The sequence below is a fragment of the Meles meles genome, chromosome 14 (assembly GCF_922984935.1).
Source record: "Meles meles chromosome 14, mMelMel3.1 paternal haplotype, whole genome shotgun sequence".
NCBI lineage: Eukaryota > Metazoa > Chordata > Mammalia > Carnivora > Mustelidae > Meles > Meles meles.
Window position 1 is genome coordinate 79,032,213 of NC_060079.1, and position 72,089 is coordinate 79,104,301.

Below are 72,089 nucleotides of genomic sequence, written 5' to 3' on the forward strand. Positions count from 1 at the left end.
TGGGAAAACCCAAGACTGCAATTGCCTGCACACACCTCAAGATCTATGAGAAAAGCTGCCTGGGTCTACCCAGTCACCTTGCAACTGCAGGAGCATGGCCATGTGAACGTAGCATAGGACCACCCAGCTGTTTGCTGAATGGTGAGAAGTTACAAATCATTGCCATTTGAAGCTGTTATAAATTGGAGTGTGTGTTTAAATAGCAATGTCTAACTGAAGCATCTAACCCTAGCAGATTTATTTTAATAACATTGATCCAATCAAAAACAATCATTCCAGAAAGTTACTAAATATCATGTGTTTATATTTTGACTTTCCATAATTGGTTGGCTTGCCATAATTTTGCTCTTTGTAGAACATGGATTGTTTACTTGCATAAACACTTCCTTTGGGAAAGAATTGTGTGTGTGTATAAAATATATAATATTTTATAATATTATGTATATATTTTTTAAATTCTGGACTATTATGTAATTATTTGCAAGAAAAGTGCCTCTTTTGGTTTGTCCATATATTTTTAAGGCTACAGAAAATAGTTAACATGGTTGTAATTGAAATATTTTGTGTTACTTCTCCATAAATAACAGTTTTCTGAACTCAAGGGTTTGTTTTTGACTGATCAGAAGCTTTCTCACCCGTGGGCATTCATGTTGGGCACCAGGCACTGTAAGCCAGGGGCTATCATCAGACACACCAGAGTAGTTCCTATTGCCTTCACCTGAGGCCACAATTTAGCCAAAGGCATCTTTGTAGTTTAATAAATTGTGGGTTTTTTTGAGCCAATGAGCCAAAATGCTCAGTAAATGCCAAGGCAACCCAAGAAAAATCCTCGTTTAGAATAAAACCAGTAGAGGAAGAAATCCTCACTTGATACCTCTAGTCACCCCCAGGCTGTCATCATCAGGGTGACCAGAAATGACTCCATTCACATGGAATCACAAGTGAAATGTTAAATGTACTTAATGTTTTAAATATGCTGCATTTATCATGTTAAATACCGCGTTCTAATTTAGAACACTTTCAACCAGAGGAAAAATACAACTGGTTTCTTCATCATTTGTGGACCTGTGCCAGAGCAGACCATAGCATGCATACAAACAGAAGAGTATAAGCCTAACCTGTTTCTCCTGGGTGGCCGGCATGCAGATGAAAGTATTTGTCATTGTCGATTTATTTATTTATTTATTTATTTGCTTGATAATGAATTTAGAACACGTTAAAAAGAAATGAATTGGACTTATGTTTCTAAGTAGGACCCTGTTCTAGATATTCTGGGTCTGGCCTATGTCTTTGAAATTTTGAAATTGTGACAAGTAGCTCTGTTTGTGGAACTTAAATCAACTTGAATATTACATTTTAAGTTCCCAAATATATTTTGGTGTAATTTAGTTCTTTTATGTATAATACATATTTAAAATATAAAGTAAATATATTATATATTATATATTTACTACTTGTTACAGTAAGTGAATTGTCTTGTGACAAAGATCATAACAAAACTTGTCAATTGGGATCAGCCTTTAGGATGTGAATACTAACTATGGAAATATTCATGGCAAGATTGGTATGATGTTCTTTCTTTTCATCATTTTAAAGATCACACAATTAACACAGAGCAAGATATCAACTAACAAGTCACACGTTGATACTTAAGGGTCTTATCATAGTGGATTTTACTGAGCTGTTGATATAAACTGATTTTTATTTATTTATTTTTTAAATGTGTTTTCTGCAAGTTTCTGTTGTACTCTCTTTAAGATATGGGTACATCTAAAGACTTGGTCATTTGAGGACTATAATAGGCTACTGTCCCCTCTTTGTATCACTAAGAGTTCTATTGAAGAAAATTGATGCTGAATAAACTAAGATGAGAAAATTTCTAGAGTATTTTCAGTTTTGCATATAGTTGTTCCACTGCATTACACATTTGTTAAGTAATATGTTTTTATTGGAAGAAAAATAGGAAAAAAAAAAATTTCCCCCAGAAAAAGACAACAGAAACATACAGGAGAGAAATATTTCTTTTATAATTAGATGGCACCATTTTAGTTTTTGGGACCTAGCCAGATTATAAGCTTGAGTTTTTTTGAGCTATAAAATTGTTTTTTATTTCCTAACTCCACAAAAAATTTCAATTAAAAATTGAATTGAATTCTACTTATTTCAAAAGATACATACTAGGGGCGCCTGGGTGCCTCAGTGGTTTAAGCCGCTGCCTTCGGCTCGGGTCATGATCTCAGGGTCCTGGGATCGAGTCCCGCACTGGGCTCTCTGCTCGGCAGGGAGCCTGCTTCCCTCTCACTCTCTCTGCCTGCCTCTCTGCCTACTTGTGATGTCTCTCTGTCAAATAAATAAATAAAATCTTTAAAAAAAAAAGATACATACTAAATGTACTGACTTCTACAAGTAACAACCATAATACCTCAAATAATGCTCTGGTATTTAAAACCCAGTATTCAAGAAAATGAAGAAACTGTAGCATTTTGTTTCTGAAATACATGTCCCTCAATTAATGTATCATTTATATATTTAAAAATATACAATATGTACCTGCAATTATATCAAGCATGCCATTAATAAACTCAGTATATAAAAAGGCACAGAGAGCACAAACACAGTGTAACCTCAAAAATCATTACCAATTTATATTATCATTAAATCCTTTAAAATGGTATTAATACCAATTCATTTATTCCAACAAATTTTATTTTAACCTAATAAAACTTTTTTAACTTTCATTAAATCTATTAAGTCCATAAAGTATGGACAATGTCTATAGAATTATTGACACATGGCATATTAATTTTATATACAAGTAATTAGCATCTTTTTTAAAGAAATGAAAATATGTCCAATAATTATTTTTTAAATATTACCCAAAACATTATCTGGAAAAAGCTGCTTTAAGTATTTTTAACTGTTAGGATTGATAGCAGTAATGTAAAAAGAAATATTTGTAGAAAGATGCAGTTTTTTCCTAGTTCCAGAAAAGAACATCTTCTCATTGAGCCACAGAGACAGTACCTCTTCAATTTTGTTTTGTTAGGCTATCATTGAATTATGGTCTAAAAATGCTGTATGTCCTTGAGACTTATGAAGCTATGATATAGATATATTCCAATACAGTTCAAAGGACATAGAGTATATATGAATATATGTATCTAAGTTATATCTGTATCTATATCTTTCTCTATGTGTATATCTATTGCTATAGTTTGTCAAATTGAATGCCGTAGTCCAATGTAACTACAAAATTTGGGGAACTTTGGGAAAGCAGAAAGCAAGTTCAGATTACTTCCTTACTCCAATATCCCACTCAAACAGAATCTCCATGAATCGTTTCCTGAAGACATGAGGTTATGGCTCCCATCCCCCTTCTCTTGTGCCTTGTCGTTTGCTACCACCTTCATCCCATGGAGCATCATAAAGGCATTCGGCCAAGTGAAAACCCTAGCTTTCTACTCTAAACTACTATTAGCATTTAATCTATGTCTTATTAAAGCTATTTATCTCTGTCTTCCTTGCACTGAAATTTGGTACACACTTATCTAGCTACTTATTTTTATCACAGTAGCTGGGATGGAGTTTTAAAAATAATGTAGTCAATGGAATTTTTGTTACATACTTTATATGTGTTATCTCATTTGATCCTCACAAAACCCACATGATGTAGGTTCCATCATCATATTTGTTTTGAGAGAACAAAGACACCATATTCTAAGATAGGAGAGACCAGCTTGAAAATAATCCTACCTTACTACAGATCCATTAGTGAAGATACTCCATATAAGATCTATTTCATGTAAATAAGCTTTAAATAATATTTCTTTAAGAAAAAAAGCAAAGAAAAATTAGTTATTGCTTTCTTGACTATTGCTTAAAGATAGCTAACCAGACTGAGTTGATGTGAATTATCTAACCTCAATCTCAATCTTTTATCCAACACTTTGTTAACACTGAAAATTAAAGTCAAAGATATAATATTAGTCTTTTTTTTAAGATTTTATTTTTATTTATTTGACAGACAGAGATCACAAGTAGGTAGAGAGAGAGAGAGAGAGAGAGGAAGGGAAGCAGGCTCCCTGCTGAGCAGAGAGTCCGATGTGGGGCTCCATCGGTTAAAGCCAAAGGCAGAGGCTTTAACCCACTGAGCCACCCAGGTGCCCCAAAGATATAATATCGTTCTTAAACCACAATGTTTCTAAACCATGTGCACTTTAAGGGGATTATGATTATCAATAGGATGTCTCAGAATTTAGTATGAAAAACAAGTTCAATCTACAAATTCAATAAATAATTGATAAAAAGTTAATTATGCATGTCTGTAGGCAAATGCTCAGTCTCAAATCAGTAATTTTGGTGACATAAATTAGCAGATATTTCCAAAATAATATTCCAGAAACCTCAAACTGTCAGTAACATTCAAAATAGGTCCCAGTTGTATTATTATGGGGTAGAAGCAAAAGCAGATGGATTCCAGAAAGCTACAATTTTGACATCATAATGGCCCTAAGAAATTGTCAAATTGTTCCTAGGAGGGAACAAATAGAATCAAAACAGAATTAGGATAAGAATCAAGAACTTTTGGTATGCTGTCTTGTGTAAGGACTGAAATTCAAGCCCTCAATTATGATGAGGATGCTATTGCCATATTATAACATGTTTTTAACATGCTCTTAGTTTTTTCTAACATGCCTTTTATCTGTTAACATAAACCTTTCTCACTTCTGCAGTAAAAAAGGGATTAGATATTGGTTATTGTTTAAATAACCATCTATGATATATCAAACATGTCTTCAACCATTGTGTCATACCTAAGCAGAGGTAACTATTGATAGAAAGTGTTGAGTCATGATGAAAACCCTACACACACCAACTTTTCTTTCCAAGGAGGTTGTTAAAGAGAAAGGATTGATGAGATACCCATCCATGTCCCACTTTCCACTTTCTCAGCCTTGCTATCTACCCTCAGCTGGACAGACAGTGTAGCCATTCCTGGTGGAAGAAGCCCTGTTGCCCAAACAGGTACAGACATGCATTGGGTTTGCTCCTTCCTGCTTCAGTCTTCCAGCTCCATAGATCCTTCTTCATGGAATAACTTCCCAGAAGAAAATCCTGTACGTAAATCAGGCCTTGATAGCAGGGCTGAATCAAGGGGCATCAGGAAACTATAGAGAGATCTTTCGGTTCATTGTTATAATATTTTCCCAGAATGGCAATAAATGTTTTATGGGATTTGCATAAATTTGGTTATAAGAACCAGAAATCCAATAAGTAACAAAACTGGAAAGCAAAGAACAAGTTCTAGAGAGAGTGGTCCACGGACCAATGGGAGTGATGGGTGTTTACATGTCCAATGTTGTACACATGTGCTCTAACACCTACTAGAAGACACATCTTTTATGGACAGTTTGTGCTTGGGCTGGATACTATCCATGACCTCTTAAATGATTTGAATGGTATGCCTAATAATGGGTGAGAAAAGTTCCATAGCAGAAGGTGCCCCAAATAATTATTTAGCAATTTAAGATTAGTTGTCATTAATAAATATAAAGCCTGCAAATAAAAAAGTATTTAAACTTATACTAAAAAAAAAAAGCAAGAAAGAAAGTGAACTATTTAATTATGAGGGTTTAAAGAGTATTGCAATTTTAATTTTGAAATTACAACATTGCCATTTTGAATATTTCAAATTGTGGATAAATATTTAAATGAAACTTCTTGGTGAAATTTAAACTTGGTGAAATACATAAAAGAATCAAAAGAAACAGCTTATTTGATGAATTTTGTTTTTCAAATTTATTTGCTTGCTAAATGAAATATACTTATGCTGAGGCAAAAGCATATAACTATGAGGATATGTGGACTGAACTATTTTTATATCTTATTAACAACAAACAAGCTAAGAAATGATAATCGAGAGATAAATAAATAAGTCAAAAGTCCTTTAGAAAGGGTACTGTCTACACACAGTTTCCTACCAACCTGCAAACACAAAGTAGGTAGGTTCTGAGTTTTAATACTGATTTTAACGTTCTCATCACTACGATAACGATGGTATTTCTTCATCAGTGAAGATCAGGAAACTGTGTCTGTTCTAATCCAGTCCAGATTTTCTTCCGTTCCAAGAAGTTTTACTTTAATGCAATCTCACCTAGAATTTTTACTTCTTCTTTTAGGGAATTGGTCATTAAATCAATTCGTATGCTTCTAGCACATATAGCCGATGACTACAAATAATGTCTGGATTTTGGTAGCACCCTGTCCCCGATCTTTATAAGGAATGGGCTTCAGCATCCTCTTCTGTGGTCCTCTCCCCTTTAGTTTATCTGGGTGTTCTCAAATTCTCTCCCATGTATTCTTAAATGGTGTTGACTATGCTCTTGCTACGACCCTGACCTCCTCCATCCCAATGTTTGCTGGTGGCAATGTGTGACCAGTCTACCCCACACAGTGTTCCCTTAGATAGACAATGCAGGTGTGCTGGGACACCACCATGGGGCTGATACAGACACCCTAGATTCTAGCTCCCCTCTGCAGAGATTTTCTGTAGTTGAGACAATGACTCTCAAGAGGGGATATCAAATTCCATATAAGGTCTCTCACTCCCTCTCTCTCATAAACACCTGAGTGTGTATGTGTCTTTGTGTGTGATATATGTATGTGTGTATATATGCATATATAGTAGGTATATGTAATGTATTTCATGTGTCATCTATTGTGATGTATTTTATATGCTATATGTTGTGTTATTAATTCATGAATAATGCATAATGTAATATACAATGCATAATATATATTACATCTATATATACAAGTATTATATATATCATAATACATATATTATATACATCTTTACTTATACAAATATTTCATCATCCATTGTTTTAAATACACCAATTTTGTGGTTATAGGATAGTCAAGCATGCATAAGATATTTAACATTAATCCAGTAAGAATTTATCAGATGAGTATTTTACTACTATGTAGGAAAAAATAACATTCTTAGAAATATGTATGTCTACCTTATGTATCAAAAATTATATGTGTATCTCTACATGTTTATTTTTTAATAAAATACATGTACTTTAAGTAAATAAATATTGCTTTAAGAATTCAACTAGATGGGGCGCCTGGGTGGCTCAGTGGATTAAGCCGCTGCCTTCGGCTCAGGTCATGATCTCAGGGTCCTGGGATGGAGCCCCGCATTGGGCTCTCTGCTCCGCGGGGATCCTGCTTCCTCCTCTCTCTCTGCCTGCCTCTCTGCCTACTTGTGACCTCTCTCTCTGTCAAATAAATAAATAAAATCTTTAAAAAAAAAAAAGAATTCAACTAGAATATAATGTCTTGTATTTTTGTAATGTTGCTAAGGATTATAGTCAAAGTTTTTCTTTTTTTTCTTTTTTTTTTAAGTATTTTATTTATTTATTTGACAGAGAGAGAGGTCACAATTAGGCAGAGAGGCAGGCAGAGAGAGAGGGAGAAACAGGCTCCTCACTGAGCAGAGAGCCTGATACGGGGCTTGATCCCAGGACCCTGAGATCATGACCTGGGCCGAAGGCAGAGGCTTAAACCACTGAGCCACCCAGGCGCCCCTAGTCAAAGTTTTTTCTTAAAAAACTAAATTAAAATCTAAGTCTCATCCTGATCTCTTTCAATAATATAGCCAGCATCCATAAACCTCTAATTACCAACAAAATGCATAATAATTTTAACTTTAAGTAAAATGTATAATAATTTAACATTATATACAAATGATTTGGAATATGAACATAATCATAGTATCTTAGGTTTTAATTCAATTCAAGCAAATAAATGGGCTTGAGGCTGTTTCAGAGATTGTGGATTTTTCCCTGATACAGAAGCCTTTTACTAATACCTTGTAGCAAATTCATTTGACCTGTAAGTTGTTTGTTAAGATTGAAAAGGCAGGTGCTCTTTTGAGAGAAGCTTCTCCTTAATCAAATTTAATGTCAGTCAGGTCAAACTCCTTTTAATTTTATGCTACATTATACATCTCTCGGGGTTCATTGTTCCTTTTCTTATAATGCTGTAATGCTGTATATGTTTGATTATTTAAATTAGCAGTCAAGTGTAGGTCTTTGTTTCTGCGCTGATATGCAAATTATTTAAAACTTTGTTTCAAAATCTTCTGTGTGCATCTTAGTTCTTTTTCCAGACTTTCATAAAGGATAGGCAAAATATGTTCTAGTTGCAGGAAAACTGGTGCCAAGTTTTTCAACTATAAAAATATTTTTCTACTTCTGTTGTTTTTCCTGGCTATGCTATTAAAAATTATCCTAGTTCTTAAAGCACATGCCTCATAAAGCAAGTGGACCTAATTAGTCAGTTAGAGGTTAGAATATTGGGTGGGTGGCCTTGGAAGGCATATCTTAAACAAGTTTCTTAACCCAATTTCCTTTGCTCCCCCTTTTTCAAATAAATCTAAATTTTTAAAATGAAAAACGTGATGATTTCTAATACTGTGGCAAATTTTAGGGTCGATGTTCATTGCCTTCATTTTTGTCTTTTGTGTTCTTTACTCCTCTGCAAACAGCCCCTGCAAAAATGTGCAGCACCATTTTATCTTATTTTGAAGTAATGTTTAATCCAGATATCCCATAGTCCATAGTTTTACACACAGTTCTTTTGAGGTTTTAGGATAGTCAAGCATGAATAAGATATTTAGCATTTATGCAATAAGAATTTATCAAATGGATGCTATATTACTATGTGGAGAAGATAACAATTTTTACAATGTGTAAGACTATTTTTGGCAAAGCCAGAAAAATCCACACAATCTGGGAAGGTAGCATTTGACTTGTGTCCTTTTGAAGACAAAGGCATCTATATGTAGTGATTAGAAAGAGATCATTTGGAGAAGAAGGAAATGGACATGGCGTACATAAGATAGGACAGATGGAAATGTACATTTATGTTCAAGAAATAGCGGATTTGATGGGGAAAGAAAGCGCCTACTTTCCAGTGAAAAACAAAATGACTGAAAAGATAACTCTGTATCTTAATATGTGCTAGTAATTTTTTATAAATTATATCATTCATTCCTGCTAAGGATCTGAGGTACAGTCATTGTGATTTAATAGATAATAAAATTCAAAATAAGGCATGTGAATGAAGTTGCCAAAAATCACGAAGCATGTAGAAATTGAAGCCAAGACTGAATCTAAGATATTTGTGTTTTGAATCAGTATCTTTTTTGTTGTTTTTAACTAGACTTCAGCCACTGGAGCATGCTACCATGTTAGGATAAGGCCAATTACTCTAAATACCAACTCTCACTAAAGGTAGAAGATGTTGGGGGTGCGGACAATTATGGGAGGTTTTCAGGAAAAGCACGGTAAATAAGAGTAATATTGTTATGCAGATCTAAGTCTTTGCCTTCTCTATTGATAAGGGTTTCTAGAGATTTAGTCATCTTCTTCCAAGTACAAGAGGGAGACACACTTACCTTGGATTTCCCTTATAAATGCAAATGTATCTTACACAAGGGTAACTTCTACTTCATTTCCAGAGCCTTAAGTGCATTTGCTGTGTGTTAAAAATAATAAGCCTAAAATCATCTTTATGTCAAAGAGGCATCTTTTAGGGTGACTAATTCTGCTTTCCTTTAGTGTCATTGGATAAGCAATGTGTGATTTCAGGCGGCAGAGTATCTGGAAATAGAAAATGAAGCAGGTCAATCTCTGTACCAGTCATAGTGGCAAGTTGGTGGTGTTAGCTTGCTTGCTGTGGACACAGAGCTTTATCTACACGAATACTCTAATTGTTTTTGTCCCCCCTCCCAAATGTTGTATGAAGAATCACCTTCCTGTTCTCATAGTAAATCCAATTCAAAAATGAAATACAATTTTCCCTCAGATGATCACATATTAGAGACCTTTAGAGTAGTGTTCATTTTTTAAATATTCCCAGGAATGAATTTTCTCTTTGCAAAATGTATTTATCTTCTATTCATAGAAACATAATAAATTGTGCTCTTTTTTACCCCCAAGAAAGCACCAGGGCTTTTTTTGAGAAAGTGCACCATTTGATTACTACAAAGTGAGTTACCTGAATCTTTTTTTTTTTTTTAAGATTTTATTTATTTATTTGACAGAGAGAGATACAAGTAGGCAGAGAGGCAGGCAGAGAGAGTGAGAGGGAAGCAGGCTCCCTGCCAAGCAGAGAGCCCGATGCGGGACTCGATCCCAGGACCCTGAGATCATGACCTGAGCCGAAGGCAGCGGCTTAAACCACTGAGCCACCCAGGCGCCCGAGTTACCTGAATCTTAATGAAGCAAATCGACTCCCACTTAAAACACCGAACACCATGACACTACTTTCAGCTAATCCAGTAACACTGGTTGCTATGTTCTTCACTTCTGAGTGGAAACAGGCTGATGACGATTCTCACAATTTATTAAAATTAGGAAATTGTCAGGAATACTTCAGCAGAGGTATGGCATTGACTTTGTAAAGTCATCTTCAGTATCACAACAGGTATGTGGATAACTTTTTATTCTCTCCTTCGGCTCAGCTGGAACAAATTTTTACCACAAAGGAAGCCTGATTTTATGCATGTTTGACTTAATTCAGAGGGATTTATGAATACCACAGTAGCCTGTTTGAATTGGCTGCGAATAATGTGAGGCAGATAGCTTTACTTTCTTTTCAAGCTGAAATATCTGATGTTTTCTTTCTAGTGAAACACACATTTTAAATACTGGGACCCAAGCATCAAGCATCCTTATTTGTGCATCTTCCACACACTTTCTTAAATATGTGAGAAAGTATGCAAAAGCTTGGAAAGTATTAAATGAATGAAGCTAAGTTTCAAATATGGTGTCGACTCAGACTTAATATTTTATTTTATTTCCTAGAATAACTAAAAGAAAACAGTTGTGGAAACAAACTATGTCAGAGTAAAACATACACACACTGCGTTGGAATATACAATTTCAATTAAAATATGGTTGGTGTGTGGTTCTTGAGGCCAGATTGACTTGAATAGCTTTATTTTGATAGGTATTTATTGGCTCAAATCATGGTGATAGATATTTTAGTAATTCTAGCTCTCTTTTTCATATTTAGTAGTTATACCACTCGATGAAGATTGTGTTATTTTGCATGAAGTTACTATGTTAAGTCTGGTTAGAAAAATAAATCAACACACTGAGAATTTTTATTGTTATATATTCTTAGATTTGGAATTTGTGGGTAGGAGAGCACAATAAGCACATCTCCCCTCTGAAACACATACATATTAATGCACTTGATGAAATTCATCATTTGGTAGTTGCTTATGGGGAAAAGAGCTTATGTCCAGTTCTGCTTTAGGAGGCATGAGAGTTTATGAGGGATACAGGTGCTTAGACAGAGATGCAGAAAGTCTAGGGGGGGATCCTTTCTGAGGATAGTATTCGCTAGTTCTTTTGAACTATCCTCTGACTCCAGAGTCAACAAAATTAGAAGGTGTAATCATCCATTTGGTGGTAAGAAAATGTTTCACAGGATGTGTTCAGGATCTTCAGGAATCTAAGTTATGAGACAAAAGAAATTGTTTCACACTTCACATATATAATTATTGTTGTCCATATAGAAAAGAAATGTAAGAAATTATTACACTAGCAATATAATCATATTAGGGGATTTTATCTCCAGGTACATCATTGGATTGATCGTTCAGACAGAAAATCAAAAAGGAACCATTGGTTTTTAAATGACGTGTTAGATCAGATGGACTTAATGGATACATACAGAACATTCTTCCCAAATATAACAGAATACACATTATTCTCAAGTATACCTGGACCATTGTCCAGGACATATCCCATGTTTGGCCACAAAACAAGTCTCAATAAATTCAAAAAGATTGAAATCCAATCAATCAACTTTTCCAAACATAATTTTGTGAAAACGGAAGTCAATTACAAGAAGAAAACCAGAAAACCCACTAAAATGTGAAAATTAAACTACATGCTATTGAACAACAATGGGTCATAGAAGAAATTAAAGAGGAAATAAAAAATGTTTAGGAACAAATAAAAACAGAAATGCGACCTACCAAAATCTATGGGATGCAGCAAAAATGATTCTAAGAGGGAAGTTCACAGCAATACAGATCTACCCCCAAAACCAAGAGAAAATCTCAGATAAACAACATAACCTTACACTTAAAAGAATCAGAAAAAGAATGACAAAGCACAGAGTTAAAGAAAGAAGGAAATAGTAAAAAGCAGAAAGAGAATAAATGCAGTGGAAACTAACAAGACAATTAAAAAGATCAATTAAACTTAAAAGCTAGTTCTTTGAAAAGATAAACCAAAATTGACAAACCTTCAGCTAGACTTAGCAAGGAAAAAGGAAAGAGGCCACAAGTAAATAAAATAAAAAATTAAAGAGGAGATACTACAACCAATGCTACAGAAATACAAAGGAATAGAAGAAAATATTTTAAATAATTAATGCCAACAAACTGGACAACCTAGAAGTGGTTTAATTCCTAGAAACAATCTTCCAAGTGTGAATTATGAAAAAAATTAAAAAGTCTGAATTGACCAATTTCTAGTAAGGAATTGAATCAGTAATAAAAAACCTGCCAATAAACAAAAGCCTAGGACTAGAACTTCCCACTGGTGAATTCTACCAAACGTTCAGTGAGCCCAGCATTACCCTTATACCAAACCAATTATCTTCATACCAAAATCAGACAAAGCAGAAAAAGAAAATTATGGATCAGTATCCTAGATGAACATAGATGCAAATAATCCAAATTCAACAATATGTTAAAAGGATCTTACTCCATGATTTAGTGGGATTTATTCCCAGAATGCAAGAATGGTTCAACATCCACAAATTGATCAATGCAAAACACTGCATAACAAAATGAAGGATAAAAATTTTATAATTAAAAAAAAAAACAACAACAACAGAAAAAGCCATTTGATACAATTCAACTTCTATTTTTGATAAAAACTCTCAACAAGGGATGCCTGGATGGCTCTGTTGGTCAGGTGTCTGCCCTTGGCTCAGGTCATGATCCCAGGTCGTGGGATCAAGCCCCACGTTGGACTCTCTACTGGGCAGAGAGCCTGATTCTCCCTCTCCTTCTGCCTGCTATTCCCCATGCTTATGATCTCTCTCTCTCTAAAACAAAACAAAACAAAACAAGCAAAAAGACTCAACAAAGTGGGCAACAAGGGAATGTGCCTCCACATAATGAAGGCCATATACATAAAACTTTCAGGCAATACCCTCAATCGTGAAAAAGTGGCAGTTTTTCCTCTAAGATCAGGAACAAGACAAGCATGCCTCCTTTAATCATTTTTATTCAACATAATATTAGAAGTCCTGCTCAGAGCAATTAGGCAAGAGTGAGAAATAAAAGGCATCCAAATAGAAAAAGAAGAAGTAATACTGTCATTATTTGCAGAGGAATATGATACTATTATAGAAGACCCTAAAGTATCCACCAAAACATTACTAGAACTAATAAGCAAATTCAGTAAAGTTGCTAGATACAAAGTCAATATACAGAAACCTGTGGTGCTTAAATACACCCAAAACAATTGATCAGAAAGATGAATTAGAAAAGCAATCCCACTTACAACTCATCTGAAAGAATAAAATACTCAGGAATAAATTTAACCATGGAGGTGAAAGTCCTGTACATGGAAATGGTATCATGTTCCCTGATTTCAAACTATACTACAAAGCTGTCATAATCAAAATCAAAAAGTAATAAAAATAAGACACACAAAGCTGTGTGTCTGTTTTGCAGACCTAAAAACAGACACACAGAATAACAGAACAGAACTGAGGGTCCATAAATAAAGCTACACATATACGGACAATTAATTTATGATAACAGAGCCAAGAACACAGTCAAGGAAGTGTAGTCTCTTTGTAAATAGTGCTGGAAAGACTAGATAGCAAAATGCAAAAGAATGAAACTATACCACCATCTTGTACTGCACACAAAAATTAACTTAAAACGGTAAACTCATTGATGTCAATCTCGGCAATGTGTTTATAGATCTGACTCCAAAGTTGAGGAAAACAAAAGCAAAGATCAGCAAATGAAAATACATCAAACTAAAAAAGGTTTTGCACAGTGAAAAGAATAATCAGGAAAATGAAAAACAACCAAGTGAGTGGGAGAAAATACTTGCAAATCATATATCCAATAAGAGGTTAATACCCAGAATATATTAAAAACATACAATTCAGGTACGCCTGGGTGGCTCAGTTGGTTAAGCAGCTGCCTTCGGCTCAGGTCATGATCCCAGCGTCCTGGGATCAAGTCCCACATCAGGCTCCTTGCTTGGCAGGGAGCCTGCTTTGCCCTCTGCCTCTGCCTGCCACTCTGTTTGCCTGTGCTCGCTCTCTCTCTCTCTCTAATAAATAAATAAAATCTTTAAAAAAATTTTTTAAATAAATTAAAAAAAAACACACAATTCAACAAAAAACAAGTCAATTTAAAGAAAAGAAATTTAATGTATCTGCATATATTTTTTTTTTCCTAAAGAAGACATATAAATGGTCAAGAGGCACATAAAAATACATTCAACATCACCAGTTTTAGGGCAAATGCATATCAAAACCATGAGGAGATATCACCTCATACTTTTAGAATGACTATTTTTAAATGGGAGAAATACAGGTATTGGAGAGGGTATGAAGAAAAGGGAACCCTCCCACACTGTTGGTGGGCATGTAAGTTGGTGTAGCCATTGTGGAAGATAGTATGGATGTTCCTCAAAAAATGAAGAATGAAAATACCATATGATCCAGCAATTTGACTTCTGGGTATTTACCCAAAGAAAACAAAAACACAAATTCAAAAAGATACATAACCTTATGCTTATTGCAGCATTATTTATAATAGCTATGGGAACAACCTAAGTGTCCATGGATGGAGCATAGATAAAGAAGATGTGGTATGCACACACACCACCCTCCCCACCCCCCACCACAAACACAATGAATAATACTCAGCCTTAAAGGAGAATGAAATCTTGCCATTTGGAACAACATACATGGGCCTAGAGGGTATTATGTTAAGTGAAATAAGTCAGACAAAGACAAACACCACACCATTTAGCTCATATGTGGAATAAAGAAACAAACAAACAAAAGAATACAAAAACAAACTCATAGATATAGAGAACAGATTGATCATTACCAGACAGAGATGAGGTTGGGGGTGGCGAAATGGGGGGAAGGAGGTCAACTGTATGTCAATGAATGGTAACTGGACCCTGGTGGTGATCACCTTGTAGTACATATAGTTGTCAAATTATAATGTTTTGCATTTGAAACTTATATAATGTTATATACCAATGTTACTTCAAAAATTATGTCATGATTACCTTAATTTTTATAAATTAGGATGCATGTATCCAGATGCCTTTTTAAAAAGACACTAATTGATCCAATATTAATTAATGAGAATTTTTTGTCATGTTTTAAGCCTGATTTCAAATTGTTCAACTATCCTGGGACAAAACTGTCTCTTTAAGTAAGTCTCTTTAAGTAAGTCTCTTTAAGTAAATTTATTATTTGCCACTTTACTCAGTTGTATTTTTTTAAGCATTTTGTTTTACAAAATTTGTGATGTGATAAAGCAAAAACTAATTGCATTTTTTTTTCATTATTTTGATCTGTATTGCTGATGGCATTTATTTCAAAAAGTCATGCTAAACTGATAATGAGAACTTGACATACTTGGCTACCTTTCAAGAAAAATCTATCTTCTTTCATCATTTTCTTTAGTTTCACTCCCCTCCCCTTCAAACTCTGACATTCTCCTGAAACTATCTTTTTCATAAACAACCTCAGCCCCTTATAACATGAGAGTGAAAAAAAATTTAATAAAAACATTTGTCTACATGGACAAAAATTGTAATCAAGAGTTACGGAAGACCTCACAAAAATGACATCTGGAAGTTTCCACAGTTGCAGCATATATATGAAAACATCTTGAAGATTCTCCTTTATGATATATAAGCACCAAATCAATAAGGCATCATAAGTGTCTGATACTCTTCATGATTTCTCCCATTATGAGAAAGATCCCTCTCCAGATGAGTGTGTGAGTTGTGATGATAAGAGATAATTATGCTTTTTTTTCTGGAGATTCGTATTTAATTTCTAGTAAATGGAAACTATATCTCTTGCAAGCAGCACTGAAGCAAGTTGTATTTTAAAATAAAATCAAATTAATTTGCTTTAAATGCACAGTGTGAGTGTTTACATGAGCCTCTATTTGATACCCACTGAAGCACACTGTTTCCTGGGATATTTTCTGAAGACTTAATAAAATGTGAAATTTTCATCTACTATTGAAAACTTAATAAAACTGGGATTCATAGTGGGGGAAAATGACTGAAGTTAATATCTCAACTTCTGTATGTGACATTCAGAGGATGATTATAATTTGTTCTGTGGGTAGTCGAAAAATTAATTTTCTGCTTCTTTATTTATTAGACATTCCTTTCTCACTCAGCTTAAAATAGTTTTATTTCTGGGCTCTTTTATTAGTGCAGAAGAAAAAAAAAATAAAGAGCCTAAAAGAAAACCCCAAATCCCAAGTTAATGTTGCTTCTAAATATTTAGTACATTTTCAAAAGAAATTTTTTTTTTTCAAAAGAACTATTTAAATTCCAACACTATCAAAGCTCTCACATGCTTTTTCCTTATTTCGGGATTATAATCAGTCATTGCTTTCAGAGGAAAATTCTTAGAGAAGAAGCAGGATTCAAATTTATTTACTCGAAAAATGGGAGAATTGCATGATTAATTACTTCCTTTTCAATTTGAGGGAAAGAACTGAGTCATTCCCAAAATACATGTCTCCTCCCGTTGACATACCAGGACTGTCTACCTATTTGACCATCATAACCTTGAACTGGAGTAAATGAATGCAATGCATGTGGTTTATCCGACACTGAGTGGGTGATTATGCACTATGGACCTTGAATATTAGCAAACCTGAGGGTAAGTCCCTCAATCAACTAGTGCTTTTCATGAGCTGCCATTCAGTGAAATTAAAGGTAGTATTTTCTTCTACGTGATGCAAAGTTGCTGTTCTTTAGGCAGAATAGGATGCCTATGCCTCAGTAGTCTCATCTTTAAAATAAGAATAAGAATAATACCTGATCCAAATAGCTAGAGCAAGGAATATATGGATATAGCCAAGTAGATATCAAGCATGCTGTTTATTACTTTTTTTTTTTTTTTTTACTTATTCAACAAAATGGAATGGAGTTTTATTGGTGAGTTGACATTCTCTTTCATCATCATTATGTTCATTTCTTCATTATGCCTAAATGTTATGATAAATGCTAAACAAATGTTAATTCAAGTTTTTGGTTGTACATTTCAGGAAAAAAATTTCAGGAGATAAGTGTAGCTAAAAGATTTAGGATTCCTGAAATATCAGGGTTCCTGAATTATCAGTAATAAAAGCGAAAATTTTTTCATTGATATCTGGCTTCAGGTACCTATATATCACTAAAGTCATGCTGAACTCTGCTTCTTTCTTAGGTGTGTCTGTCATTGTATTCCTAACCAAGTCATTCAGAGGCACCCTTTTTTATCTTTTTTCTTTTCCTTTTTTTTTTCTTTTTTTCTTTTTTTTTGGTGAGGATAATAAAGACAGAAAGAGCCATGCTGTAATTCTCATAGGATGATTAGGAAGATTATCTGCCTCTGTGCTTATAACCTAAACAGGATGAGAAAAAAGTTGAGGATAAATTTTACAAAATAACAGTAATAGTAATAATAATGATAATAACAATAGTAATAATAGTTTTTTAAATTAGGTCATAGGCCATGGGATTTTATTTGTTTATATAATGTATGGATACATTAGAGAACATTTATATTCATATATTTTTATGCTCTAGACACAAATTATGATAAAATAATTCCACCTATAGTCAAATAATTGGAAAGGTAACACAAGGAAATAAATAATAGATATTCCCTTTTTCTTAAAATCATTTGAAATCCTATTTTTTTCATAAGGGAAATTATTCCTGCGTAACACACACACAAACACACATGTTAATTAAGAGATTATGGCAATGAAAACCATGGTATCTATAAGATGAAATTATCTCAGTACTATGTAACAATTTGGGATTTGTTTTTATTGTCAGAGTAATACAAAGAGATCCTTAGAGATCCATATGACAGAGGTGTTTGGTCAAATGAAATGTAATTGACAAACAGCAATCTAAATCCTATCACATCACTCAAAAAATATTATAAATAATCATCAAAACGTAGCACCTAAAAATTTAGTTCTAGAAATATGATCCAAAGTATCTATACATATTTTTAATCACTGCCCAAAAGTTTAATTACTTATGCTTCCTCTGTGTTTTATAACTATTCACATGAACATGTTCTAGGATTCAGTTTTCAAATCCTCCTTATGACAGATAAACAATATGACTGTATTGATCGTTTGTGTGTGTACACACCTATGATTTAACATTTTCTTTCCATGAAAATTTTCTAAGAATATGCAAAGGGAAAAAAGATAGTCTCTTCAACAGATCCTATTGGGAAAACTGTACAGCTACATGCAAAAGAAAGAAACTGGACCACTTTCTTCTACCATACAAAAAAATAACCTATGATTTAACCTTTTCTTTCCATGAAAACTTTTTTGTGTAGTATAACTTTCTTTGGGATGACTATAAATGCTGAACTCTGAATATTAATGAAATAATAACATGGCAATACTTTTAAAAGGTTCAAGAATGCAACTCTTCCAAATGCTTTTTATAAAGAAATAAAATATATTATTTATATTTAGGGTTAGAATTGATGTCCTAAAATAGTCAGCATTATTTTATATGCCAGTACTGTAATTTTTAAAAATTTCTGGGCATAGTTGACACACAATGTTACATTAGTTTCAGGAGTACAACACAGTGTTCTGACAACTCTATACATTTTGCTATGCTCACAAGTGTAGCTACCATACAACTCTATTACAACAGCACTAACTATATTCACCTTACTGTACCTCTTATTCCCATGAGTTATTCATTTCATAGATGGAGGCGTGTATCTCCTATTTGCCTTCACCAATTTTGTCCCCCTGACGACCGTCAGTTTGTTCTCTGTAAACACAGGTCTGATTCTGTTTTGGGGGCTTTTTATTCATTTGGTTTTTTAGATTCCACTTATGAGTGAAATCATATGTGTTAGTCTTTCTCAGTCTGATTCATTTTACTGAGTAAAATACCCTCTAGATCCATCCATGTTGTTGGAAATGACATGATCCAAATCTTTCCCATGGCTGTGTAATAATTCCATTGTGTGTGTGTGCGTGTGTGTGTTTATCACATCTTTCCTTATCTGTTCATTCATCAATGGACACATAGGTTTGTTCAATATCTTGGTTATTGCAAGCAATGTGGCAATAAACATAGAGGTGTGTGTCTTTTCAAATTAACGTTTTTGTTTTCTTTGAATATATGGTCACTGATGGAATTATCGGGTCATATGGTGTTTCTATTTTTAATTTTTTGAGGAATCTCCATATTATTTTCCACAGTGTCTGTGCCAATTTACATTCCAAAAAAACTACTGAAAACAACAAATGAATTCAGTGAATTTTCAGGATACAAAATGAACATCCAGAAATTGATAGTATTTCTTTTTTTATCAACAACAACAAAAATGTAATCTACTGAATGGTAGACATTATTTACAAATGATATATCTGATAAAGGGTTAATATCCAATATATAAATAACTTACAAAAGTCAATACCAAAAAGATTCAGTCAAAAATATTTAGGTGGTATTATCTCTGAAATCGGCCATAGCAACATTTTTCTAGATATGTCTCCTGAGGCAAAGGAAATAAAAGCAAAAATAAACTATTGGGACTACATCAGAATAAAAAGCTTCTCTACAGAAAAGGAAGCAACCAACAAACTAAAAGACAACCTACTAGTGGGAGAAGATTTTTACAAATGGAAAATACAATAAATGGATAACAAGATAACAAAATAAATTTTGTACCCAAAATATATAAAGAATTTATATAACTCAACACCAAAACAACACAAATAACCCAATTTAAAAAGTGGACAGAAGACAAGAACAGACAGTTCTTCAAAAAAGAAATACAGATGACCCAAAGTCTAATGAAAGGATGCTCAACATCACTCATCATCAGGGAAATGCAAATCAAAACCACAATGAGATATCACCTCACACCTCTCAGAATGGTTAAAATTTAAAAAAAAAAAAAAAAGAACTTAAGAAAAGAAAAGAAAAAATGGTCTTGGCAAGGATGTGGAGAAAAAGGAACCCTGTTGCACAATTGGTTAGAATGCAAATTGGTGCAGCCACTCTGGAAAACAGTATGGAGTTACCTCAAAAAAATTAAAAATAGAACTACCCTATTATCCATTAATCACACTACTGGGTATTTTTCCAAAAAATACAAAAACATTAATTTGAAGGGATATATGCACCCCTATGTTTATTCAGTATTATTTATAATAGCAAAGTGTAGAAGCAGTCCAAGTGTCCATCATTAGATGAATGGATAAAGAAGTTGTGGACAATGGAATATTACACAGTCACAAAAAAGAATGAAATCTTGCCATTTGCAAATACCATGGACGGGCTAGAGAGTAAAATGCTAAGTGGAATAAGCAAGTTGGAGAAAGACAAATTCCATATGATTTCCTTCATATGTGGAATTTAAGTAACAAAACAAAAGAACAAAGAAAAAGAGAGAGAGAGAGAAACCAGAAAACAAACTCTTAACTACAGAGAGCAAACTGATGGCTACCATAGGGGAGATGGATGGGGGATGGGGGAAATAGTTGGAGGGGATTAAGGAGTACACTTATTGTGATGAACACTGACTAATATATGGAACTGTTGGATCTCTGTATTATATGCCTGGATATAACACTGTGTAGTATCACACTGTATGTTATTAACCCTGGAATTAACATAAAACAAGATAAGATAAGATAGATATTTAGCATTCTTATCAGCACTTTGAATTTTGGTGATTGTTATTCAGGAATACTGCCAAAATGATGATGATAGATTTATTAATGAATTACATATTACTTTATCCCAATAATGTTTTCAGGGTAATAGTCAATAATTACAGCCTGTCGTTCCAGCATTGCTGAATTATTTGACTATATATATATATATATATACATATATATAGTATTTATAGTTTACATGCTCAGTAGACTGAAAAATGCTCCCCCTGAAGGAGTCTACACCCTAATCCCCAGAACCTGTGACTGTGTGGCCACACCTGGTAAGAGGATTTTGTAGATTTTATGAATTTAAGGATCTTGTGACAGGGACTTTATCCTGCCCTGTCCTGGATGGGCTTGATGAAAACAGGAGCAGAAATCGGAGATGAGCAAGCCATATGACAGAGGAGGCAGAGCATAAGACAATGAATGCCAGAAGCTTCTAGAAGCTGGAATAGGCAAGGAACGTCTTCTCCCCTAGGACCTCCAAAAGGAGCTCGCCCTGCTGACACTTTGATCATAGACCCAACAACTGCATTTCAGACTTCTCAGATCCACACTGGAAATGAATATATCTGTGTTGTTTTATGCCACTGAGTTTGTGGTCATTTTTATAGTGGGAAGAGGAAACTTAGATGCACGCTAAACTGTATTCATATGATTGACAGGATGAAACTCCAAAATATTAAAAACAGTATGAATAATGCACGATCCCGACTCTATCCTAAAGAGTTGTAGAGAACCATTAGGCATTGCCTGGAGACTTTCAGTTACATATCTCCTACCCAAATAACTTTTCCAGAGCTTTTGAGGACTATTAGGAACCAAACGAATAACTCCCTCTAGAAAATCAATCCATTGAAATTCCCTTTGAGGATTTTAGAGATTAATCCTTTTAGAGGATCACTTTTATTCATCAATTACGTTTCTCCCTGCGATATTTGAGGGAGTTATAAAATATGCAATTCATGAAACTTGGTATAAATCAAAGAACATGCTTAGCCTGCATGTACATCTGTGGACTTGAACTGGTGCCTTAAGCTGTAAAAACCCCCGAGCGTGTTTACAGTCGGAAGCATGAAGACAGCACTGCGTCTGATCATGGTTAGACCTTATGGCATAGTCTCCTTGTAAGGATGTAGTGTATTTGTAACACACCACACCCCTGCGCGACCCGGCGCGGCTCTACCCTCGCTCAGTAATGTTTACGCAGGCATGCAAGCTCGGTGTTGTCCTCAGATCACTGCTCCCAAGCCTGTACCCTGAACCATAATATTGAGGCTCCTTTCGGCTTGAGGAATATTAGTTTTTGTCCTTGTAACCAGTACACGATCAAATTCAAGGAGGCTTTTTTTTTTTTTTTTTAATGCACAATGTTCACTTTTTGCTTTGAGTTCCAGCTGTGAGTGGAATTAACTTTCAAAACAAAGAAAATGGGCTCTGCAGCTGGGGGAGAGGGGTGGGGGCCTTCCTGAATCAGACCCAGCTGGTGGAGGGAGGAAACATCATGCACACCCTTCCACTACTTTTCTGTCACCGTAGGAGGCCTTTGTGAAAGGAATCCCACATTGTTCTGCCTCGCCATCTCCTGACCGAGTGGGTGGGTAGCAGAGTTTGTGAAAACCCAGTCGGAGGACTGTGGCCCCTTCGGTCACCACTTTTCTGTGTAAGATGGGAATAGTCTTTCACTGAAATGCAAGAACAGGATTACAAGCCTGATATCATCTCTACTCTTGAATTCAAAGGGTAACTGACTCATGTGTTTTGCCTTTTCTAGTAACTTCCTTCACTGAGCTTCAACCTGTGGCATGCAATTATTTAAAAAAATAATACCTTCATGCATCTGGATATTTTGAGTACAATATACTCACTGAGCCCACTGTGTGAGAAAACGTAACTTTTGGTCCCAGTAAGAGGACACTTTATTTGTGATATCTCCGGGTGTAGTGAATCCTGTTCCTGTACTACTTTAAAATAATAATAATAATAATAACAATAATAATAATAATAATAAGATTTTATTTATTTGAAAAAGAGAGAGAGAGAGAATGAGCAGGAGGCAGGGAGAAGGAGAAGCAGGCTCCCCACTGAGCCGGGAGCCTGCTTCGGGTCTCGATCCCAGGACCCAGGGATCATGATCTGAGCTAATAGCAGTTTTTACCAACTGAGCCACCCAGGCACCCCTCTGTGTTACTTTTAAAAAGTAAACAATTTACTCTATTTGTCCTAAAGACACTTGAAATGAGAAAAAAGACAGAAGTACAATTCATTTTTATAGTGTAATTATCCTTAGGTGCATTCATTTGTCACATTTTTACTGAGTACCTACGATGGTTCGGGCACTACACTAGACACGGGCAAAAGAGATAAAACAGAACATCAGTCTCGGTGCTCATAGCACTTTCATTTTTGTGACTGGAAATGGTCAGTCAACTAGGAAACTGATGTGATGACTGTCTCGAAACCGTACGCCAGGTAAGGAAAATAAAACAGGGCCATGTTTTTGGAGATCGCCGATGGTGGGGAAGGAGAGGTTGGTCAGAAAAGGTTTCTCCGTAGAGAGCTGCAAACAGCAGTCCTGGAGGCTTGTGTGTGGAAATCTTGGGGGACGAGAGGTCACATGGAAGGGCGGAAGGAAGGAGAGATCAGCAGGAAGGAACAATCAGCACGGGCTGGGTCAAGTAGAGTCTTAGGAAGTGTGGAGTTTTTCTACTTCTCCCGGGCAGGTATTATAGGTAACAGACCTGCTTTCTGCCGTACATTTTTAACCATCTTTGGGATGGTAAGAATATCACAGAGTTGTGGCAGTTTGTTTCCTTCCTTCCTGGAGAGGTTCCTGAACCTGTGGCCACCACTGTCGTTGATACTCACCTAGCTTTGAACTTCTCTCCATCACACCCGAACACCAGCTTAAAAAGAAGGACTTGTCTATTTTTTCTCAGGACTCAAAAAATAACTTAGTGCTCTCCAAGCTACAGATGGATGCTTTCAAACACACTTGCCTAAATTTCCAAAGGGTTCTCTTTTGACCGTGATATGAATACATTGAGCGTTACACAGAGGAGAAAAAGAAGACCACTCCATATTTACTTATTTTTTCCCCCTCACCTGTTGCTTCTGGCATTCCTTGACAGTAAATTCCCTGCCTTTAACATATTCCCCAGGGGGATTAGTCCATTCCCTCTGTTGTGGGTCGCAAATGAATGTATCACAGTTTTCAACATCAAGCAGTACTAAATCTTGTTTGTGCTCCGTTAATGAAATCATTTATTTCATCTCATCACTGCAGGTAAAAACTATTTCCCAGATGCTATACTTCCCTATCATGACTTCTAAAATGCTGTGATGGTTACATACTATCTAGTTTACATTTAGAAAGCAGAATGTCAGCTTATTAGAAAATAATTCTAAAAAATGTGTAGAGCCATTCGCCAGCCCGCCTCAGCTGCCGCCGAATGAATAATTCCATGAGGAAGAGTGGGACCATGCAGGCCGTCACAGAGTCTGTTGTTTTTATAGAACATGATAAATTAATTAGTTCATCTTGTGATTATGTGACTCTGTTAGAAAGAACAAAGTATTGCTAGGATAGCTTTAGATAAATAAGAGCATACTGGATTTCCTTTTTTTTTCCATTTTTTAAAAAATTCTGAGCAGAAATTAAATATCTTAAAAACAGGGAAGCTACTACTATTTCATAGTATACACTCTAATCAGATAAGCTAAAATCTCAAAAAGACATCGAGTGCAAAGTGATCAAATAATAGATCGATTAAGTCTACATCTGTAATGAGTAGATGTCGCATGCCAAAATGTGTATCAGCCAATTGAACTTTTCAGTTTATATTTAATTATAATGTTTGTGGTTATAACCAGAGACAGGAAAACATAGGAGAAAAATATCTGGAAGATGGAGAAACAAACAAAAAGATAAACTATATTAATATATCTACACATAAACATGCGTACACAGATATACATATGCATGAAATATACAACATATACTGTTTGTTGAATGAGTATTCATTTATAACTTACTGTATGCCTGCGGCTGCCCATATTTATATGGAAGTTTACTTATTCAAGGAGCATGATTCCTTCCCAAATAAATTTGATATAAATTCCAATGTTTCCATCACTTTATTGGAAGAATCACATGGTAATCCTCCTCCTGATATTAATCTTTCATAGACTCAGAGTCCGTTGTATCTGTGATAATGGCTTCAGGAGTCACTATTTATGGAAAGATGCAAACAATTTCTAAATATGGGAAATCAGTGTTAAAAAAGGTAAATGCCTAATTCTATATTAGGAGTGTTTGCTTTTGTTTTTGTTTTGTTTTGTTTTTTTGTTTTTAATATCTAATCAAATATGACAAGGTACTTAAAAGGTGATAAAGTTGTGGTAGCACAGAAACATGAGAAAAATAGAAGTATTGTGAGAAAATGTCAAAAAGTTTTCTGGGGAAAAACAAACAGACAAAAACAAACAAACCAAAAAAAAAGTCCCAGCCAGCAGAGACCCTCAGCACAATGGCAGGAGTTAGTGCTGGCTTCTTCCGAAGGCATAGAAACTTTGCAAATCTCCATTTGATATTTTTGTCCCCTTCAATCTCTACACAAGCATCTGACCAGGCTTTCAGAGCAAACCTCAGTCAACAAGTCCCATTTGATCTGATTGGCCTGCAAACCCAAGAGCATTAGTAATTTCCACTAGTGTGTGAATGGCATGAACCTCCCAATCCATTTCAAAGTAGACCCTGAGATCTGGAGTGTATAATACTTGTGGGAAAGTATATCATCCATCAGCATTAGAAGAGACGCGAAGCGCTGGGAAGAAAGGGCAGATGGTTTGGGAGCTGTTGTGCAAGGCTGTGTCCAAAGGCATGAAGTGCTGAGATGTGGAAGGAGGACCAGATGGATTTCCTGCAGCTGTAAGGGTCAAACACGAACCAGGGGCACAAGTGACAGGAACATGGAGTTGGACTCCGTGTGGGGAAGTGCTGTGCAGCCCTGAGAGGACTCCAGGAATAGATACGCTGAGTATGGGCACTCTGAGTCCAGGGGAAGAATTCAACCAGGGTCGCAGTGACCCTCCAACGGGGTACCACAAAACAGATCACTGCAGTCTAGTGGAGGATAGGATGCTTATTTCTAGTAGAGTGCTTAATCCAACCCGAAATTCTAGGACAACCGGTGGATTCATTTCACTATTACTGCTTTTTTCAAAATCTCAACATCTTTGAGTGGATAGAAAATATCAAATTGAACTATTTTTTTAATATTTTATTTATTTAACAGAGAGAAATCACAACTAGGCAGAGAGACAGGCAGAGAGAGAGGAGGAAGCAGGCTCCCTGCGGAGCACAGAGCCCGATGCGGGGCTCAATCCCAGGACCCTGAGATCATGACCTGAGCCGAAGGCAGAGGCTTTAACCCACTGAGCCACCCAGGTGCCCCTCAAATTGAACTTTTGATATAGGACCTTTGTTGTAATAAATATTAGTATAAAATACACAACAAATGTTATCAATTAAAAATGTTATCAGATGGGGTACCTGGATGGCTCAGTCAGTTAAGCGTCTGCCTTAGGCTCAGGCCCTGATCTCAGGGTCCTGGGATCAAGTTCCACATCAGGCTCCCTGGTCAGTGGGGAGTCTGCTTCTCCCTCTTGCTCTCTCTCTCTCTCAAATAAATAAATAAAATCTTTAAAAAATTATTAGATAACCATGATATGGAAAGAAAAAGCAAATATAATGACATTCTGTAGAAGTGACTTGAATTAACTAATTTGAAGAGAAAAAAATACGCTTTTCTCACACTGTGTTAAAAATTCTCTGGTAGAATTCATTCAGTATATACTGGAAAGATCATGAAGCATTTCAGGCTTTTAATTGCCCACACATGGTCAAATTTTGGCTAGCTGGATAGTTAAAAATTCACTAACGGGCTGTTTGAATGAAGCTCGGTTTTTGTCCCCAGACACTGGCTCAAAATGTTTTTCAGTGACAGTTTTCCTCCTTGTTAAGTCTTGTTATTGCTCACGATGTATGAAACTCTCACTTAGACAATATTCAGGAAAGCACATACTTGTAAGCAGATTCCATGAAGTTAAAATTCATGTGATTATGGGCTTCTTCAATCTACCCTTAAAACATCATTGTTCAGTCGGGACATTTTAACAGGCATTCAGCACTGTTAAAACCTATAGGCCAGGTACTCTTTCCTCCAACACATTAGAAGAGAGGGAATGAAGTATTAGACACTGTCTGACAACTTTTGATTTCATTTTTACTGAATTTTGTTTAAAGAATTCTATTTCTAAAGAGTAAAATAGCACATTTTCATTAAAATGTTTGGATTTCTTAAGATACATCTTATACTATCTAATGAGTTCTTTTGATTTTTACCAGTGGATATATAGATGTGATTTGCATTTCTTGCAAGAAGATGCTTTGTTTCTGGCTAAATTTAGACAACTGTAGTTAAACAAATTCATTTCAAACCCATCATCTAGTCAGTTAAAATGTTTTAGTTCCTGTAGATAAAGAATAATTCTAAGGACATGTGACCAAATGCTTCACCTCTTTTTATTTCCATAAACATTGCGGGGGCATGTTCCTGGTTATTTATTTTGGGAACAGCCAAAATTCCTTGTAAAACTATTTTTTAAATCGACATGTTCTACTAGGTTAAAAATGTATATGTCCAAAACATAATTCGGGGGTCTTGTAATCTTGAATACAAAAAGTCACAGATAAAACTATATAGCTTTTTATTTCTAAAATATGACAATAAGGAGTGTAAATATGATTTCGTTGGGGATGTTTGGGCAGGGAATGCTCCTCAGATCTGAGTGACATTTTAATTTTGGGGCATATGCTTATGAAGAAAGCTTCTCAGTTAGCACTACTTCTTACAAAGCTTTCTTTAATGTAGATGCCAAATCAATTTTATAGCAGGCTTTTCATCTCTCACTCTGCCAAGGGAAAGTATGTAGTTTAAAACTAAACTATCTGTTAAGGAAATGAAAAAATCACCCAGAGGGCTTCATGGTCTTTGAAAATTAGTGCCTAAAAATTTACAGATGTCCCATCTGATTAAAAAAAATCATTTACAATAAATATAAACAGAAGGATAAAATTTCTCTGGTAAACCTGGCCTCCAGGCTCATTTGGATCTTCCATTGGTAATCGAATATGGTATTTTTAAGGATCCAATTCAGAATGTTGAATTTACCTTGCAGAAATTTAGTTTTCTCTTATTTCCTCCAAGGGAATGAAAAGGAATTATTTCATATTTAAAAGACTGCATAATTAAGTCCTTTGTTTTCTCTTCCAGTGAGTAAATATCTAGTCAATATTACAGAAAACGTAACTGTTTCATCGGGAGAATGTGGCACGTGGGCGGCGGGGGGCAGTCTGACCACCCTGTTGGACTCAGGTCAGGTGACTAGCAGCTTTCTCCACCCGGCAAAGAGCCCGATGAAATTCCATAGCTCTCAGGGAGCAGTTTGTTAGTTATTGGTATAGTGTGTCCAAGAAACTAAGCGCTGAAGATTGAATCATTTATCTCAGCAAAATGGACAGATGTAGATGGGGCATTCTAAGTTTTCAGCTTGTTCAGCTGAGCTAACATATAAATTAAGCAAGATAGAGAAGTCAGATGGATTATCAAACATTTTACAATGTTCTCTAGCTGTTTTAAGATATATGTATTTTAACCATTGACTTAGTTTGCTTGAACTGCTACAACAGTGTACCACACACTTTCTCAGAGTTCCAGAGGCCGGAAGTCTGAGATCAAGGTGGAGGCAGGTTGACTGCTCCGTAGGACCCTGAAAGATAATGGGTTCAGACCTTTCACCCAGGTTTCTGGAAAGCCCTCTTCTCTCTGTCTTCACAGTGTCTTCCTTCTGTCCATGTCTATGTGCAGATTCGCTCTTCTTGTAGGACAACAGTCATTTCAGATTAAGGCCCACATTAATGACCTCATTTTAATTTAATTACCTCTTTAAGGACCCCATATTCAAGTACAGTCACATTCTAAGGTGCTGGGGGATAGGACTTCAAATGAGAATTTTGAAGGGGGGGAGGGAAATACAGTTCAACCCATGATAAGTACACGGGGTACAAGACACTATCCAGGGATAGTGTTAAATACGGGGATTTAAGCTGGTCCCAGTTACCTGCTAGGTATGTCACGTTGGTAGTAGTTGGGATGGCTCATAAAGGAAAACAGCAGAGGAAGGAATAATACGGTACATGTATTCTAAGGTCTCATGTATAGATGACCCATCTCACAGTATTTATAATGAATTCTATTTAATTTGCTTTCTCTTCTGAATTAAGATGATTCATTAGTATCTTAGAATTTTCCACATACATTTTCCACCATCTGACCCCATATTCTCTAACTCTATCTTGCCTATACGATTGTAGATCTGTGAAGCTAAAACTTTCCCTTCACAAATGCAAAACAAATTTAAGAAAAATGTCTTTTTTCAGTTAATTATCCTCGACTCTAAATCCAATTCTTGTGGCACATGTACAATGCTATATCACAGCATAAACATGATTTTAGTGCGGAAAGTTACTATATTTCTACTTAAGTCTATTTTGCTTTATGATGGCTATTAATTTAGTTTATGTACGACATCTCCCAAATAGATAAAAAGATGCTAGAGGGCAATACATGTTTCTTTAATTTATGTTGGTCACCAAGGCAAATCTGGGACCCTGCACTACAAATAAGGGCTCTCAGTCAATGATTCTTCCCCGACTTCACGTTGCGGCAACACAGTCATTCTACCACACTGTATAGTTTATGGAGGCTGACTTGCTTCCTCACCATAATGTGTGTGGAACCTGGTTTCACCATATCTAACTTGAACCAGGAAGCATATTTTTTCTTGATATACGCCTCAAGCAAGTGCTATTACAGGAAGTCACCTTATTGGTCAGGGATGTTGCTTGGCCTCTGCATATCTTACACAAGTATCCTCACATGTATTACAAACAGAGAACACATTTTCTCTCATCCAGCCGAGTTAGAAGTCAAGTCACTGCATGTATTTACTTGGGTTATCTTCTAAGCAGCCGTGCGAAATATGCCATAGATCTCAACGTACTGCATGTATAATCTCTTGGTGTTGACATTTTTCTTCAGTAAAAATAAATGTAAGGAATGTATTGCTAAAAGCTAAAGTAATTATTGTGAAGTGCCCAATTCTCACTGGCAGGTAAGCCACATGCTGGTAATGGGTTGGGCAGGAGCACTTCTAGAATCACAGAGTAAGAATTAACATCATTGCAAACTGATAGCATTTGACAGACTAACTCCATCTTCAAAGTCTTGAAAACATCACAAATATGTTGTCATTTAATCTCTCTTTACGTAACTTTTCGATTTCAAATCAAAAGACTATTGAACATTGTGGAGCCCCTGAACAGTTTCGAGGTCCCATAGGGAAATACAAATTTTTAGGACAAAAATAAACATGACAAAGGCTATTTTTGTTTCTGAACTTCCTGTATTTTGTCTTATATTAAAAGTTTGGTCACATATTGCTTAACTTTTTCTTATGGAAATTTTCAAACATATAGAAAGTAAAGGCAGTAGTTTAATGGAGCCCTGTCACCCACCTTGAAAATTAGAAACATTTTGCAATTATGTAATTTTATTTTATTTTCTTTGTATATTTTTAAATTTTTTTAATTAACATATAATGTATTATTAACCCCAGGGGTACAGGTCTGTGAATTGCACTCACCATAGCACACACAATTATGTAACTTTAAACAAAACAGATTGTTCATGTGGATTGGGGATTTATTAATTAGTTATTTCATGGGTTTAATTAGTTAATTTTATCAGTTCCATTACATGATTATTAAATTAACTTAAAATGTCTTTTAATGTTTGCTGACATCATTAAAAAAATCTAAATAGATCTGTCCTCAGCCACCCTATTTTTTGTCACCATCAGATTAACATGCCATCCCATTACCTTCAAAATCTTAACTATAATGTGCACTGATTTCACTGACGTTCAATGGAATGTTCAAATCATACATTCTATAAGTCAGGAGGAATATTGTTGGAAAAAACGAAGTAAGGAGTTATTATAATCTTACTGTTATTCTTTGGATTACAAGATGAGAAAGGGGTAAAATTTGCTTTACAGCGATGAGAAAATAACACAAATCAGCCCACTCTCCTTATGCCTGGAAAGAAGTCCTGCAACTTATGAATGTTTTATAATATAAAATTTCTCTATTCATTTGTTCATGTGTTTAACCAAAAAGTATTGAATGCCTTCTGGGGTTGCTAAACACTGGAGTTATACTGACTGATACAGATAAGTCCTGACTCTAATAAAAGTTCCAGAAAATTCCAACTCAAGAAACTTTTGCAATATCATGCAGGGAATGAAATAGCAGGAGAAGTAGAGGGAGCTGTGAAAAAATAAGAGAGGACCCAGGCTAGTCTGAGGTCAAGGAAGTCTTTTGGGAGCAAACAAATGACCCTGAGGCAGAGGCTCCCTAGACAGGCAGCACTGAGCCAGGCAACAGGGAAGCTGGGCTGGGAGAGCAAGGAGGGGGAGGAAGACGGGGCTAGGGAAGGAAGTGATGAGACAGTCTCGCTTAAAACTAAAAATATTGGGATTTATCCTGAGCCCAATGCAGAGCTGCACAGCATTTTGGCATGGGTAGTAGGATACACTTTGACCAAAATTTAATCTGATTTCAGTGGGAAGGAATGGACTAAACACCATAGGTCTTTAGGGAGAGAATGACTTACTATGCAAGTGAGTTGGGCTAATCAGTCACATGAGGGCCTTATCCACAGTATAGAGAGAGAAGAGAGGGGTATAGAGAGCACATAACTCTTTTATTATTTTAACATAGGTGGAATAAAACAGTAAAAATAACCAACTTGCTTAAAATCAAGTTACAGATTTCAGTTCTTTCTGATTCACAGTCTAATTCTTTTTCTTCTTCTTCTTCTTTTTTTTTTTTTTTTGAAAGAGAGAGAGAAAGCAAGAGCATGGGTAGGGGCAGAAGGAGAAGGACAAGGAGACTCCTCATTGAGCGTGGAGCAGGACACTGGACTTGATCCGAAGATCATGAGATCATGATCTGAACCAAATGCTTAACTGATTGAGCCACCCAGGTGCCCCAGTCCAATTCTTTTGATGTTATTATAGTACTTCCCTTTAAGAACAGTTTAGTGGTTCTAAAGAAGAATAAAAAAAAAAAAAACTATCCTTTTTGCTTGAGAATACCTGTTATGTGACACAAATGTATCTTGGTTTCTCAATCCACCTGTGCTAATTTCATTTGTTACAATTTTTTCCAGCACCCTTGATCTGACTCTTCTGTCCGCCACCACTTTGTTCAGAGGCTCTGCATTGCTAAGTGGACATTGAGAAAGTGCGATGCATGCAGGAAAGAAACTGAGGTCACCCAAACCCTTACTGTTTTAATGTGTCCTACCTGATTAAAACCTGTTGGATTCAAATATCTTGTATTTGAATATACAGATATGTTCTATATATTCAATATATAGATATATATTGAATATATTGGTGTGTAGATGATCATCTCAGTCTCTAATTTCTAATTTGCATTAAATGTATTCCACATCACTCATATATGCATAAATCATTTTTTAAAAACTTAATCTAGCTCTCAGCAGATTCTTTATGTTCAAAGAACTCAAAAGAAATGGCTACACTGAGAAATCGTTTGTATTTTCTCCTCTAAATTATTTTCCATAATGTTAGCAGAGTCATTTTGGTTGATTTGGAAAAGTTGCAGCTAAAGAACAAGAAAATGCATGGTAAGTACAGCCAATTCCCCAAACTGGTCAATTTAGGTTAAAGATAAACTCAGCTAGATAAACTGCCATGATCAACAATAGTCATAACCAACCTATTATGTGACTAACTTTTAAAATTTTGTTTAGGATCCAGAGCTTCAGTGAGAAAATAATTAAATTACCATTTAATTTTGTGTTACCTTAAGAGTTTACTTAGAGGAATAATTCAGGTTTCTTTTCAAATTACTGCTATTTTTGATTCCCCCTGGAGAAAGCTTTATTTACACAGAAGCCCAGGCATAGGATTTATTTGAATTTGAATTAAAATGTGGGATGGCTCCAAAGTCTCTCATATTTACATTCCTGGCAAAAACCTAAATATTGCTGGAAGGCATATATTCCTTTGTGAAATGTGTAGGGATTTGAGGGATTTTGGTGTTTTAGAGCTCTTTCTGAGGTTATGAAAGCTTTCTAAAGGAAATATATTGTGGCTTTACAAATTTGAAGGTGAGAATTCTCTTAGTACGCCAAGTTCACCACAATTTTCTGTTGGAATTAATTCTCAGTATCTGAAATGGAAAGAGTGAAATAGGAAAGAGTATCTACCTGAAATTGTTTACTCAGGTCAGTGGAATTAACAGTTACCAGCCTACACGTGAAGATACAGTTTTTCAAAGCAACACATGCAGATTTAACCACAAGAAACCTGTTAACATCAATGGTTGCCACACAGCAAACTTCTCAAGGGCTTTATTGAACATGTATCCTTAAGTGTCAAACAACAACAACAAACAAACAAAAACTGTTTTTTTGGTTTTTGTTTGTTTGTTTGTTTGTTTTTAGCAATCACATTCTAAGCAACTGCCTTCTGAAAGATATTTTTAAAAGAAATGTATGATTGATTATCCTTAGGTGCATTTTTATATGCTTACAACCTTACTCTTTTCCCCTTTAATCCAGGTAAGAATACATACATCTATTTAAGCCTTCCCCAAGCCCTTCAGTTTGGTTTCTGTCTTCCTACCACACCCTGCATTAATACTTTAATATTCTTACATCCTTGTCTATTCTCCTCCTTAAACTCTGAGATTCTGAAGAACAGGCTCTGTGCCATGTTCCTGAACAGAGCACACCAGTTCTCTATGGGAGGCAGAAAATTCAATTATTCATTGAATAGTATGATCAAATGTGACTGGATTCTGAAGCAAATACCTTAATTACTACATTCTTAAACCTATATTAAGTCATAACTTGGCAGCATGTAGTTGCATAGTAACAAAACTTTGGAATTTGGGTTGTTACCAGAATATTCCAGTAACATTGTTAGAGTGCAGATCACACCTGTTCTCCATCCTGTAGTAGAACCTGTAGGGCCAGGTTAGAACTAAGTGTAGGAGAGGGGTGCCTGGGTGGCTGAGTGGGTTAAAGCCTCTGCCTTCGGCTCAGGTCATGATCTCAGGGTCTGGGATCAAATCCCGCATTGGGCTCTCTGCTCAGCAGGGAGCCTACTTTCTCTTCTCTCTCTGTTTCTGCCTGCCTCTCTGCCTACTTATGATCTCTGTCAAATAAGTAAGTAAGTAAGTAAGTAAGTAAGTAAATAAATAGTCTTTAAATGTAGGAGAGACATTTGCCATTCCTACATTTAAAGATTATGCCATTATACCTGCACATGTTGCTCATGCCTCTTTTGTAAGATATTGGTAAATAGGTGTATACAGGTTAGGAGACTACATTTTTTAAAAAGATTTTCCTTACTGATTTGACAGTGAGAGACAGACTGCGAGAGAGGGAACATAAGCAGGGGAAGTGGGAGAGGGAGAAGCAGGCTTCCCACAGAGCAGGGAACCCAATGTGGGGCTTAATCCCAGGATGCTGGGATGGTGACCTGAGGTGAAGGCAGAAGCTGAATGACTGAGCCACCCAGGCGCCCCAAGAGACTACTTTTTACAAAGATTTATTTATTTATTTTAAAGAAAAAACACGAGCACATACATGAGGGGAGGGGCAGAGAGAGAGAGAGAGAGAGAGAATGTCAAGCGGTCTCCACACTGAGCACTGAGCCCCTCTCGGTGCTCGATCTCATAGCTCTGAGATCATGACCTGAGCTGAAATCAATAGTTGGAAGCTTGACTGAGTGAACCCCCCAGGCACATAGGGACTACTTCTGTGCATTTTAACCAGGTTATTCTGAATATAAGCCTCCAAATTATAAAAACTTCTCAATGGGAAAACAGTGTTATGTTCTCTTTATCCAGATCATCTCTTTCCCAGCTGCACAGAAAATCATGAGGCCATTCCATTCAGGGCACGGCATTCCTTCAGTCGCAGGCCATCAGACTGGTTTTGTAAAGGCAGTGTCCTCAAATTGCCCACCCTCCTGTTTGTGACTCTAGAATTACATCTCTTAGGATTTCCCCTATACTCATTTGTGTTTGTATTAGTATCTTATTGTATTAGTATCTTGTGACAAGATTAGTATTAGTATTAGTATTAGTATTAGTATTAGTATTAGTATTAGTATCTTGTGACAAGACCACAGTCTGGGGCTTCAAATAACACAAATTTATTCTTCTACTCTTCTGGAAGGCACAAGTCCAAAATTGGTTTTGCTTGGTCAAAGTCAAGGTCTTGGCAGAGCTGGTTGTTTCTGGAGTCTCCAGAAGGGAGTCTTTTTTTCTTGGTTCTTCTAGCTTCCAGAGGATACTGTCCTTTCCTGCATCATGACCTCTCCTCCTTCCCTCCTCTCCAATCTCGTGCCCCTGCCATCATATCTCCAGCCTCTTTGGACATTCTGGTCTCTTTCCCAAGGAACCCTGTGGTTGCATTTAGAGCTCTCCTGGAGAAAGGCAGGGTAATGTCACCACTTCAAGATTTTTAACTTAATCACACCTGCAGAGCTCCTTTGGCTTTATAAGGCAGTGCTCACAGACTTCAGGGTCAGGAAGGGATATCTCTGAAGGGGTATTATACAGTTTCTCACACCATCGCTTTAAAAACAAAACAAAGTACAACCCTGCCCACACAAAAATTAGCCAACATCATCTGCTCTACCAGAGGGTTCCTGTAATAGCAACTACTACCTTGGGAACCCATACCTGTCTCTTCCTAACTCCTCAATCACTGATCCACACTGTAGGACTTAAATGACCATGAATATGTTTCCGCAGGTTACCATGACGTCAGCACTCTAGTGTGCTATTGCAAACGTATGACCAAATTAATAGGACACAGTGGGGTGTTGACTCCTGTCCAGAGGTACGGCACAGGATGACTGGTTCCTGATCTTCTCATTTGAGTCCATTCTACGCAGATGCTCAGCAAGTGCTCCCTTCCTGCAGCCCCACTGCTGTTTTTAAGAAGAAAGCCTCTTTCTATGACTTCCAAACACTGTCATGGTCTCTCCAACTCAGAAAAATCCCATGAATTCATGAATGGTAATTGTATTCTTCCAAGTGTAGAGAACAATTCAAGTGACAGGAGTTTTCCTAGACTATTTTTGTACCTTCGATCTCTCCTTCCAGCCTCCCTGTTTTGGCTCAGTCTCTCTCCTGAGAGTGTTTCTCTTGTTTGGTTCTATAGCGATTAGAACACGCTTCCCCCTTCCCTAGAAATCTTGAAGGCAAAAACCTTTCTCCCTTGGGTATTTTCCTTTTGCAGATTACAGCTGGTCAAGGCAAGCACTCCTGTTTTATTAAATACACGGGAAAAGCGTTTGTCAACAACACATTCATCCACTCAGTCATCAATTCATTCAGTAATAACAGTATCACATATTGAGGTTTTTCCCTGTGACAGGCACTGAGCTAAGCACTGTATTCACATGATCTGACTTAACAAACGTCTCTGAAGAAATAATTTTGTGAACAGTATGATGATAGGTCTTGTAGTGAATGTAGGAAACAGTGACTTGTGATCTAGTATGAGAATTGTATTTCATAACACAAATTTAAATAACACTCCAACAGAGGTTTACAGATGCACAAAAGAAGGGGCCAGATTACATCTGAGGAAATAGAGGTGATGTTTGGGGATAGGATGGCATTTGAAAAGGAAGGAAGGGGCACTGGGGAATCAAGGAATGTGCAAACATCTTGCACATAAAAATGAAGAGAAGGATTGATCATAATGCCTGCCTGATGTGTCTCAAATGTGCTATTTGAAAGTTGAATGCCAGCAAATATGGCAAGATATTTGTGCATAGGCACAGATAGGATAAGGGGCTGATTCTTCTGCACAGCTCTCCATGACTAATCTGAAGGTACATGCCCACATCACAGGAAGTGCATGAGAGGAGGGAGGTGGATTCTCACCTTACCTACATTACCTGGCTTCTCCAAGCATCTCCTAAAATCCCAGCTATCCATCAAGAACCTTTTAGGAAATCAAAATTTCCCAGCTGAGTTTTTCCTGTTAAAAGACTGACAGCAATTTGTAAACATGTCTTTTATGACACTTTTTGCTTGGCTTTAGCTCTCTCTATATATATGTTTTTTCCCCTTATCTTCCATGTGAGCCTCTTGAGACTAAAATTCCTTGAAGGTACCACCTATATTATCATTTTCTTTTCCACTTCTAGAGCCTAGCGCATGTCCTGTTTACAACAGAAAAAAAAAAAAAAAAGGAAATACTTATTGCCAGAAATCAAAGAAATGGATGGCTGTGGAAGGAAATGTTCTGAGGGCAGATTGGGCTTAGTATGGAGGGAGAGGTCCATATTCTGGCCAAACATACTTTGACGCATCCCTTCTCTACTCTGACAAAGTGCAGGCTACACACTCTGATCCATACTTTTGCCCTGGGGGAGGCTTAGGATCCTTGATCTCCTTCGGATGCTCAGGAGGCCACCAAACCAGGGACCTGCAGTTTACAAAGAGAAAGGTAAAGTGTGCTCTGTGTGAGTGCTCTAACTAGGCACTCATCGCTTTCCTTGGGCCCCCTACTCTCTGACTTCAGAGTCTGAGCGCTGGGAGAAATCACTTCTACTCCATTATGTTTCCACACCACCGTAGATCAGAAACCAGTTAGCCCTTGCCGTGAATCCAGGCAATGTTTGCTTTCCCATATTTGGATAGTGCCTGAGCTGCATCAGACCTGTTCATGTTTTGTCCTCTACTTTTCAAGAGGGAATTCTTCCTGGCAATGAGACCTTCTTACAGCTTATCAACTCTGCTGCTAGCTGCACAGGATCTAAGCGTGCTTTGAAAATGCCATCCAGATGTCCTCTTCCGCATCCCAGTGTGTCCTAACTCTGTGGCGTCTCTCCTCTGCACTGGCTTCCAGCCTGGCTCTCTTCCACACTTGCCTCAGCCTCAGCATTCCATACCCAGCAGCCGCAGGGGTGTGGGGAACTATGAAGTCAATCACGCTCTTCCCTCCTGGCCTCTCCTCTTAGCCATGATCTCCCAGGTCCATGTGATCTGGTTCTGGCCTCTTCTCCAGTTTCACTTACATTCACGCACCCCTTCACCTGTAATGCTCCAGACTTGCTCTCATTCCCAGTGCTCTCCAGGTGCATGTGCTCCATACCCAGCCTTGCTGCTCCACTCTCGCCCGGGTCTCAGCTTTGATGGCAGGCTCTGCAGCGCTCTAGCGGAATGCCACCTCTCCACTCTCCCCCCAGTCGGTCCTCTCCTTCTTCTATCTCTCTCTCTTATGTCCTGCATCGTACTCATCATGGATGGATGGGTCAATTCCTTTCTCTCTCTCCCTACTAGACTGTAAGTGGAATCTCACCTGCCGGATTCGTTCTGCAAATGTTGAATGCCGTGCAAGTAAAGGATTCGTGTTTTCCCTACATTCATGCATTTGGTATGTACCTTTTTGGAACAAGAATTCTTTACTATTTAGTAGTATCCGGGCTGCCAAAACATAAGGAATTAGGATTTTGACTCTCAACACTTGGTTGGATAACTTCTTCTGTTTTATGAGAAGTTGCCAGTGTAGACTGAATAAGGATTGCCTTTCCAGACTCAGAAGGTTTTTGAACTAAACCCAGTTCAATCATTTACTCTTTATATGACTTCAGGTGCATCCCTTAACCTACCTGTGTCTCAGTTTTCTCTTCCATTGAATGAATCACTTAACAAATAGATTAATTTTATTAAAATAATTTATTAAAAATAAAATTATTTACAATGAAGTAATTAATTTTAAAAATAAATTATTAATAAAATAATTTTAATGTATCAAAAAGAATACCACCTCATGAAATTTCGATGAAGAAGAATTGACCCAAAACATATAACCACATAGAACATGAGCTGGCCCATTGTAAATGCAAATGTTAGTTATTATTAGGGATTTAACATACCTAAGGAATACATACTTAAGCTTTTACTGAATATTAGAAGTTTTTTTATATAGTTGACAATTAATTTTTTTAAATACATGATATTTAAGTTGTTAAAAGGTTAACAAGACATTTTATCCCATATTACACATATTTTTCATTCTTTGAGTCCAGGAAATCTAGGCTTTATTGAAGTTTATACAAAGGTTAGTGTAAAAGGTTGCTCTTCGAAGCTTATGAAATCATACAGTTCTTCAGCTATAAAAAGACAAATATTTGACTTGCAGTCTATGTAATGACTTCTATCTGCTTATTTATTTGACTAAAAGCATCCATGGGGAGCCAGGTATGTTGATACTGGGCTTTACATGGCAGTGGTAAGGAAATGCCAATTAGAATGTAACAAAATCACCCATTGCTTTAAATTCAGCTGGACCAGCTGGAATTCAATCTATAAGCCATAATTTGTGCAAATATATACCCAGAACTCTGTTGTTTCTCTCTTTACAGGAAAAAGAAATATGTAGAGGAAAAATGTTCCTCCTTATAAGAACCGAAGTTGTATCAATTTCATTAAAGAAACTAAGCTAGTTTTATAATAAGAGGAAATGAGAATTATATGCATAACAATGTTGTGAAAACTGAAGCATTAATGTGACTTTTTAAGAGATCACAAGCTCTGATTCTCTAAGCAACTACTGTTATTTGGTAAGATGTTTGTTATTGAGCTGAAATATCCTTAAGAACAAGAAATCCTAGCCATCAAACCACAGGGGAGTCACTGTACTTAAAAAAAAAAAAATTTAATGAACACTCATTTACCTTGATTGCACTTCCAAATTGAGATTCATTATAATATCTCAATTATTATAATTTAATCTAAGGTGTTCTTATACCCTTTCTTTTCAAACAGATGATTCTAAAATGTATTTGGATATTTTCGTCTGCTACATATTACTATATAAATGTTTTCTTGATTGCACTTAGGGTAGAAAATGAGATGAATGAGTTACTTTCCTATATTTCTGGCTGCTTCTATATCCATCCTGCTTGTAGATAGGGTGAAGCTAGTATTATTTATTTAAATATGAATATGGAAAACAAATGTAAGCATAGAAAATCACTTTCTGTGTTTGTCTAGCACACTTTCTTTTTCTATAACTCTCTAGTTTGAGGAAGCAAAGATGGCTTGATAAACCCATTGCAGTATTTAGGATTGTAATCTTATTTTAATACTGTGATAAGTAAAACTATGCTGTGTTTCCTTTTTTAGCACTGTGCTTCCAAGTTCTGCTGGAAAGTGTTCAATGTAAACAGACAGGAATTCTTGAACAAAGTCATAGGACAATCATCCTAATGAGGAAACTTTGATGACCCATGACTAAAATTCAATTTCTCTCAGGTACGGACTCTTCAGAAAGCCACTGCAATAAGGCGGTGGTAGAGGAAGAATAAGAAATGTTCTATTCAAATTAGCCTCTGAATCCAGTTGAATGAATGTTCTTCCTTCAATTTGACCCATTGTTCTTCAAATTCACTAACCTCAGCTTTTTAGTGCTGGTCATATTTATGCATTGTCTTATGCTTGATATTCTCTTTTTTTAAAAGATTATTTATTTATTTATTTGACAGAGAGAGATCACAAGTAGGCAGAGAGGCAGGCAGAGAGAGAGGAGGAACCAGGCTCCTCGCTAAGCAGAGAGCCCGAAGCCGGACTTGATCCCAGGGCCCTGAGACCATGACCTGAGCCAAAGGCAGATGCTCAACCCACTAAGCCACCCAGGCGCCCTTATGCTTGATACTTAAAATCTGTTTCTAGACTGACCCACGCAATGGCTGATTGGTGAGTTTTCTTGAATATAATCACCATCCCTATACTTTACAACTCAGCAGGATTTGCTTTTTTGTCATTTCAGGAGGCTACTAGCCAAAGCAGTACTCTTGCCTAGAATAGAAGGCACCTCATTGGGGTCGATTTCAGTCCTGCTAGCTTCACAGGACAAAAGCCCTAGAGCAGTGCACAAACTGTACATCCAGATGCGACAGCCCAATGTAATTTGCGGCTTCGATGTCGGTGGACATAATCAGAATCCAGGTATTGACAACTTGAATTCATTATGAAACTCCTTTAACCAACTGAAATAATTACTTAAGAACCACCCATTCAATGAGAGAAATGTCAAACCACCCTGCTTAAAATAGTGTTCTTGTTGTTTTTTTTTTTTTAAGTATCTATACTGTAGAATTTTCTCCAGAAGAGGAAATCTTTTGTACTTTTTTTCTTACACTAAGTTTAACTAAATTTTAGTCATTATGAATTTAAGTGAAATTGAGAAGACTATAAATGAAGACCATAAATCTCAAGGTTGTCCTTATGTGCACTTTTCATTAACACTAATTTATACTTAAACAAAGGGCTAAAAATAAATTACAGAAATGGATCTAATGGTTAGTTGGATGAGCTTCAGACTTAGAACCCCTGGGTTGCAATCCTGGTTCTGCGTTGTCTTGAGCCAATGAGCCCTTCTAAGCCTTAATTTCTCATTTGTAATAAAAGAGGATGATAAGATTGCCCAGCTGTCAGATATTTAATGTGAAATAAATGGGAAATTTCACGCAACTCACACAGGATTGTATTTGACACATGGTACTTACTCCGTTAACTTGAGATTATATTATTATTAATTTAAGACTGAAGCAATACTAGGTAATGTTGTTTAAATAGTGACAATTCATTTGCATCCTCAAATAGAATGGATAGCCTACATAAATTACAAAATACCTTACACTTTTTTTTTGTATTAAAATAAAAGGAGAGTATGAAAATTAGTGACAGTTCTCAGAGGACAGGAAATCCCTGTATGTAGCCTTCTGTCCTCCTCCCTGGGGGCATCCTGGAATGGCAACTGTTGCAACCAGGGACCCGTGTGTTAAGTTGCCTTCTCATCTTCTCTAGATGGGGCCTTCTTAATATGTATCAATCTTCTCTTCACATGAATTTATCCCTCAGATAGTGAGAAAAAAAATGTAATCTGTTCTGCATCAGTATGGAGATTTATTTACATTCTCCTTTTATTTCATGGTAAATTCTTCTAGATATTTAATACCTCTCAGTGAAATAGGAATCCTGGATTTGAATGTATCACTTTCTTCAAACAATTAATCCAGACTAAGCTAACTCGTACCATCACTGAGGAAAAAAGGTAGGGAGGAAAAAAAAAGAAAGCTGAAGCAGAACAGGATCTTACTTTACCACTAAAATCTCTGTTTAAAATGAAACAAAACAAAACTAGAAGCAGCAAAAGAGCCTGGTGCTTCAGGTCAGGGAATGGACAAGCACCATCTTTCATACGCCAGTGTTCACCATGATTTCAGGACTGCACGTGTTCTTTCCTTCCTTGTATGTCTACATTCAAGCATTAATCTCTTCTTTTCCTGATGAAACTCTTATAGCTCTTTTTCTTAGACTGTAGTTTTGATGGCTCTCAGGTACTGCCCCTATGACCCAAATTAAAAATAGTAAGAGGATGTGAGCAGAATTACATCTGAACCAACCTGTTTTTGCGTGAGAAAATTCTAGCTAAAGGAGGGCTTGTTAGATAAATTGCCATGAAATTGTCTTATTGTAATTGAAAAATAAAATAATAAACACTCTAACATGTCAAACTGACTTGACTTACACTTGCAGTTTCTGGTGTTAAGTTCCACTGCATCATGAGATTCTTTGTGGCTTCAGTATCTTAAGGAAATCAGATTTGAATAAAATTTAATATTTTATTTATATTTTTTATTTATATTTTCATTTTTTATTTTATATGTATATTTATAATCATTTAATATATATTCATTTTTATTATATATATATTTATTTATATTTTAAATAAAATTTAAAAGTAAAATTTAACAATGTCATGCCAACTTAAAATAGGCATTTATAAGGATGTGATTATTATTACTTTTTTTTCTAATTCATAGTATTATTTTTACTTGCATATGTCTTTAAGTTCCAGAGCATTTTCCTAACTATGACCTGATTTGATTTCATAATAACTGGGTGAGATGCTCAATGCAAGTATTATTTCCAGTGTACACTGGAATTTTCTACTGGAGACTCTTTACATTGTTATCAGGTTTTAATTTTTTTTAAGATTTTATTTATTTGGCAGAAAGAGATACCACAAGTAGGCAGAGAGGCAATCAGAGAGAGAGGGAGAAGCAGACTTCCTGCTGAGCAGAGAGCCCAATGAGGGGCTCGATCCCAGTACCCTGAGATCATGACCTGAGTCGAAGGCAGAGGCTTAACCCACTGAGCCACCCAGGTGCCCCAGGTTTTAATTTTTTTGCACCTTCATCTTGTTTCCTCACACCAGTCTTTGCTTTTTCTACCTGCTTCGCTTGGCTTTCAAATTTTCAAGCCTTCACTTCAAGGCTTTCAAATGAGCTCTGCAACATTTTTTCTTTGTGTTGCTGGAAACTGATACATGTGAATGTCACAGTCCTGGCACAGGGACCCAGAGCCCCGTAAGAATCAGGGACCTACCTGACTTACTTCATAGGAAGGCTAACCACATTCCAGTGGGCACGAGCTGGATGAGTCATCTTCTCTGTGCTTCCAGCTCTATCCTGCAAAACGTTGACATCAAAGAAAAGTTATCTTATAGATATCAGTAGTTTAAAAATGTTGATTCGGGACGCCTGGGTGGCTCAGTGGGTTAAAGCCTCACCTTCTGCTCAGGTCATGATCTCAGGGTCCTGGGATTGAGCCCCGCATCGGGCTCTCTGCTTGGCGGGAGCCTGGTTCCTCCTCTCTCTCTGCCTGCCTTTCTGCCTGCTTGTGATCTCTCTCTCTGTGTGTCAAATAAATAAATAAAATCTTAAAAAATAAATAAAATGAATAAAAAATAAATAAATAAATAAATAAAAATGTTATGATTCCATAAAACCTACATGGTCATACCCCTCATATTTGACCAACCTGAAACTAGAGCCCAGGTCTCTAGATCTCTACTTCACTTCCACTTTTCCTGTCTTCCTTGTTAGCTGACACTGAATCAGTTAAGTGATGTTATATAAAAAGGGAATTTGGTAAAACAAGAAATAATTTATAACTCTAAATTGAAAAATTATACTGAGTTTTTGAAAAAATTAGAATAATTGATATTATAATTTATAAAATATATATCGTGATTTATTAGTGTATAATTTATTTGCTGAATTATAGTAAAGAATGTTCTAGTAAAAGCTAAAATAAAATAAAAGTAAATATTTCTGCCTCTACCCCCAAAAAAGAATTTGGAGATGGTTTCTAATTGTTTTAGATTTTTTTTTTTAAGATTTTTTATTTCTTTATTTAACAGAGAGAGAGAGCGATCACAAGTAGGCAGAGAGGCAGGAGCCCCGCGTGGGTCTCCCTGCTCAGCACAGAGTCTGTTTCTCCCTCCCCCTCCATCATTCACCCCCTGCTTGTGTATGCTCTCTCTCTCTCAAATATAAAATTAAAATCTTGAAAAGAAATTAAAAAAAAAGTGTCATGTGTTGTGTTTATCAAAAATCTATTGTTACTGAATGTTTGCTCTCATAAAAAATCAGTTTTTTAGGCATTCATATACACATTTTTGAAAACTCTTGGCACCTACACACCCACACACAGACACACCCTGTCTTTGGGCACACTGAGGAAGTCTTCTCTTTGTAAACTAAAGAGAATTCTATGCATATCCATGCCCTGATCAGTTGTGGCTTTCAAAAGAGTGGAAGCTCTAATAAAAATGTGTTCCCTTTTATAAATAAATGCCTGTCCGTTGCTTTCTTGTTCTGTTTCCGAACCACTGACAAGTATTTTGTTTGTTTTCAGGTAGCACCTAAATATTTGATGAGTTCCATCAGCTCATAGCATATTTGTTAAATACAAACTCTGCACCCTGTTTGGGATCAAGGAATAAAATGTTTTGTTTATTTGTGTTGGCAAGTTTTTGAGTAGAATTCACTGTAACTCTCTGCATGTTTGAACTGCTTATCCAAGTTTGTGGAACTCTGCATCAGAACTCTTGAATCAAGGCATCTTGGCATTCTTCTCATTCTTTTATTCTCTTGTATTTAAAAGAAAATAATTCTATCGGTTGATACAGATTCTTGACCATATCTTTCTAGATGATGTTGGAATAAAGCAAAAGTGAATAAATTTCCCCATCTTTTAGATTTCCTCTGAATATGTGACAAAGCTTATTTTTATATACTAGTTTTGTTTTGTTTTTGATGCACAAGTTTTAATAGAAGAAGAAAAGAAACCAACTGGCAGGAAATATACCAATAATCATTTGTTAATGGGATTTCAGGGTTAAAAAAAAACACAAGGTCTGTCTAATTTCTATGAGTCACTGATTAGCTTTTTGTGAGGTATACACCTTTTGGGGTGTGCAATCTAACTTAACTTTCCCTGAGGCAGGGGAGGCGTTTCCCTTTCCTTCTTTTTCATTAAGTTATAATATCTTTGCCTCCAGGTATTAAAATTATAATCATAATCCACATAAAAATTGTCAGTTTAAAACTGCATCCATTATGATCCCAAACAGAGAGTCAAAATATAAAATAGTGAATATTTACGCTCTCCCATCATGTGAAGGTAGAAAATGACATGTTTGTCATTAAAGGTGCATTAACTGAGGGAAATTAGGACTATGTTGGGACAAAAGGTCAATTAGAGGAGGTGATGTTGGATCGGTTTTGAGTAGCAGCCCCTAGCACACTTGGCTTCTTTGATGAAAGCCGCTGTGATGGGAAGAGCCATGATTTTCTTTCCTCCCATTGTTTCCCAGAGCCTCAGCCAGGGCCAAGCTGCGGCATAGATAAAAGGCCCTGAAGGAGCAAAGATAAATACAGTGTGAGAGCTCAGGCTACCCATCATGAGTCCCTGCATTTAGAAAGGAATTGATATAAAAATGGAAAAAGTAGAAGTTAAGGGAGTAAAAATAACATGGCGGCACCATTTGGATGATTGGATTGGGGCCGAGGAGAAGGAACAGAATGAGCTAAGTCCTTGCATACTGTGGGCGAGGCAGGGCAGGGGTGCCATAACAGAGAAAGGAACAGAAGAAGGAAAGCCAGTCTGTGGGAGACAAGGACTTGGACGGGTGTATTTAGTTCGTGCAGGCTGAGCATGGGACACCTAACCATGGGGAAGTTTTGTTGAAGGTGCCATCACCGGACCTTAACAGAAGCACAAAAAGCATAGGGAGGGCATTCCTCATGCACAAAGGTGACGTCATCAAAGGTGTACATGGAAAAAGGACTAAGGGCATGTATAAGGTTAGAGGAAAGGTAAATCAAGAACATGTGGACGGAGAGAGGACAGTGAAAATCCAAGCTAAAAAAGTCTGTCATTTATGTTATCTATAATGGGCAGCAATGAAAGATTTTTAAGAACCAAAGTGATATCGTGACAATTTAGGTGAACTAGCCAGGCAATGATGAGCAAAATCACATGGCATCCTAAGGAAATAATTGTTGATTCCCTGATGGAGTCTAGACAGTATACACAGCCCAGGAATTAATAGTGAATAAAACAACAGGACCCCTCTGCCACAGAGAGAACAGTGAGGACAGGAATATCTAGAGATAAGTGGTCCAGTGAGAACTATACTGTGACAGTCCAGATTTTAGGAAAAAAAGATGGATTATAGCAAGGGAAGAGGTGATTGTTTTGTTTTGACTTTTTGGTTTGGGTGTGTTTTGTTGTTATTGTTGTTTTAGAAAAGTAATCAGTATCTGACAAACAATTGGAAATAAGACGTTGGAATTGGAGATATATAAATGATGAACATGGGATTTCTAAGACTGGTTCTTATAAAGATCATGGTGACAGGAGCAAAACTGAGACTGAGAAGAGGAACTTTTGCAATGGGAAACAGATGAGTGATCTTTTTATTTTATTAACTACTAGAGCTCTAGAATATACTTTCTCAAGGCTTCTACTGATATTTTTTCCAGTTACTTTTGTGTGTGCCTTTATTTTTTAAGATTATATTTATTTATTTGACAGAGATCACAAGTAGGCAGAGAGGCAGGCAGAGAGAGGGGGAAGCAGGCTCCCCGCTGAGCAGAGAGCCCGATGGGGGGCTTGATCTCAGGACTCTGGGATCATGACCTGAGCTGAAGGCCGAGGCTTTAAGCCACCAAGCCACCCAAGCGCCCCAATTTTTGTATGTGTCTTAAATCGTATCTATCACAATTTATTTGGAGCATGAAACTTAGATCTATATATTGCTCTTCCTCAATTGCTCCAATAAGATAATGATACTTGGGTAAGGGAGGTGAATATATGTGGGTAGGTATGTGCATATTATCTACGTTGCTGTGAAAAACAGAAACTACTTTTAAGCTGAATATTGATGTGAAAATAGTTGAACTTTATTTGCAATTGCAAATAAGTGGATATTGGACAACCAGATTGTACTTCACAACAATTTTAAAGTAGCAAAAGGATTAAGTCACAGTCAATTCAAAGCCAACCCTGTGTCTCACCACATAATTGTGTTAAACTCTCAGGTGTGTACAAACTAGGTTTAGAGACTTCCTTGGGCCTTTGCTTTTTCATCTTTGAAATGAAGAGATTGGGGCACACAATATCTCAGGTATGTTTCCATTGTTATTGATGTGTCTGATTATGTATAACAAAAACTTGCAAGGAGCAATAATTAGCTTGCTTTCTCTAGTAAAACAGAAACCTTTTTTGCAAAGTTTTATTCCAGCTCACTGACCTGCTTGGGGGGAAAAAAAAAATCCTATGTGCTGTGTAGAAATCATCCCCTTCTGATAACCTGCTCTGGCTGGTTCCTTCAGTGCAGGGTTCTAGGTTAGCCCATAATGGGCTACATATCCAGGAAGTAAAAAAGTCAGATGTGAAGTCACCACATTCCTATGACAGATGGGAAGAGAGAGAAAAATCACACCATTCTCCATCAATTTACTATAATTGGAGTGGGAGTCTTTTTTGAAGGGTAGGGGAAGGACAATGTCTATGATCAATAAAATGACAAACTAGATTTTGCTTTCATTTAAAATATTTACACTGAATATGTGAGTAAATCATTAATCATCCAGATATCAACAATGGCTGCCTAGTTCTTGGGGATTTAGATACATTTGAATCAAACCACCCATCTCCCCAACTTGTGAAAACGACTTCTGTAACATCCCAGAAGTTGACCTATATGAAGTGAGGTCTGGTTCCAAGTCCCTCTCCACCTCATTTCCTTTCTTCCGCAGCCCAGAACTGGAATCTTTGTCACTTTTTCCTCCAGTGTTTCAAAGGTAAAGAAAAAATAAGTCCTTTAAAAATTGTTTTGAGGGGCGCCTGAGTGACTCAGTGGGTTGGGCCTCTGCCTTTGGCTCAGGTCATGATCCCAGGGTCCTGGGATCAAACCCCGCATCAGGCTCTCTGCTCAGTGGGGATCCTGTTTCCTCCTCTCTCCCTGCCTGCCTCTCTGCCTACTTGTGATCTCCATCTGTCAAATAAATAAATTAAATCTTAAAAAAAAAATAAATTTAAAAAAATTTAAAAAATAAAATTGTTTTGAAATTTAAAGCCTTATCCATTGTAAATTTGATTGCACACCACATTCAATGCAAGTCATGTGTGGATATAATAGGGATCAGTGCTGTTAAAAATTTCCATTTGCTATTCCTCCATGGGGACCTACTTCTGGGGACTTGACTCTGTGCATTCCAGTCTCCTGCCATTGCCTTTCCTCTTCCCCCATTTCTCTTGTTGGCACCCCCTCATTTCCACTCAACTTAGCTATCTCCGTTGTCTCCCTTAAGACATTAATCTTAGAATTACCCTATCCAAATTCTAAGTGCTTGGCAATGCATCTGCCAAAACAAAGACCAATGTCAGCTATTAAAATGATAAACAGACAAATACGTGTGAATTTGTGAGGGTATATGCATGAATCCCAATTCATATTCAGTCAAAATTTAGTATGTCCTAAACTCTTCTGAAAATGTGTCATTCTATAAAAAGAGGCCGATAATTATGGTTCTCCCGTTCAACGAGCCGTAGTTACTGACATGGCGGCCATGCCACCCTTTTTGGGGGAATAGAGGGCACTTGCTGTGAACAAAGCCAGTTGCCTGAGAAAGCCAGGCCGCACCGTGACCCTTCCCCACATTGGAAGCGTCGGCCCCGTGTTTCACCTGCAGGAAGGGAACTATGGCGAGAACTCTCCTGGCTGCCAACCCACTGGCAGCAGGCCTGCGGGGGAAATGATGTCGGTGCTTTTGCAAGACTGTCCTTTGCTTTGCCCCTTTGTATTCTGTGAATATGCAAAGGCTCAAAGAATAAGAAATGACCTTTCTTGCCCCTGTGATTCCCTGTAGGCCCCTCTATCTGTGGCAGCTTATTCAGAATAGCCCTTGTCATCCGCGTGGCGCAAGATGACGGATGCGCATGCGCAAGTTTGCATTGTCCTTATCGCAGGGAGTTTGAACTAAGCAAAGCATAAATGAGCCCAGTGAGAAAGACGGGAGGGCATCAAGTTCATCATCAGTGCTTTAAATAGCAGACAGTGGTAGAAGCTATGCTTTGATTCCCACACCCCCCCCCCCCCCCCCGCCCCATTAAGTCTTCTCAACAGATCTCTCATGGTATCCCTTGTCCTTTCTGTCTTCCTGGTTTCCTTTTATTGGGGTCTTAGTCATTCAAGGAAATAGACAAAAATAGACATTTATAAACACAAAATGGGACTCGAGAACTCCAGTGGTCATGAAGGAGCTGGTGCAGTTGCAAACCCTTTTAAATCAAGCTAGGACCTATGTAACCAATGTTGCAACTTCTAGAATCTAGAGATAATAGAGCAAAAACATTATGTACCTTGAATAAAGTGTCAGTGCAGGGTCACACAAGCTCCCCAAGTGGGACCTAAAGGAAACCATTCAAGTCACCTAGTTCCAGAAATCCCACCAAGTTTACCTAACCTGGATCAGAAGGACATCCCACTGAAATTTTGTACTGAGCTCTGGTACAAGGGATAGAAAGAGGCTCCAGGTTTAAAGTTAAGCTGAATATCATGCAAGTTCACTTTTGGCCCAATTACTTGATGGCTGCTCCTTTCTCTGAAATGGATCCTGTTGCTCTAGGTCCCTACCAGCTCTATCTCTTCCTCTTCTCGATGTCTGTCTGGCAATTGTATCAAAATACCTTCATCCAAGACATCAGCTAGGAGAAGAACCTACTTTTTTCTCTTGTATAAATCCAACATTGTTTCTTTTGTGCCATGCTTGTCATATAGACTACATTCGTCAGCATTCTTGGCCATTGCCATCAAGATGCTCACATGTAAGGTGGTTGTTGAAATATTTGTGGGAAGGTGTAATGTGGAAAGAGAGCCCCAGAACAGAGGAGGCACCTAGGTGTTGCCTCAGTGAGGCATGCTGCCAATTCATGGGGCTCAACCCCAGAGCCAAACCATTGGACAACTTATCCCTGGTACATGCAAAGAATCACTTGATCCCTCAAAAGGGGTTCAGAGAGACTTCAACATTGAAAGTCTGTGCCTTCCCTGGTTAAATGTAAACCAGTAATAAAGGCAATAAATTGTGTCCAGAGCTGAGAGAAATTCAGGGTTTGCAGTGGCAGCTTCAGAGTGCCTCAAGGTCGAGAGCATTGAAGCTACTTGACCGTGGTGCCCACAGAGCCCATCCGGACCTGCAAGGACTAACGCAGTCCTGGTGGTGCAGCCCACCCTCCAGCTTATTACCAGCTGTGACTAACAGCTGCAGCCACCTAGGAGAACAATGGCATGTTTGTTGTAATTTCATCACATGATGGAAGAGCGATATTGGCAACGTTTCATCCGTGACTCAGAGATGCGTTCTCAGAGACAAACGAGAAGCATTTCATGTGGATGGTGGGGTTTCCTCCACCACCAGTGGGAGCTCCTTACCTAGGTCTTTCCCAGAAATTAATCCACCCCACAAAGAATTTCTGCCACTAAAAGGGAAGGAGCAGACCTCTGCCGAGTCACTGTGTGTGTGTGTGTGTGTGTGTGTGTGTGTGTGTGTGTGTTTGCCCTTATGTGTTCTTAAAAGCCTAAAAGGGGCGCCTGGGCACCTCAGTGGGTTAAGCCTCTGCCTTCGGCTCAGGTCATGATCCCAGGGTCCTGAGATTGAGCCCCGCATCGGGCTCTCTGCTCCCCTCTCTTTCTCTGCCTCCTTCTCTGCCTACTTGTGGTCTCTGTCAAATAAATAAATATAAATATAAATATTTATAAATATTATTTATAAATAAATAAAATCTTAAAAAAAAAAAAAGCCTTAAAGAACCAGAGCAAAATATCTGTCTAGCACTGAAAGCTACAGAAGCTGGGGCTATCATAAGGAGTGGGTCCTGACAATTCTATGACAAAGCTAGCTTGGTTACCCCCAACTCTCCCTACAACTGGCAAAACTGGGTCTTTGGGGGTTGCAGCTGCAGAGGGGCCTACCGGAAGCTTCTCAGAAGCTTGGGGCTGTGCGGGGCAGCACATGCTTCTCCCCACCTGCCTTTCTTCTCCCTGTTAGAGAGGCAGGGGTCCTTTTCTCTCCAGCTGCTATCCTATTCTGGCCTAATGAGCTTGGGAAAAAGCTTTTGCACTCAACTGTACACAAATATCAGAAAAAATTCAGTTTTGTTTTTTGTTTTGTTTTGTTTTGTTTCTGACTTAAGAGAGCAGGTAGGAAAGTAAAGGATTTTGGAAAACAGACATAGAGGAAAAACAGAAGATGAGTGTAGGCAATAATAATATGTGGAAAGGTTGTAGTTCCCGTTGTAAATAGACCCCATTGGCAGGATTGCCTTCGGCTCAAGGGGCTGTGTGAAGACCGCAGGGACTTCTCCAGCCTTCCTGAAGTCACGCTGGGCGTGTGTGCAGAGGGAAAACGTGTTGGAGAGATTGCGCCGGTTTCGGTGGGGGTGTGGGTGGGCCAATGTGTGATTCCTCAAACTGTCTTAGAAGCCTCACCCTTGAGTACAAAGGATAGTCAAGAAATAGAGCTTGCTGGATAGACAGTTGCCACAGCAAGGGTGGGCATAGCCGGGAGCCAAAAAAGTCAATAAACGTCACCCAATCCAACATCAACATGAAGTGGATTCCTGTCAACGTCAAAATTACTGGGCACGGGTGCTTCATGAACTTGGTCTTTTCTTCTTATTCTACAAGTCCATTTTAGCAAAACAGAGGGGAAGGGACTGTAAAGGAAAGTGGAACGTAGAGGACATATAAAATACATTCAGTGGCTACTCTGCCCCAGCAGCTGAGGCAAGCGCCCCTTCCCCACCCCCTTGACAGAAGAAGCCCTGAAAAAATAATGAGAAAAAAATTAGGAAAGCCACGAGGAAAAAAAAAAAAATAGAGATTTTGGCCCTGCCTTTTGATGCATATAGATGACCAGATAGCACATGTTCCTGAGGGGGCCCGGGGAGGAGATGCAAAATGAGAGGAGAGAGTGTGTTCTCTAAAGTGGAGTTGTCTTATGTAGCCAGGATTTGGAGTTCCTCTCAGAAACAATGAAGAACTCTGGAGATTTCGAAGATGGGCCTAAAGAGAGTAGACTAGAGCAAGGAAGACCAAAAAAGACTAAATATATTTACTGATTTTTTTTTAATATATGAATAAACACCAACAGTCTTCACTAGAAGACCCGTTTTTTTTCCTACATGCCGTGTTTAGTGTTCTTTCCATAAAAAAATCCCAAAAGTTAAAAAGCCATCACTAAGCTGATGCACGTTTTTTTCAGAATTAGAGGAGAGAGAAAATCATATCTCTTTGGAACAGAAGGTCAAAAGGAAGCCGCGCAGAGGGACCATGTAAAGGTCAGCCAGAAAGTGAACTTGCGCCCACAGGAGACCCTAACCCGCAGCGGGAAGATTCTAGAGATGTCCTCCAAGATTCTCATCGTGTAGTTATTGAGTCAAACACGAATCTAGGTGCTGCTGAGAAGGGATGGGAGAGAGGTTATTAGGTCTGGAGAGTACCCCAGGGAGCAGAGCCCAACCAGGCAAACCCTTGACAAGCACAGATTTCTCAGGCTGGTCCCAGAGGCCAGAGAAATAGACCTGGCGGAAGTTGGGTATGTGTGTGTTGGCGGGGGGTGGTTCACAGATGCCTGTGTGGTGAACAATAGGGGAGTGGTGGGGGGCTGGAGGGGGGTGTCCTCCTGAACTGGGAACAGGGACGCAGGGGCTTGTTCCTATAGTCTCCTGGTAGTCAGTCCTGCAGGTGATGGCGAGGCCTGGAGGGGGGACTGGGGAGCTCCAGGCAGAGCAGAGTCAGCTGAGCCCGGATTTCAGCCTCAGGAGACCCCCAGCAGAGACCCCGACTCCACCTTCCTGGGCTCCTGGCTGACAGAAAGGCAAGATCTTACACACACACACACACACACACACACACATTGTTTCCAGCACTGAGACTGTGGTAACTTGTCACAACAGCCGCAGAAAGAGAATACGCCCTCGTTAAAGAACTCGGAGAGGAAGGAGAAAGGAAAAGAAGAAAAAGTAACCAGGCGGTGCAACAATGTTACTTCTTCCTCCACAAGGCAGGCACCGGTGTTCTCCCGGCCCTAACTCAGGCAGCCGCGGGGGCTCTGACCACTGGCGAAATTGCCCACGGCCTCGCCCAGAGCCTGTCACAAAGGTATACGTTAGAGCGAGTCCCATCTTCACGTCAGAATGACACTGCATCTTCCCAAATTAAAATTTCAGAGACATTTCCCCTTTCTTAGGTTCCCTTTGGAGTATACACTTCAATTTAGGGAGAGAAGGCTAAATTCTTGTGAAATATCGCCACTGCCTTTTTGAAGTTATGCATTCCAAGTTCCACCAACTGCTGGCAAATTGGAAATTCCCTTTAGTGTGTGTGGGTGTGTTCCTCAAATGACCTTCCTTTTAATTTGCTACCATTTCAACTTTGGATCCAGTAAGAGAAAGATCTGTATAAGTGTATTAAATATTGGGGGATAAAAATACCATTTTTCTCTGTGTTTGACATTGGATATCAGGGAAGAAATTTTTAGAGTAATAACTACACGGTGCCTTCCAAGGAATACTAGTATCTCTGTCCCACCCTTATGGAGTAAATAAATAACCTCATTATCACCATAATGAAAACAAGTTGGGGAATTTCCCAAGGACCTATGAAGACAAACTTGATCTTCCAATCTCCCTGTCACATACAACAGCTTCTCCTTTGCCAAATGTAGCCAGGATATACCTAATATCTTTAGCATATATAATGAAAGAAACTAGAGAAAACAAAAAAATCATTTTTTCCCCTTGCTTCCTTTCACTGCTGGACTCTGTTTCTGTCCATATTTTCTTGTTTTATAGCCTCTATGCAGAATCCAGTTATTAGGAAGTAAATTAAAAAGAAACGTCCTTGTTATATTTCCTTGTCAATAGTCTGTCTGTGTTGGCAGGAATTCTAAAGTCGAAACACTTATGAAAGCAGCAGGAACCTAACTTAAAAATTACGTAGAGAAGTGGATGAAGTAAGACGTCGCTGTGTGAGCTCTCTGCCTGCCGAGCACACTTTAAATTTTCTCTTTCATTTTTTTTTATGATCTAAAAATATCCAGAACAGATCAACTAAGACTGCAAATAAAGAAATAGGCCTGGGGAAAATGCAACTAGATTTTGGAAATATTTATACTAAAAAAGAAAGGAAAAATGAAAGAACATTTTAATCAACACTTTCTTGGTGTAAACTATGTCATATACACAGATTTTTATAATGTGGCCTCCTAATCCAGTTGTGTAGCATATGGTTGTAGGAAGCAAAGGAAACATTTTTAGCCCTCATTTCCTACGTCTTTATCTTTGGTCACTTATTAAAAAGAAAAAATCCAAGAATACCTATACAAATTACTCTGGATATATGCAAATCTGTAGAAAAAGAAAAACCTAGCTAGGTATAAGAATCTGCCTTCATTAATCTACCTCTGGTTTAGACCCATTGTCCTTTAACTCTAAGTTCTATAATATTTAATTTCAATACTCAGAAGAAAAAAGAATTCATCTTAGAGAAACAAAACAAAACCACCTACAAGTATGTTTTCTGTAGGCATTGGCTATTTAATGTGTATGGGAATCTTACGTGGTTAAGGATATGATTGGAAGTCTGTGGGAGTTTTTCCAGAGTTTGGGAAAATTGACCTTGTTTTGTTGGTTTGGTTTCTGTAGCACTTGGGGAGTCAATCACTGAAAACACTTAGCTAACACTTAGCTAATTAGAACTCCCTCCCCCCTTTTATATCAGGTGAAATGGAGCCTTACCATCCTTCGGGAAATTCTACCAAAACTGCACCTATTTGGTGCATATTTGAAAAAAAGAAATTAGTTCATTTCATTATTAAATCTTAAGGTAGGTGGTAGGTATAATTTCCCTGAATGCCTGATGGACTCCCACGTAGTAGCTTCTGTAATGAGAAAGTGTGACTCACCCAACCTATGGATGAACCGTTCTTTTTCATTTTATCACCAAGTTTGAAGGCAGCGGGCTTCGATTTGCATAAAGCTCACTGAACTTAAGCGGCGAAAACCATGTCTTGCTTAGCAAAGTTTTCATATTATTTCTTGACCGCATGAAATAAGTAGAATTTAAATCTCAGTTTGGTCTGTGGTAAAACCACTATCATTCTCTTTATTTGGAATTACAGAAAAATTACCTAGGTTAGTATAAGAGTAGAAAGAAGAGAATCACCATTCATCTGTCTCTGATTTGAGGCCAGCACAGCACTATGAAGCTTAGGTATTTCATGTCTCCCCTTTACTTGCACCATGCCAAGCCGCCGATGCTGTCTGTGTAGGAGGTCACAGTCAAGGATCAACATGGAATTTGTAAGTCAATTAAACTTTAAAAACCAACCCAAGTACATCCCTATTGGCAATACGGAAAATATTACCCGATTCCATATGAAGCAGGAATCATCTTCCCCTCTGGGGAGACCCCACTGGTACCCACATGATTGACATTTAGGTTTTGGCTCTTAAAAACGAAGTGACCATGTGTGCAGTCTGTTTTCTTTGGTAACCACTCATCCTTTTGTGTTTTATTTTCCTCTTTCATGAGAAATCTCGCCTTTGTTTTCAGAATCTAGGCATGTATCTGCTTTTGCTTCTTCGTCCATTACTTAATACTAACAAGTGTCTTCCAAGTATCTCTCCGGTTTCTCTGGAAAGATGCCTCACCCCTCAGACTTACCCTCTGTGTGAGTTTATCCCTAGCAGTGCTTACCTCAGCTCTTGGGGATCTCATTTTTGGAGTTCCTTTACCAAGAGAGGCCAAATGTAATTTAGGCTTTTGCTAAGTGATATTTCCAAATGCCCTTAATTGAACTAATGAGAGGTTGTTTTATTTCATTTTGTTCTCTAAAATGAGACAAATTGGGGTGCCTGGGTGGCTCAGTGAGTTAAAGCCTCTGCCTTCAGCTCAGGTCATGATCCCAGGGTCCTGGATCGAGCCCCACATTGGGCTCTCTGCTCAGCGGGAACCCTGCTTCCTCCTCTCTGTCTGCTTGTGAGCTCTGTCTGTCAAATAAATAAAATCTTTTAAAAAAATGAGACAAATTTACCTCTAAATGAATTTGCAAAAAAAAAAAAAATGAGATGTAGTCTATCAAGATGATATTACTGAGACTATTTGCTTTATAGCAAACTTTTGGGCACAGACCTTTGCCTTACATTGGAAATCTTTCCAGTAGCTACTGACTCAGACTTGCCAAGAGTTACTAAATAAAGACAAAGGTGTCCTGATGGACGGCCCAAATTTATGTCAACTTTTCCTTCTGGCAACGTGCAGGAACCCATATGTCGCAAGTTTAGGACTTGTTTCAAGATTTCTCTTCCACAGATATTGGCTTAATTTAGGAACTCTTCTATTTCCCATGTCAGTGTGTCCAAGCCTGTGGTTTACTTAGTAAGTGAATGGATATCGCCAGTCAGTGTTTCTGGGATGATAATCACTCAGATGAATAGGTAAAAGGTACACCATAAACTGTTCAGTGAAAAACACATTGTATGTAAAAAGGGCACTAGAATCTTCTTTAATTGTTTTAATGATTTTTTAAAAGATTTTATTTATTTATGAGAAAGAGAGAGATTGAGAGAGAGAGCGAGCAGGGGAAGGAGCAGAGAGGAACAAGCAGCCTCCATGCTGAGCCCTGAGCCCGAAACCGGGCTCCATCGCACAACACTGAGATTATGATCTGAACTAAAACCAAGAGTCAGACGTTAACAACTGAGCCACCCAGGTGCCCCTAGAATCTTCTTTTATTTTAAAATAAAATATAAAGTACTTCCAATACTGCTTTAATTAAACATTGGCATTTAAAAAAGGCATGAGAAAATGGTTATCTCAAGTGTTCGGCCTACCAAAAGAAAATCATACAAAAAGCCCTCCATAAATATTTTAAATTTGCTTAACACTTTCTCACCACAATGGGAGTTTACTCTGTGCTCCGTGGGGAGGGGTGTTTCTCCCTATCTTCACTTTCTAGGTACTGCACCCCAGAATACCCAGGATCCCCTCCCATCACACGGTTAAGTCTTTATTCAATTCACCTGTCCTCCGAGGCCATTTCTGGCTAAGGCTTCTCCTTCACACCTGGCTCTGGACATAGGACTCTTCCAACCACTGTCTCCCATCACTCTGAAGGACATGAGTCCACAGAAATCAGCCAGCCAGGCAGGTGGATGGTTCCCATCTATAATTCTTTACCAGTCATTGATCCTCTACCCCTTGGGTGTGTGCTGGGCATGGGACATGTAGAAATAAACTGCAGTGTTGCTAAGCTACATTCTAGAATGTTAATAAATGCTTTTTTTTTTAATGTTCTAGAATCACCCAAACTCTCTGCAATTTCATTATCGCCTTCTTTCTGTCCTTGACTCTGTCGGTTGAAATACTGAACCATGGCTTCCTCACAAATAGCGTTTGAGTTCAAGTCCCAAAGTCTGCCATTGTGCCGACATCATCTTCTCCTCATACTCTCCGCTCTGCTGTGTGCACACCCAGCTGCTTAGCTCTCTTGGGAAAAGCCCAGATTTTATATATCCCATTACAGTACTAAGAGTAATAACAATCAAACTTAGAAACTCCAGTGACTTAAGATATATGGGAAGTTGTTTCTAATTCACAGTTGCACCAGGGAGATGGGGAAGGGTACAAAAACAAGGGGACCTCTACACCATGGAGGGAGTAAAGTATCCCAGCAGGAGGACACTCTGACTTCTTCAACACAGGCTGCCGTGTTGCTCCAAGCTTTGGCATCCAGCCTGCTGGATGGCATGGGATCGAGACACAGAGTAGAAGATTGCAAAGGGCTGGGCTTTGAGGTGGTTCATATCAGTCACAAGACCATGCTTAATGGTAGGAGGGCAAGAAAATGTAGTCCATCTCTGAGCTCAGAAGGAAAGAGCCAGGTAGGTGAGAAACTTACCAGCCTGTAACGCAAATTGAACTGTCACATCAAGAATGTTCATTTTGCCTTTGCTGGGAGTCTTGATGCCTACTTGGAATGCTCACCCCTTGTAAAAACAAAACAAAAGTAACAAAATCCTAATATTTATTCTCAACTACCTTTTCTTTTGTTTTCCCTGGCTCAATACAGTAAAGAAGGCTTCTTTACTACTCAAAAAGAGCAAAAGGAATGAGAGGCACAGGGAAGAAATGGGAGTTTGAGTTTCATGAATATAGAAAAATATTAACCTAGAACTTATATATATATATATGTGTATATATATATATATATATATATATATATATATATATATATGCATATACAATGCCTACCTTTTGAGTGGCTTTTATTTCAATTGAATATTTTCCCAAATTTCTGGTTTTTACTGTGAGCTAGCACTGCCCTGAGCAGTATACATAAATTATTTGATTTAATCCTTTCAATCCCCAGGAAATGGGCACACTTATTACTTCCATTTTTTCTGAGTGATTGAAATGCCTCATTGAAGGTCCAATAATCCTCCTTTTAGTTTGGTTTCCTGAGAACCTCGTATCTATGTTGGAACCCTTAACACCAATACATCTTGCTTATAGAATCACTGCTTTTGCTGTATTTCATAATGAAAAATATTTTACCTGCCTACATAAAGCTGGCTTTTTAAAGAGATCCTGGAGTAAAATTTTTCATAAGTCAAATTTTATCTTATAAGTGTTATTTTTCTCAGAAATTAAGCAAATGTTTAGAGTACCTACTTTCCATTCAATTGTAAAAATAAAAGTGTTAAATAACATTAATTGTGACCTGACCTCCACGCCCCCCGGGGGGGGGGGGGGGCTAACCAGAGCCAAGGGTGAGAGAGAACAATAAATAAGATGCATCAAACAGGGGTGCCTGGGTGACTCAGTGGGTTAAGACTCTGCCTTCAGCTCAGGTCATGATCCCAGGGTTCTGGGATGGAGTCTCACATTGGGCTCTCTGCTCAGCAGGGAGCCTGCTTCCGACCCTCTCTCTCTGCCTGTCTCTCTGCCTACTTGTGATTTCTCTCTCTCTATCAAAGAAATAAAATCTTAAAAAAAAAAAAGATGCATCAAACAAATAGAAAGTGAACGTGGAGTACAGCCTGAATTTTGTCACCCCAATTGCATGTGCTTTTTGTGCTGTGTAAAGATCATGATGATCAGGTAAGGTTTCTATGTGTGAGGAGGGAACAGCAATAGAAGAAAGCATGCCCAAGGGAGGGGGCCTTAGAGGAAGGAAGGTAGGAGGAGGGGAGTATGAGAGAGTAGAAGGTCTTTCAGGAAACCAGGAGAAAATCTCAGAGGTGAGAAAATAAAATCAGAACTGGAGGCTGAATTCCACCTGTGGGGTATCAGGTGATTCCTTGACCTGTGCTGAAGACTGGAGCCAAGAAGTCCAGATCAGTGACCCCAGAGGGACAGAGGGTGCTGGAGGAAGAGTGCCAACCCAACATATCAGCAGGAGGGTGCCATTTCCCCACCCAGATCCCTTCGACTCTTTATTATGGATTAACAGATAAAGCATACAATCTGACCCACTGACCTTTTTAGATCAGGTATCTTTTGTCTCAGGGAATTGTTGTCAAAGGGAACTAGACTGATAAACATGAGCGTTTTTCGCGAACGTTAATGCTCTTTACCAACACCAGTCTCATTCCCATTCACTTGGCCAACAAATGTCTCTTTTCTCCAGCAAACACCTCTTGCATATTTTATGCGTAGGTAACTGTCTGTTCACATCTGCAGCTATGTACGAAGGTAATTACACATCAGCATAAGAAATAGCCGGTGTCTGAGCATAGGAGTTCAGATTTGAGAAATAAGTGGATAAGAATCTCAGTTCCCCTTCCATCAACTCATCTGGAACTTACTCTTCCTTTTGAAATCTAATTCTCCCTGACCTCTGAAGCCAGGCAGAGCTCTCCTTCCCTCTCCCCTTCTCCAGAGCTTACCTGTTTGTATTTAGTTCTTGCACAGAGACTTTAGGATGCTAAGTGTCTGCATATATAACTCCTTAGATCTGAGTCTGATGTTTGAAAGTATTTGATCCAGTGTTTTAACTATTTTCACCAGCATCCAATAGTTCATGTGTTTTTCTGTCTCACTCTGCTGGAATGAAATTTCCAAGTACATAAGCATCTACCTGTCACGTTTTCTGGTATATCACCAGTGCACAAGGATGTGTCTGACACACATGGGACACAAAAGCAGAAGGTGGTTGTTGAGTTAGTACCTGCCACACTCGTGTGTCCTGCTCACATCCCCGGAACAAACAGCCCAACAGCTCACGAGTCCAGTTCATTAAGGTTCTTGTCAAGAAAGCATGGCTAGCAAATAAAGAGGCTTTCATTTGAGCAATCTCTCCCTCATCCCACAATCTTTTAGAAATGCCATGAGGGGAGAGAAAAGAAATGTACAAATAGCATTGGAAAGATCAAGATGGTAATAAAACAGCATGAGATATTTAAGACAAACCCACTGGAAGGCCACGAGTCCACTAATCAAATACCGGCAATAGGGAAAAAGACCAGGATAAGGGAGAAAAACCCCGGGGAAAGACAGTGGCTGACTGGCCAAATGCAACATTGAATTCGGAGAGAAGATTGAAGCTAGAAGAACAAAAATGAGAAAAGGGAAAGGCTGGAGCAGTGGGGGAAGGAATTAAAGTAAGTCTCAGCAACCATGGTTCCTGTCTCAGCTGCCCAGACCCCGGATCTGGTGAGCCTGAGAATACCTTCTCCCAAGAAGCAAAACCTCTCAACTACTCAATGGACATAATATCTTTTGAGCATCTTGCTCAGTGTGTTGTGAGAACATGTGAAAAACTACTTTGAAAAACTTTACAAGCATAACATTATTATTATGTGTGTTTGGAAATGTTATGGTTCATTTTTTTTTTCTTCAAAAGTAATCATGATTGAGCGTGTGTCTTCGCCTGTAATTTCTTTTCTTTTGCAAAAAAGGAGCCAAGAGAGATCAATGTATGTGTAGTTGCCAGCTACTTTTGTTATCATCTGTACCATAATTAAAGGTATGCTCTAAAGATCTGCTGCATTTGAAACAAGGAAAGACAGTGAGATTAGGAAGGGAAGGACATTTTAAAGAGGGGAGTAGGACCTTGAAAAATAAGAAATAACAGTTACTCTAGCAACTCTGTAGAATTTTCAGTTCCATCTCTCTTTACAGTAGGCACCTCTGAGACACAGCTAATCCTTACAAATCATGCTGCGATGTGAAAGGCATTATGCTGCATTGTATCAATGAGCAACCAGGACTCAACATCTGCATTCATTTAAAGAAATATTTACATGCTTACTCTTGTCTGGCTTTGAGGGAAGAGTGTTAAGCAATTGTACTCAAAGAGCTTCATGCAATAAAATATTTAATACATGAATAATATGATACATACTATATAGGTGGACAAAGACATATATACATAAATATGAATATATAGGGAAATACAGTCCTGAATGATAATGTTTCAGAGGATTGTTTTATATTGGATGATCAGGGAACTTTTCTCTGACTTTGGAGCTAAGACCTGAATGAAAAGAGCCAGCAACGGGCATACCTGCCTTCAGACAATCACAGGGAGTGGAGAAATAATGTGAGATGACCTCAAAGGAGGACAAACCAGTAAGTTGGAGGGATCAGCAAAATGGTGTGGTAACGCCATCAGAGATGGGGAGAAAAGAGTAGCATTAATGCTAGAGCATGAGAAGGCACCTGATCAATTGGAAAGATCAAGATGGTAATAAAACAGCATGATATATTTAAGACAAAGCCCCTGGACAAACCCTCTCCACATGTAGGGAGGCTAGACCATCATGCTAAACCCAATGGGAAAATGTTGGAAATTCTTCCAAAGGACAGTAGTGTGGTCTGGTGTTTTAAAAAGCTCATTCTGCTGGTTGGATGGAGAAAATATTTGTGGGGGGATGGGGGCTGAAGAATTGAAGAGAAGAGATGAGTTAGGAAGCCTTTTAGTAGTCCGGCAGAAGATGACTCTGGGTAAGCCAGGGTTTTAGCAGCGGGCGTGAAGGGAAGTGAATAGATCTGGAATATGGTTTGGAGGAGAAACCAGCAGATAGGTTACAAATGGTTGAGGAGGGAAAGAGCAGAATTCAAGATGACTTTCTTTTTGGCCTGAGCAGCGCATGGATGGTGAAGGCTTTTGATGGAATGGGCTGGAAAACTGATACTCAGCAACTTGGTAAATGATTTGCTGGACCCCATTCAAATAATAAGTAGTAAAATGGTCAGAGCTTGACATCAGCAGCCTTGGAAAGTTTCAAGGATGTGGAAACTTCACCACTCTGCCTAGTCTAGAATAGAGGTAACACATACACAATGTCCACAGTTTGGAAAGAAATCAAATTATGAATATATTCAATTGTTCACATATTAAGATGCTTTAAATTTTTCCAATGAGTAAAAACAATAACAACAACAATAACAACACACATACACACACAGGACACACTGGCGAGCCTATTACTAACCTAGTCTTTCTGATGTCATGCTGCATGCGGGTATCTCTGTGTTCCTATGCTCACGTATTTGCTCACTGGAGCATTGAGTAATTCCTCAATGGAAAATAAATTCCAAACATATTCAGCCTGGAGAACTTAAGAAAATCCAGTTCTTGTGCAAATCCCATATTTCAAAGGTAGATTTTTTTTTTTTTAAGTTTTAGGTATAAGATATTTTCTCTGTTATTGCGCTTTTGCTGCAGAGTTTGGGTCTTTTAAAACAAAAAGTCTTACCAACTTCCTAGATAGGTCATAGCAGAGAAAAGTACCAAGAGGTTAACACAGCCCATATTGGATAAAGGAAATTAAGTTACACAAAGAAAATTATAGTGAGAGTAAGACTATGAATATTGACTTAAACACTAAAACATCTAAGCCAATTGGTGGCTCAGCCGTGAGCTGCTAGGAAGGTTCCCACACCTCATGCTTAGTGACAAATTAGGGCACATGCAGTCAGAAACAAACTTCCTTCTGGTCTAGTATTACATATTTTAGGTGAATTATGGGTCTCATTCTTAAGCATTTACTACCAGCCACCTAGAGCTAATGCTAAGTGTTAGATCATACATCCACGTTACATGAGCATTTAAAATAATTGGACCACATGGAGATTTACATGAGCAAAACTTGGAAGTCAGGTTCTAGATTCCTGGTTAAAGACTCTTAGTCCTTCAAAGTAGGTCAGCCCTGATAGTTCAGGATTTTAGTTTTAGATAACTGCTGAAATGAATTTTATTTATAAAGATCACAGAGGTAGATATTGGGACCATTTATTCAGTAATTAAAATAAATTAATTCAGAATGAAATTCTTAATTAAAATATATTATTTCATGAACAATAAGGAGTAGCATAATATATATACAACATAAAACATTTAAAACTATATATGTATAGATGTGCACACACATACTTGTGTGTAAATATATATAATACATATCTATACACATATACTATATAAACTATATAAATATGTGTGTATATGTATATAAAGTATATAGACACTATATATTTCAAAGATAAAGTAAAACCTCAAGATATGTAAGGCATATATTCTGAACAACTTTAGGATAATGACTGTCTCTAGGCAGAGGGAAAAGACAACAGAAAAGGATGGGTAATGTCATTTTTGCTATTTATTGTGAAGTTTCATTTTTATAAAAAATGCCCATATGAAGAAGAAGGTGGAGGAGGAGGAGGAGGAGGAAGAGGAGAAGTGAAAAAGGCAGTGGATCACACTGCAAAATTCTTAAAATAATATGGAAATTTATGATAATAGAATAAAATCAATTTATCATGGCATATGTAAGCTTTCCCTCATTATATATGCCGTGGATGAGAATAAAACTTTTAGGTAAAATATCTTAATTATTTTTTTCTTAAATGCCACGTATTCTTGTAATCAGTCTCAATCCCTGCTTAGCGAGGGTGCTATGCCACCCTGAATATGTGTCTGGTATTCTAAGTAATGGGATACTTTGGGGAAAAAAAAAAAAAAAACATGTCCGAGAGCAATTTTAACAGAGAAGGATTTTTGAGGTTTGAATGGATCTGCTTTTCTTTAAGGGCTGACTAACCATATTTGCCCTTATCCTGGTGAAGAGTTGAAAGGTACTTTTTTCCCCTCAAGGTAATGTATGGAAATTGGAAAATTAACCCTAAGTTTTTAGTGCAAGGTTTTACTCTGAATATAAAAGTCGCGTGGGGCTTCGAGGACTGATCCAGGAGCACATTCACTGCTCCAGCCCAGCCAAAGGAGAAGGGGAGGGAACAATCACTAAATCACACCCATCTATCTCTCTAATAAATGTGGCCCAGTATGCATTTTTTTTAAATTTTATTTTCCATTTATTTTCAGGAAGGCCAGTCCTAAGTAGTCAAAAATAAGCTTCAGAGACTGGTACCGGGCATTTTCTATGAAAATTTGCAGCTGTGGCTTTAGCTCTCACCTGGCAGTCTGCCTGCACATGACTTTGGAGACTGGTGCAAGACATGTCATCCCCTACAATTTCTTGACTGTAGCCTAAATCAGGAATGCTTTCTTTGTAATAGCCAGCAGTGGTTATCAAGAAGGATGGCGGTGTCTGCTGTCTGGGTTGGAAAGCTGTAGATTAATGTGTTGTTTTAAAGTATGTAATGTGCCCATAGGCTGTAGCAATAGGGAAATAAATCATTTGGGAGGGGGGGTTTCAGGAATGCTAGTGCGGGGGAAACAAAGTATGCAGGTTGCCAAGGGAACAAGAGTTCTGATTAGTAAGAGAAGTATAATAACCTGTCCCACATAAATCTCCAGAGCCTTAGAAAGGAGCTTTCAAGTGGGAAACAAAGTTGGTTCACTATTTCTCCTTGACACTCAAGCTTAAGATCTAAATTAAGTTGTTTATGATACTTGATAACTTCCTTCAAGTGCGATAGTATGATTCTTGCCCTCAAAAGGCCAACTAAGTAAGCAAATGTTTTGAAGTCTGGATTTCGGGTACAATGAAAGAAGCCACAACTGAACTTGGGATCAATTTTGACAATGAATTTCTAAAATAAAGTGAAAACACACTCTAACCAAATTAGGTTAGAAAAACCTAATGCGCTTTCAACTGTCAGATTATTTTTAAAGTATAAACTTCTATCAAATATCAGGTTATGATCGAAGATTATATGGTAGAAAGCATTGTGAGCAAGCATAGCAAAATTATAACGTGGGTTGCAATAAACTTTGTTTCATTTGCTTGCAGTAAATGTATGTAATTTATAGCAATATAGTATTGACATAATAGATGTTTTCTAAGAATCCACAGAAACCAGCTTACAGAAGAAAAGAGGTCACTGAAAGTGCTAAACACTAAGCGTTTAGAGGTGAAATTGGAAAGAAAACTACTTTTAGAAATATAACCAAATCACAGAAGTCGTTTTGTGCAACATGACTTATGGTATTCTCAGGGTAGACTCTCTGGGGTGGTAGACAATGTCTTTCACTAAAATGAAGCACTTTTGTGTCCTCTTTCCACTGAATGTGGTTTTAGAGTTTTAGTGTTAATTGTTGGCATAGTGTGGAGGTTGCATGACTTGACTATGTGGGAGCCCAAGAGGATGGGCTCTGTCTTATCTACCGTTAGGTCTGAACATGCCTCTGTGTAATATGTTTTTTAGGGATGACTTTGTTGAAGTTCCCAGAAGGAGCCTTGGGGTAAATATCCTTGCTTATTGCTACTATCCATCTGATGATAAGGACGAGTTTGGATGTGATGAGGACATCGCTCCCTTCAGGTCAAACCAGAAACAAAATTATGACAGCTTGTAAAGCTAGCCAGTTCCTGTAGGAACAAAGGAAAAAGAAAGACAGAAAAGGTGGGGGATAAAAGAGGAGGATGGCTCAGGGCCAATTATGCAGACATGTCTGATAATGATGAGAAGTAAATAATAATCTTAGGTGTCCAAATCCACAGGACTGGAGGACATTTGGAATTCAGGATCCACTCTCTGCTGGCCAGGGCATTCCTCTGTCCTGGGAGATAAACTAAGACTACAAGATTTTCTTTGGGGTGGGGATGGGAGCAGTGCTATACTTCAGAGCACCCATGTGAGGGTGATTGTGCTCAGAGCCTAAAAGTACCATAATTTTTGATCCTCGCACTTTTGATGGCTATGGACGTGTAGGATCCCTCCCGCGGAGGTGCTTTGTTTGACATTTGGGAAAGAAAATTTCCTTTTATTACCTTGTGCTCTCCTCAGAGTCTGAGTTTTGGGTTCAGGTCTGTTCTTAAGGTCTTTTCCTTGACATTCATTCGTTGTTTTTAAAAGGCAGGACATGGCTGAAAATGACTTCAGTGATGTATGTTAAAAATAATGGGTAAAGAAAAGCATTTGATACCATTTAATCACAGTCAACTAAGATCTCAAGCTTTTTTCTCTTAAGGCAGGAGTTTTTCATAGTTAATTATCCATGCTTATCCATTTGATTTTTTTCCTGATATGTACATCTCTGGATACCTCAGGGAGCCTGCAGAATATGAATTTACTTTACATGTCATCAGATCAATGAAAACACAGGTCTAAATTGACTGGGGTAAGTTAATTTTAGTTCTAATTTGAAATATCACATGAAGTTCTTTTAAGTTTAAATAAATAAATAAAGGATAAAGTTGTCTCCAGGAAGAAAAGCATAGAACTAAACTTTCTTTCTCAGTATCTATTCTGTCTCAGGATATAAACTGTTTCCAATCAATGTGTGTTCATAAAAGCAAAGATCATGCATCCTATTTCTTGTTTTCAGAGTCATCATAATTCACAACACAATATTGGGCCCCTAGAAGATGTCTATTTAGGAAAAAAAATGTTAATTTATCTTGACTTTCAAGTTGTAAAACTGAGACATAAAATGAATTTTAAAATGTGATAATTTTCTAGTCTATTATAAATTTCCAATACAGCTCAGCAGGAATTCCCTTAAAATTATGCACCAACATGTTACAGTATTGACCTCGGCTTAAGTGCAAATATTATGGGATGCCACTCACCCTGGTTATAGAGGGCAATATCTTGGAGTGTTAGGAGAATGCACTATACCAAACTGAGGTATTATACCATAAAAAGTGTTATGTGGGATCCAGGAAGAGGTGATCACCTAATGGGTTGGACATTGCTCACACTTTGTTTGGGTTTTCTCTTGTCATTGCCTGTCCCACATCACTTTCTCCATAAATGCTTGTGTTTCCTATAGACCTTCCCTTCCTAAGTCAACCATAAGTTCTTCCTCTGGGTCACCTCTGCCCTTAACATATTGCCGAGTTTTTCTTATTTCTTTAGTATTCCGTTATCTGCTATCCCCTTTTGTTGTTATGGTTTTCTTCCTTTTTTACTTCTTTATAGGCCTTTTTTGCATTTCAGTGGGGTTTATGGATTGAGCTGAATTGGAACACATATTCACTCTACCATGATGCTTCCTTCAAAATTCCCGACTTTTTGTGATAAAAATATTAAGTCTTTGTTGTGATGCAGAACATATACCCCACTCAATATGTTCTTTGCTTTTCCGTTTACTTGTGATGTATAAAATATTTTGGGACATGATTTTTTTTTTTCTTTTCATCATCGATTATTTTATTTTCTTCATTGTTTTAAGATGCATCTAACAATGACATAAGTTTTTAACCTTTTTAAAATATTTATTTATTTATTTTAAAGAGTGTGTATGCGTGGGGAGAGGAGGAGAGGGAGAGAGAGAGAATCCTCAAGCAGACTCCCCCATGACAGCACCTAATGTGGGGCTTGATCCCAGGGCCCTGAGATCATGACCTGACCCAAAATCAAAGAGTTCATCCCTTAACTGACTGAGACACCCATGCATCCATTTTCCAATACTTTTTAAAAAAGATTTATTTATTTTATTTGAGAGAGAGAGCATAGCAGTAGAGGCTGGGAGTGTCTTAAGCAGACTCCACACTGAACACGGAGCCTGACACAGGACTCAATCTCATGATCCTGAGATTTTGATCCTGCACCAACCAGACACCCCTCAATATTTTTTAAAGTATTAACTAAATACTAAATACTAAAGTATTAACTAAAATTTAGCTGTAAAATATATTGGTTTGCCATGTAAATTGAGGATCTACTTTGACTTTTTTTTTTTTTTAAGATGTTTTACTTGAAAGAAAATTTAGGGCATAATGTTTTACTTTCCCTTATTAGTGATGCTTCCTATTATATTTGCTTATGTATAATAAAATCAGATTTAACCTATTATTCTGATGATGTATCTTTCTAAGAAACCATAGCTTATTTTATATTATGAAGAAATTTTAAATTTAAAATTTTAATTAATTTTTATTTTTATTTTTTATTTTTTTATTTTTTTTATTTTTTTTAAAAGATTTTATTTATTTATTTGACAGAGAGAGATCACAAGTAGACAGAGAGGCAGGCAGATAGAGAGAGAGAGGGAAGCAGGCTTGCTGCTGAGCAGAGAGCCCGATGTGGGACTCGATCCCAGGACCCTGAGATCATGACCTGAGCCGAAGGCAGCGGCTTAACCCACTGAGCCACCCAGGCGCCCTTTAATTAATTTTTAAATTTTAAATTTACAGTATTTTCTAGAAGGTTCATCTTTTTAATGATATATACTAATATCCAGTCTCGTTTCTCTTTTCTATTTACTTTTAAAATTTAATTGATCACTTTGTTTCTTCAGAAACATGTATAATTACTTCATTAATTTCACATTAAAAATGTCACTAGATTTTTTTTTAGCTAAGCTTGAAAATTAAATTGAGATAAAACATCTTTGAAGGCTGACTTTCATTTCTGTTCTCCATGTAGAAAGTGCATTAAAAAGAGCTGTCATGGAAAGAGGCAATCAAAGAGTACACAGCCAAATAAATGGGGAGGGGGCAACACATTTTATGCACATGTCACACAGTAAACTCATAAATATACTTTGTTAAAATTATATTATTTGTGTGCATGCGTTTTTTATTCTTCCCATCCTGGAATACAGAAAGAGTCTCTCTTTTCCATTTATTTTTTTTTTTTTTCTTTTAGGTTTCTCCTTGTTTGAAGTTTTGAGGAAGCACCTCTGGTCCTTTCCTGGCAGAGGAATCACCCCATGTTCATAAGAATGACCTGAATGTGTTTCAGTGAGAAGCAAAAAGAATTTGCCATGAAGCAAGTGAAGCTCAAACTCCATCTTTATTTATTTGCTAAAACCCTGATAGTGGCTCTAGAAAGTTCTTACTGTGTTTTTTTCAAAATTCATAGTAGTAAGTATTCAAAAGAAATCTTTTGCCAAAAGAGTATACCCTTATATGGAGAAAATAAAGCAAGCTGTCAGGGTTTCTCCATTCAAGACTTTGGTCTTCCTTTATTAACTGTAATTGGCTTTTCTCCTCCAAAAAGGAGCCCATGCTGCAGTGAGCATCACATGATAAAAAAATGCAAAAAAAAAAAAAAAAAAAAGTCATAACATAATGTGAGAATATCAGTGGTTAATTTAGATTTTTAATAATTTACTCAACTAAGGGGGAAAAAAAAAAGAACAATTTAGGAAGGCTTTGAATGCCAGGGAGGGAATTCTCTCAGATGTTGAGGGAACTAGGTTGGAACATTCTTCTGTATATTTTCTCAGAGTCCCACAAATTCTATCTCTAAATTTCTAAAGCAGACCATACGCTATGCATCGCTGTCTGTGAGTTATGTGGCTGAACTCTCAAATAATCTCATGGGGTACCATCATCGCCTCCCTTTTATAAATGAAGAAAAAATGGTATTAACAGGTTAACTAACTTGTTCAAATTTCTACAACTTTGTAAAAATGAAACTGTATAGAAATCAAGACGTCTCTCCCCAGAGCCCACAGTCCTAAGCATTATACCATTTGCTTCCTCTTTGACAATCATCAAAAGTGAGAATAGAAAAATTATGGGTAATATGTAGGAATCTATTGCATTCATTCAAGTATAAGGAAATGGTGGTCGGAATGGGCAAAAAACCACAAGAGACACATTTCAAGGTACATGTTGGCAAGATCTAATGATTCATTAATAAAGAGAGTGGGGCAAAGAGATAAGAATAAATTCAGATATTGAGATTGCATGGCTGACGATAACAGTCACAGTGTAAGATAAGGGACCTGAACAATATGCTCACAGATTTGACTCATTCACATGCTATTTGCATTTGCAGTAGGAATTCTAGGGCAGAAAGCCCTTTGAGTCAAGTCAAAAGCTGACGGAGAGGTCAGACCTTGAGATCAAGACAGAGCGGTTAGCCTCATGGTGAGTGGCCAACCTGTAAGAATAGAAACTCTCTAAGACAGAGGAGAGAAAATATCAGAGAACAACTAAATGTCCTTAAGTATCCTGTTACAGGGAGAAAGAGGAGACTGTCAGACGTGGCAAATCAGGGAGGCTACCTTTGTGGCAGGAACGGTGGTAAGCACAATGATTACAGGAAAGAGGGCTGTCTCACCCACCCCTGCTCTTACGCACAGGACTGCTGTTTCAGCAAGCCTTTGGGTGATATTAGATGTCAGAAACTCTGCTCCAGTTTCTCTCCAGGTGGAGCCTTGTCAGCTCAGTGTACGTGAGCGAAGGCAATGACATCTGTGTTATTGGGCATGGCATTAGGAAGTGTAACCAAGTAATCTTCATGACTGCCCTACAGATGAAGACCTTTGCATCGGTGTACATGAGTTTGATGGAGTACATCACTTTAAGTGTGTGCATACTTATTTGAAGAGGAAGCATTCTCTCAACCTCATTTGATATCTGAATACACATCCAAAGCAAGTTATTTATACTTTAGTTATGTCTTTGTCAACACATTAGATATTTTTTGTACTGTGGTCTTTTAAATTTAGCAGATCTTTTAATTTCTCCATTCTCTGGGGAAAAGTAGAAACGTGGCATATTTGAAAGATGATCTCCAGTAAGTGTGAAGTTTCCGTGACAATCACTCATGAGTCTTAGATGTCTTGGGGTAAACTAACTTTCTCCATTTATAGGAGGTGGTGAGTGAGCACAGACTACTGGATCCCACCTTCAATAAAATCCTTGGGGTGCTGGAGGGTTACTGCTCATTCAACTTAGTCACCAGTCAGCAACTAAGGACATTTGGCCAGCATGACAGAAAGAAAGAAACAGAGAGACAGAGAGAAAGAAAAAACAGACAAACTAAAAATTAAACTATTTTGTGACTGTCAGATTGGAAAGAAAATATAAAATCACACATGAAGAAATGAAGAGAATAATAACATGAAATGTTTTAAGATAAGGGAATACTATACAACAATTAGACATGACGGACTGAATTCATATATACCAACAGGAATAGATCTCAAAAACAAAATGTTGATTTTAATAAATGAAATTGGATTTCTGCATGACACCAAGGAGGCAGAACTATTG